Consider the following 72,089-nt stretch of genomic DNA (forward strand, 5'->3'; position numbering starts at 1 on the left):
CTGCAATATGTCAGTCTCTAACAGTGCAGTGAAAACGCCAACCCTATTCCTACGGAGTTTACACTAATGAGAAACATTTTAACGCGTTCTACCGTCCAAAAACGATAATCTCGCCACGTAATCTGAATTTGTAAAATCGGCACGCGCCACTTGAGACCAGCTCTTAGTCAAACCTCGCCCCTGGCAGGGAAACGACAAACGCAAAGGCGGCGCCCAGCGTCGCTCCCAGCGGCGCGCGGCGGTGACGCGAGGCCCCGCCCCCTGCTCCCTTCATGGCGCCCCCGCCTCCGGGAGCTAAGTGCGCAGGCTCTTCGGCCGGGCTCGGGTTCTTCACCGGACGCAGCCGAGCCCGCGACTTCGCCTCCCCGAGAGCTTCGGAGGGCGTCGCGGGCCTGGTCCTTCCGCGGTGGCCGCGCCGGGAGCAGGGCGCTGCAGCCGCAGTCCCAGCTTTGGTGTTCGGTACACAGCAGCCCCAGCGTGCCCGGAGCGTGCAACCCCTCGCCCGGCGCGGCGAGCCCCGGGCGGTAACCGAGCTGACGGAGGATGGCAGCCTCCGGGGTGGAGAAGAGCAGCAAGAAGAAGACGGAGAAGAAACTTGCTGCTCGAGAAGAAGCTAAATTGTTGGCAGGCTTCATGGGCGTCATGAATAACATGCGGAAACAGGTACCGCCTCTGTGGGAGTGGCGGACGGCAGGGGGGAGGTGGTCCGGGACTCGGGCCACTTGCGCCCTGGACCGAACCCCGCGCTCTGTGGGTCCCGATCCTCTTCTTCCTCTATCCTCACCCTTCCTTCTATTTGCGCACTGCTGTTAGTGAGGGTCGCAGTTTTAGAGCAAAAGTGCCTCCCCGTCTGCCGATGCTGCGGCTCCCAAATCAGACTCCTGGGTGACTCCTCGAGCTGGCGTTCGGCGCCGGGTATTGGTTGTGTAACAGCTCTGCCCTAGTTATCTCTTTGTGAGGCGAGGATCCCTCCATTGGCCAGCAATTTTAAGGTGTCGTGAGATCTTGTGCGAAGAAGCCCATTGGCACAGCCCAACCTGAAGCCCCCAAAGAAGGGAAAAGCGTTGCTGGCCTGAAATCAGCTCCTCTTCGGTCTTAGCCGGGTGGAGCTAGTTGAAGACAAATCCTCCTGTACTGTTAATTTAGAGCAGAAACAGTCATCGATAAATACCGTGCCGTGTTTTAGGCGCACTGTGCGCCCCTGTTAGAGGAGCTCTTTGTTCTGTCTTTGATGTGTGGCACGTTAATGAAAGTCTTCAGCACGTCGGCGAAAGGTGGGTTATGAAAAGAACGGGTTTTAACGCCGGAGAATGTAGACTAGAGAGGTTTTGTTTATTTTTTTAATTCCATAACGTCTTATACTACGAATAAGCATTGAAAAGTCACTTGGTTACTTTTTGATTCTGTAAGCTATATTTATAGAAAATACGCATCTAAGAAGATTTGTGGGAGTGTTTCCGTTTTGTGGCTGGGGTCCTGTTTTTCAGGACAAAAGGAGAATCTGAGCATGAGTAACTGCAAAGCCTAGTTCACTTATCTAATGGTTCTGGTGGGAATATGGGCAATAATAGAGGAATTTAAGATTTTTGTGACGATATTAACTTCTGGTTTCTTAAAGCAAAGCTCTGCTGAGATCTTTTCTTTGTTTATCAGCTCCTGGCCTGGTGCAGGAATGCAGTAAATATTTGTGGGAATGCTTTTAAATCTTTCCTGGCCTTTGTGCTGAAGTAGCTGGGAATGTCTGAATTCAATATTTTATGTAACTTACTTTCATGTATACACTAACATTGTGTTCCTTTCACATAAACCTTTTTACATTTACAGCACTACTGACTTCAAATTACTGGTGCATTTAACTAGTGTCTGCCTGTAAACAGTAGTTGAACACAGTTTACCAGTGCTCAAATTTGTTTCCAACAACCCTCCCACTCCCCCAAATATGTGTTTTCATCCTTGGCGTATAGCGTTGTAAAGCATTGCCTCATTCCTTAACATAGATAGAGTGCAGCTGGACTGCAGCATCAGCTGTTTACTTGAGGAGGAGGGGATTGTCTGAGACTGCATGTTTAGCTCTTTGGGTGTAAAAATGGATTCAAATCCATTCTTAGACTTAGCTTTAGACTATATTAACATCTATTTGTTTACTGTTAAAATAGAAATATAGTTATCAAAGAATCAGGATTCTGTTACTGAGTAGGAAGGAGAAAATGGATGCTTGGTGAGCAACCAGGGATCTCTTCCACAATGGTTAACTGACCTTAATCTCCTGGATTCTCCTTTTGTTGATAGCTTTGCATGTTATTCAAACAGTTCTCCAATAGCACTTTTTCCTACTTCCTGGAATCCTTTTGCAAGACGTGCAGTTTGTTTTACATTATATTTGTATTCTGTTTAACATCATAACACAGGAGAGACTCACTGAGAATGACTGACAAGGGCAGTTGATGGTAATTGGCAGAAATAGAAGCTGGTCTGACTCAGAGGAGGAATGAGGACCAATTTTATAAGTGTTCTTGTTCTTTACTGAATATGTTGGTATTATGACTATTTTTGCTTTACCTTATAATTTCATTACTTTGGGGATCAGGATAATGAGTGGTGGATGACAAGGACCCCTCTATAGACACCCAGAAACATTCCTACAAGAATTTGAGAACACTGTGAAATTAGAATACTTGAATTCCAAACCCTGCTCTACCATTAATTAGTTTTGTGATGTTAGATAATCTGATTTAGGTCATTTCATCTCAGCGTAGCAGCCAATCCTATACACAGTGACGAAAGTGGGTTCTGCAGAGCCAGCAGCTTCAGCTTCTTAGGGAGCCTTTTCCTCCAGCATCCTTCTAGTCATTTCTAGCCTCTTATTTTTTATTTTTGTTTTTTGGTGAGGAAGATTAGCCCTGAGCTAACATCTGTCACCAGTCCTCCTCTTTTTGCTGAGGAAGACTGGCCCTGGGCTAACATCCGTGCCCATCTTCCTCCACTTTATCTGGGACACCACCACAGCATGGCTTGACAAGTGGTGCATCAGTGCGTGCCCGGGATCCGAACCCTGGGCCACCGCAGCAGAGCGTGCCCACTTAAGCGCTATGCCACCGGGTCGGCCCCTCTAGCCTCTTATTTTTAAGTAAACTTTCTAATAAAATACAGGATTCATGTAAAAGGGCACAAATCATTAACATGTAGCTCAATGAGTTATTACAAAGTGGACATACCAACAGCAAGAAATAGAACATGACTAGTACATGAGAGGGCCCTCCTTATGCCTGTCTTCAGTCACTATCCCCTCAAAGGTAACCACTCTTAGAACTTCTATCACCACGGATTTGTTTTTCCTGTTTTTGAACTTATATAAGTGGAATCATACAGTATATACTCTTGCATCTTGGTTTCTTAAAGCCAACATTGTTTATGAGATTCATCTATGTTGTTGTGTTTAGTACTAGTTCATCTTCATTGTATATAGTATTCCATTGTATGAATGCACCACAATTTATCCATTCTATCATTGTGGACATTTGAGTTATTTCCAGTTTGGGACTATTAAGAATAGTACTACTTTGAACAGTTTAGTACATTTTGTACATGTCTTTTGATGTGTACATATATGCATTGCTGTTGGGAAATACCTAAGGGAGTTATTGAGTCAGACGTTATGGTACATTCAGCTTGAATAGATACTGTCATACAGTTTTCCAAAGTTGTGCCTATTTACACTTGTGTCAGCAGTGTATGAGAGAGGCTTTTGCTCTACATCCTTGTCAACACTTGGTATTGTCAGTCTTTATAACTTGAGCCATTCTAGTGGGTGTAGCATCTTGTTTAATTAGGTTGAGCACCTTTTCATTTTTCCCTAACTTTTTGTTTAGATTAATTTTATTATCTGACACACTAGAGAGAGGTCTACAAAACAGGGCTGGGTCATAGTCACTACTGGGCATATCCAGTTGCTGTTGCTGTTGTGTTAATGAAGTCCAGGAGACCCTTAACATTTGAGGGATATGTTTTGAGACCTTCCTGAGTACCACTATAATTTACAGTTTCCTCACGTTAAATGAATTAAAGCATAATTGGAACTTAAAAGCTTATGTTATAGCCCTTATTGAGAGTTATGTGAGAGAACCACAAAGCTGATTTGAGGATTGGATGCTGGGCAGTCAGCTGAGCTCACTTAATAGCTAAAATGACTCAGCTTCTGTATACTCACCAATCCAAGACTGTAAATTACTGCATGTCATTTATATTTAGGGTCTCTTGTGAATAGTAATCTAAAACTTCTGTGTTACATCCTCAATATTAGAAACACTTCTTGAGCACTTATTCTCTACCAGCTCTTCTGCAAAATGTTTTACATGCTTTGTCTCATTTAATTCTTATAACAACTCCGATCATCCATACTTTTCTATTCTTAACTCTTTCTCTCTTCTCTTTTTGTCTGTCCAGCTTAGGAGATATCATCTCTCTCTTCACTCTCTTTCCAATGCCCCAAGCTTTCTTGACCTTCTGTTCTTTTTTCACATCTATCTGGCAAAAAGCGTTGATGACTGTTTACCTTCTGTGTGCAAGGCTTCCAGGCACAGCTGGAGCCCATTATTGGGCAATCTTCTGCCAGGTAAGTAACTTCAGCTGGACTGTCAGTACTGGTGAGCAGTCCTACTTTCCATTCATTTTACTGTTTTCCTCTAACCTGAGTCCACATTCTATATCCTCACTTTCAGCAATCATCCCTCTTTTGACATCACAAATAAATAGAAGTCATTAGTCTGGAACTGTCTAACTTTTAACTTTTCACCACCAAATCTATAAACCTGTTTTGACACTTTCCGTTTTCTCTTTTCACCCTGCTCCAGTGGAGAAGCTGCCTCTTTTTCTATCTAAGGCCAGTACTTTCACCTGTGCTTTGACTCCCTCAGTACTAGCCTTGTCTGAAAAGTGATACTATTGGTTATTCCATCTCTGTTGAGCATCTTTAACTTCTCATCCTCTGCTGGATTCTTGCCATCAGCATTTAGGCATGTTTTAACCTCTCCAACTTTTATAGCAACCAACAAACCCATCCAATCACTCTTAGTCTCATCATTCCCCTGTAAATAATACCTCTCTCCGCCTTGTTAAAACCAAAGAGTGAGTAGATTCACCGCCTTGTTTGGCTCACTGTTTATTTATTCTCCTATCTCAGTTTGGCTTTCTAACTTATCCACTCAGATGAATGCTTATTGAGAACCCACTGTGTGCTGGGCATTTTGCTAGATTCTGGGGTTACAATGGTGAACAAAACCTGACAGTCCCTGTTGTTATACAGTTGATAGATTAGTAGGAGAGTGAGACATTAGCCAAGAAATCACACCACAAAATGTAAAATTGCAGCAGTGATAGGTATTAAGAAGAAGGACTTCATACAATGAGGGCATATAGATGGATGATTTGGCCATCAGGAAGGTTTGCCTAAGGAAGTGATAATTGAACTGAGAGCTGAAGTATAAGGAAGTGATAATTGAACTGAGAGCTGAAGTAAGAGTATGTGCTAACTAGGCACCTTAAGGAAGAACCTCTTAGATAGAGGGAACAACATATGCAGAGGCCCTGAGTGAGACCTGCTTACAAAGAATGGCGAGTACAAGAGACTGATTGAAGGCCAGTGTGAGTGGAGCACAGAAGGTGAGGAGGAGGATGGTGCAAGATGGAGAAGTAGCTGGGGACCTGTCCATACGTAGCCTTATAAGTCAGGTTAAGAGGTTTTGCCTTTATTCTAAAACCCTTTTAAACGTGTGTGTGTGAGGAAGGATGAGTGGGTATTATCTGTTTTTCTTTTGAAAAAGATGACTGACTTCTCTGTGGTGAAATGAATGAGAAAGCTCTCAGACTGGTTGCTGGCCAACTAGACAGGAAGTTGTTGCAGTAGCCCGGTGAGATACTCCCTTGGACTAAGGTGGTAGCAGCAGCAGCAATATCAATGAAGAAAAGATGATATATTCAAGAGATTTAGGAGATAAAATCAACAGGACCTGGTGACGATAACTACCATATGTGGTTGTGATGACTAAATTAGATAACCAAATTAAGATAACTTAAAACATGTCCTGATGATGAGTAAGTTCTCAATAACTGTTGACTATTTTTGTTGCTGTTGTGATGGTGGTGGCTGATTGGATGCTGAGGGATTCAACATAAGGTATCACTTATGACCTCTAGGGTTCTAGAATGCATAACTTGCTGAATTATGACGCTATTCACTGAGAGAGGAGACACTGGAAAAGGATCAAGGCTTTGAGGAAAGGATTATAATTGGTGTTTTAGATATATTTAGTTCATGATGCCCATAAGACATTAAGGTTTATGATGAATTGACAGGTCTGGAGAGTTGTAGATTACAAGTGTAAATTTGTGAATTATCTACATATATAAGATAACTTCTTCGTTGAAGCTATGGAGAGTCAGAAGTCTCCATAAAGGCTAGGGAATGAGCCTATAAAGGAGGCAAAAAAGAAATGACCAGAAGAGTAGGAGGAAAATGAGAGTTTTGAGAATCAGAGAAGAAATTGTTTCAGAAGGAGGATGGCCAACTTTGAAACTCATGAAAAGTCAGAGTAGGATTAGAACTAACAATGCTTATAGGATCTAGCAACACAGGGGGGTTTGTTGACTGAAGTTAGAGTTGTTTTGATGGGAAGACAGAGATGGAAGTGAGATTAGTGTGAGTTGAAGTGAGTAGAAGTGAGTAAGATATGAGAAAATTGAGACAAGTTTTTTTTTGAGAAATTTGGACCTGAAGGGAGTGGGGGAATCAAATGAAGGTTGTTTGGTTTTATTTGTTTAAATGGGAGAGATATAAGTTTGTTTAGAAATTAGTGGGGAGAATTTACTTGAGATGTAAAGGTTGAATGTGTTTGAGACAGAATGATAGATGATCCAAAGATGAAATCCAAAAAAAGGGTGCTTAATCTCATATGGGAGGGGAGAGTTCTTCTTCCATAAGAGGGGGAAGGAGGAGAGGGTAGGTAGGTAGATAGGTAGGTGGGTTTGGAATCAAGAGATTGAAGGAGTTTCAATCTGGAGACTTTTGTTTTTTCTGAAAAGTAGGAGACAAGATCATCTGCTAACATGGAGGCAGAAGATGAAGCTGGAGGTTGAGAAAATAATCTTTGTGAATAGTAGAAATGGTGTGAGGCTGGCAGTGTTTTTGAAGGTTTTTTGAGGTTAATTATCATGAATTTATAATGAATATTTATCCTTAACCTGGCTTTCAAAGCCCTGTCTGATATGATCCCAACCTACTTCTCCAGTCAGATCTCATACCACTTTTTTCTTAACCATTTCACTCCAGGCATCTGTGTTCCTTTCAGAGCCTAAAATGTTGTACCAGTGCCTGTTAACTCTTCCCTTCCTACTCATGCTTCAGTTCTTACCTTAAATGCCACTTCCTCTCTGAATGCCCTAGATTATGTCAAGGCCTTCTGTTGTATATACTCTTACAGCACTCCATTCCTTTCCTTGATGCATTTATCATCTCTCTAAAGGCAATAATCACTCTTTAGTTTAATATATGTCTTTGCTACTAGGCTCTAAGGTCCACAAGGGCAGGGACTCTGTCTTATTCAGTGTTATATTGCCAACATCTACCACATAGGTGCTCAAATATTTGTTAAGTAAATAATTGATGTCATAAGTATGGTTGATAACACCTAGAGGATGAGGGCAGAGTAAGAAGAAAAGCAGACAGAGGATGAAACTGGGGAGCATCGACATTTTAAAGGATAACAAGAAAAATTCATTGGAGATTAAGGAGTGGAAGGACGAGAGACAGCAGGCGGTAGTGTCATTGAAACCAAGGTATATTACAAAGAAGAGACAGTCAGGAGTATCAAATGTTATAGGGAGGCCAAAAAAGATAAAGTGTCCACTGGATTTGAAAATCGGTGGTTTTAGCAAGTAAAGTTTTAATGGAATGGTGGGGGAAAAAAGCAGATTTTAGAGGACAAAGGAGGGACAGAGTGGTGAGTACGTGGAGAAGGACCTGCCTCCTGTGCAACCCAGGCTTTCCAAGATGCAATTAGTGTTCTTCCTCTGAATTCCAGGGGTATCTAGTGCCTACTGCCATCGTGACACTTGTCATATGTGTGTTGAATGAGCGAGTACAAAAGCACATGTTGAGGGAGACACGATTGTATTAAGAATCCTCTTCTGAGAAGAAAGACAATCAAGACTTGGGAGGTGCAAGAACCAGGGCAGTCCCAAAGGCCTCTCTTGCCTTTCTCTAGGACACTGCCCTCATGCCACCTCAGCTCGGACTACTCCCAGTCTGTTCCTCTTTCAGGTTTTCAAATCCTGAAGAGAAGGGATCTGATAGACTTAGTTTTGGTTGAATGGCAATCCTTTGAATCAATTACGCTAAGGAGAACAGGGCCATGTAGCACAAACATGATCTTGAAAGGCCCATTTTATGTATTGAGGCCATTTCCTGAGAAATTTAGGTCATTTACATTGAATTGTAAGTCAGGTAGCTACTCCAGTTGGCACCTACTACAAAGATTCATATCAGTGAAACACCTGGGTATATTATATATTTTAGTATATAATAATACAGCATATAATTTAGTTACATTCTGTTGAGCTGTCAAAAATGTAGTTGATATAATTAATATTTAAGGGAGATACTCTTTAAGAATATGCCATCTATGCTAAATATCATAAATTCTTTACTTAGGATTAAATGAGTTCTTTCTTAGACCTTCTTTTCGTTTTTTTTTTTTTTTCTTTTCTTGGCTGAGGAAGATTCGCCCTGAGCTAATGTCTGTAGCCAGTCTTCCTCTATTTTGTATGTGGGTCGCTGCCACAGTGTGGCCACTGACAAGTGGTGTAGGTCCACGCCTGGAAACTGAACCCAGGCTGCCGAAGCCGAGCGCACCAAACTTAACCACTAGGCCACAGGGCCAGCCCCTAGACCTTCTTTTTGAATTACAGTTAAATTGAATCACAATCTAATATTATACTGTAAGCTTTTATTGTGAGAAATTATTTAAAAAATGGTTTTGTGTCTTCTATAAAACTTTTTAATAACGTCTTTAGTCACTCATTACTTTGGGAAACAGTATGCTGTAGTGGAAATAACGTGGACTTTGGAATAACAGATCTGCTCGTTCTTACTAATTGTGTGACAATGGGCAGGTAACAACCTCTTCAGCCTTTTATGTTTTTATCTGCACAACGATTGTAATATCGTACTAGCCTACCTTACTGATGTTGAGAATAGTGAGAGAAAGAATGTGAAAACTCTTAAGTTATTCAGCGTTGTACAGGTATTATTATCTCGCTGACTCTGCTGCGATTCTTGGTTCCCAGCAACAGAAACCTACTCTGACTTAAGTAAAAATAATTTTTTGCAAGGATATCAGGAGCTTACAGCATTGACCACAGGCCGGAAGATGAGCAGGTGTGGCAAACAAGCAGAAACCAGGGGTTCTCTGGTAGCTAGGCTGCAGAAACCCTGGAGTCAGGGTTACAATACAGAAACAGTCTTGACCACTTGCTGCTAATGCCGTAAAGACGATTTTCCCTCCATTTTTCTATCATTCACTCAATATTCAAAATCCTGGAAGTGGTGTCTAATTGGCTGGCCTCAGATCATTTGCCAGATTTTGGCCCTGCTAAGGAGTGAATAGAAGAAATATTTGACTTTTGGCTTCCATTAGGCTCTGAGAATTGCCCTCTCACCAAGATAGTGCATAATGAGGAATTTTTCCAGAAATGGAAGCTTGGAGTTCTAATAGACAGGGGAAATTGGATGCTAGATTGCCAGAATCCACAAATATCTACTATGATCTATACCCTAGGCTGTCCAATACAAACATGCATGCTCTTATTCTCATTCCTATAATTTAAAGAAAATGTCACCAGTCAAGTTTTTTCACTTAGCATGTCTAACTCCATGTTCGAGATTACTTGGTGATATCCGTTTCTTCTGTAGTCATTTCAGGATCCTGAGGGCTAAGTAATAATAGATTTTTTTATATGATTGTGAAGGGGAAAGGAAAAGAAGAAAGGAAACTAGTTAAAACTTATGTAAATATGAGAGCAAAGATGAAAATAGAAGTAGAAGCTACATTCATTATTATTTATTTATTAATATTTTCATTATTCATTCATTGTTGTGTTTATGACTTCTTCCTTTACTGCCTATTCCTCTTCTTTGTCTTTAGCCAACTCTTCAAGGTTTTTTCATCTGATAGGGTGACCTAATCCTTTGTTCCTAAGTATCTTGGATCTTTGGTCTTGCCTGTATAGGGTTACTTTAGTCTCTGTTTAACATTTACCACTAGACTTGGCAGTACCAGTGTTGTGTCTGGGATTTCATTTTATGATACTTAAAAGTTGATTAGTTAACCTGTTCCTGATGCTGCCAGAAGACATGAGACTCCTAGGTCAGAGACAACAGACTTGATTACTCACAGCGTAGCATCATGAGCTATGTATGCGTCAGTTCTGCTTGCCTGCAAGTGCTATGAGGACAACATGGTGGGACCCAGATGGATGTTATACACAAAGTGGGTTTGTGTCGCAGCTAAGGAATGAACACTGAGCTTAAGAAATCTGCCGTTTTTATAGCAAGCAATAAGTAAGGCTACTCTTGATCTTAGAGGGAAACATTTGTCTCCTTAAGATCGCTCACTGCCAACACAACCCTGGGAAGTGATGGCCTGGCTAAAAAGTGGCAGGGCCTTGCATTCTTGGTATGTCCAGGAAGATATGTAGGAACTCAGGAGACCTATAGAGGACTGAGTCTCCCAACGACAAAAAGGTATTCAAGGGGATCTCCTGAGTTCCAGCCGTCTTCTGCCCCATGGAGAAGAGCAACAGTTTTTCTCCTGATGGCCAGGGTCAGTAACTTACCCAAATGTAATAGCTTTTGTTCTTTTTACCCAGTGGCATGAGGAGGCCAGAAAGGGCAGGACACGGTCTTAACTTCCAATTCTGTGGAAACATCATTATATCGCTTGATTGAATCATTCTTCTTTTGGGTCCCCAAATCAGAAACAAAATTTTTGTAAGTGAATTATTAAGCATACTGGTGAGGGACCCTCTTCCATCTCTTGGTTGCCAGGCTAATTCTGGCTATGGAGAAACCATTCTGTCCATATAAATTATATGACATCAGATTATTTGAAAATGGATTCTGCTGCTTAAAGAAAAAGTTCGAAAACCATTGATATAATGTTTTTCCCTGAAAGGAGAATATACTCGGTGTATGTGTGTATTTGTCTGTGTGTGGTGTCGGGAACAGAGGGCAAAGGGGCTGAGAGAATTGGAAGGGGTGAACATTTCTGACCTTCTCCTCACCCAAAGGAAAGGACATGAGTTATCTTGAGCTCATATCTATCTCTCCTCCTAGTTTTGCCCAGTGGGAGAGGAGTTGCTAATCTAATTAAGTTAGAACTTGAGACATTGCTGTTTTATTAGTGGTGAGGTTACTCTGTTGAGACTCACATAATTCTACCTAAGGTCTCCATCTGCTAAGCAGGACAGGTAAGGAGTGTCTTATGGTGGACTCCATATGTTGGGTTTGTGCCCAGCCATCTATTTTTTTTTTCCCTTGAAAGATGTATGAATACGTAGATTGTAAGATTTAGATTACTGTGGTATGCACGGGTGAGCAGAAAGGCCTACAGGGGCTTCTCAAGCAAAGCCTCATCTTCCAACGTTGTTGTACTAGAGAAGCACTGCATATGGGGGATTACCAAGTACTGCCCATCTGCCATCTGTGTATTTTATGATGTCTCATTTGGCTATTGATCCTTATATAAATTCCTGAGTTGAGCATCTCAGAGGACTGAATGGTGGAATTCAGGCATCAGAGCCCCAGCCTAACTCCCAACAGAAGTTTGCTGGACCAAGTAGCTGTAACTTATTTCCAAGCTTGCTTTGTCTTTTAGGTGTTCTGTTTTCTTACTGCACAGGGAGCGCTTGGTTCTATCTTAAATGCTGATGAGGCATCCTCTATCAATAACTGTTCTTTTGTGTATCCTCTGAAAACCAGCTTAGGATGTTATTTAAATTTTTACTCCAGAAAGCTTTGAAATGGGTGGATATCCATTAAGTTAACTTCAGACTAGAAGTCACTTTCATTTCCTGTCTCAAATTTTTCTCAGCCAAAATGTCATTCGTAGCTCTCCAGATTGTCTGCTGTGAACCAAATGACAACTTCAGGCACTCCATCTAATTCCATACTAGCAACATAAAATCCCCCAAATTTGACTGTTATGAACCCACTCATTATTAAATTCCCACATCTGTCATTTCCCTGTGAATTAAAGTAATTGAATTCCAAATATCTGCTCTCCCTGGTTTCTTACACTGCTCAGTCTCAGCCGGAAGGCATTCACTTAAGTGTTTGGTTAGAGTCAGGGTAGCTTCTTGAGCAGCTGTGGCGTGGGCTGTTCTTCCATTGGAGCAGATTAAGCTAGTTTAGCACCTCCAAAGCTGCATTTCTCCAGTTTTGTGGTAGTTGGTGCCACGTGTTTTCAGTATCCCAAAAGGTCCCTAGGACTCTTAAGATTAGCACATCATCATCCCCACCCCCACAAACCTGAAAAGATAAAAGCAAATCTCCCATCTCTACAATAAACAATGCAGATGTTGACACATTATTATACAGTCCTAACCCACATTATTGTTCCCAGACAAAAACAAAACAGAAACTTTGGTTTCTGGGGGAACAGAGGGTTTTCAAAGAGAACATAAGAAGAAAAGATTTTGGCTTTTGGTTTTGACAGGTTGCCAGTCTGCGTTGGCTATCTAATTTATAGAGTCTAAGACTAAACTCAGCTGGGAGGAATCGCTTATTCAATAGGGACACTATGTTTACTGTATGTGGAAGGAATTTCATCCATGCATAATAATGCTTCTCTGGCATTGGACACATTCTTTATCTTAGGCAAAATGTTAGAAATTTGCCAGAGTGACATACTCAGCTGCCGGGTCTCCTGCAGTTTCCTTTTTTTCCTATTGTCCATCCTGCACATTAAAGCTTGATTTTTTTCCTTTCTTTTTTTGAACCTTGTGTTCTTGGCTACCCAGTGCTGAAATGATTGAGTTCTGTCTGGTGACAAAGTCTTCCATCCATTTTTTTTTTTTTTTTTGTGAGGAAGATCAGCCCTGAGCTAACATCCATGCTAATCCTCCTCTTTTTGCTGAGGAAGACCAGCTCTGAGCTAACATCTATTACCAATCCTCCCTTTTTTTTCCCCAAAGCCCGGGTAGATAGTTGGACGTCATAGTTGCACATCCTTCTAGTTGCTGTATGTGGGACGTGGCCTCAGCATGGCTGGAGAAGCGGTGCATCCGTGCGTGCCCAGAACCCGAACTCGGGCCACCAGTAGTGGAGCGTGCGCACTCAACCGCTAAGCCACGGGGCCGGCCCTTCCCTCCTCTTTGAGAGAAGAGTGATCCACATTTGTAGCAGGCAGTTGTACAGAGCACAGTTTGTGGCCTTGCATTCTCTACATTTCTGATCCTCCTGGTTGTTCTGCACCTCTGTGGCCCCATTATGATCCTATCCTGCTGTGAAATTCCTTACATCTCTCTCTCTAAGGGAGAATGACCTTTAATAGATCCATTTAAGGCCTGGGGTCCCCATGGGGACCAGTATGGCCGTTACAGTATGCTTCTCAAAACCTTGCCTTTCCTCAGTATTTGAGTTTTCCAGGCCTTGGAAACTCAGTGGCAGCAGGCACGTTCCTTTCTGTTACCTATTTGTGTCGAAGTGGGCTATGTCTCTAGGGCCCCATTTTCCTCTGTTGTCTTTCTGTTCCTTTCAGGCAGCCCCAGCTGAGTTGTTAACCTGTTTAAGCTGAATCGTTTCCTTTCTATATCGTGTAGAGCTAACATTGTTAGATCAGAATGCCTTCCTTCCTTTCCCTTTCCTTTTGATTTTGGGCCCAGATGTTTGTTTTGCTAACATACTTCTTTCTCTAGTGCCTTTCTTATAGACTCTGCCATAGTGGAAAATAAAGTCTGTGTGTTCAGGATTGATTCAGCTACTGCCAGCCCTCACCACCCTCAGTAAGGTAATTCCAATTATGGGCAAGTCCAGCATCTAACTTAGGCCTAGGCTATGGCTGGGTTATTTGACTTTCCTTTAACATGACCTAGTACTTTCCCTTACAGTCTTATTTCCACAAACTTCCCAGATATGTTCTACTAAAACATGTACCGTTCCTGTCTTTCCACTTGTGTCACCTTGTGAATTGCTTAATAATGCATGAAGTATTCTGTTGCTGATCTTCTTCCTTTTTCCTTTTCAAATCTATCTTAACTACTATAATTAGGTATTATAACTATCCCAGTCTTTAAGGGCAATCCTCTAATTATGTTTTTGATTTCTTACCTTTAGCTTTAAGAGGAATCTTGCAAAACCTGCCTAGATCCAGGCTCTTTCTGAGGGAACCATTTTGGTCTACTCTTGAATTCTTTCTTCTCTTCCTCCATTATATCCCTTTGGCCCATATCACCTTCCTTGAATAAATAATAAAAAACCTCTTTTTATTCCTAGTCCCACCATTTAAAGAAGAATTATACCAAAGTATATCTGCTGTCCTTTTCAAAGCTATTTGGCTTAACTTGTCATATTTTTCCCTTCAGGAAGGAAATCCTCTTTTTTCCTCTATTAATCTAGATGTCTTCTTTTGTTTTTCTTTCACTTTCCCACCTGCTTTATTTTGATTATATGTGTGTTTAAGTCCAATGCTCTTTTTCTTAATTTTATGAACAAACATGATTCCTAGAGAGGTCTTCTTGATTTTTGGCTTAGCTTTTGAGTTTGTTATTATTGCTTTGTTGAGGCTTTTCTAGTATCTCAATCCAAGAAGATGATTTACCTCCATATAATCAGGATTCTACTTCTCTTTATCTTTTCAGTGATTTAAATCCACACCCAATTAAAGTCGAATGGGCAGTCTGCTCAGGGATATATACCCAGGGCCAACTTGAAATCACTGTGAGAGGGACTGATTGATTGCAGAACCTAGTTGACAAGCTACATAAATCCAAAGTTTAGTCATTCCTCAGTTGTCTCCTTGGGATACAATGAAGAATAAAATTTGGGACAGCTGATTGTATGGCTCCTACTAATGCCGGTATATATTGTTAAAAGCTAGAACCTCAAAAAACAATACTGTGGAGCTTACATGGAACCTAGCTGCCTTTTGCAGTCCTGCCTAGCAAGCACATTATTCCATCAGCAGATGCCTAAATTGCTTGCCTGTTTTGAGGTGAGTCTTTCCTAACCAAAGGAATCTTCCAGCAAAAGCCTGTAAAACTTGCAAACACTAACATAGCACCAAAGTTTCTGTCTCTGTGGTGCTTTGAGTGTCTATGCATATGGATTTAAGGGCCCCTCCTCCATTGCTGCTTCTGAACAGTTGAAAAGTAGACACAGGAGACAAATTAATGGAGATGACAGACTGGAGAACATGGCTTTGACCTGAGCATAAAATTGGCTTTCTCTTCTTTCTCCACCAAACTAAAATTTCCCACCCAGTCTGAGGCAGAGCAGCTGATGAGTGAGAACAGTCCTCTCCTGCCACAAGGGCAAGCCTGCCCCGATGAGCTGTGTTCCACTTTGGGGACAGACTTACAGAGGAAGAATGAGGCAGGAGCCAGCTCCATGTGGTCAGTGACCTCTGCCTTCTCTTGCCCATCCTGTAGTTCCTCTTCACAAGATTGCTGAGTGGACATTCCATTCATCCACTCTGTGTATTTTGAGTTGTTCTGTTTCAAGTTAGATCTATGAAGGCTGCTTTCTTGGGAAATGCAGTATGTACTCTGGATTTTATCAAGGATAGATAAATGAAAAAAAACAGATTGCTATGTTTGAAAAACCATCAAGGACATTGCCATTATATTGTTTAATGTCACCATAAAATCTCACCATTAGAAATATCTTAGAATTTGTGTCAGGAAAAAAAAAATTGGCTTCCCTAAAGAATTAGTAGACTATTTCTTTTCTGATTTAAGAATCTCTTCTTTTTTTTTCCTGACTGTTGGGAAACTCGGTGCCAAACTTTGATACAGCAGACTCATGACAGCAACTCTATATGTCCTTCCTAAATAGATCATATATTATATATTCTGTGCTGGAAAAAAAACTAGATTTAAATAGAAAATAGAGATAAAGCATTTGGCAGGCACCTGTTTTATATGTTTGCTAAGCTAGGCCCAGTGAGCCCCTTTTAATTTTATTTATTTCTCTCTTGATTAGAAAACATTGTGTGATGTGATCCTTATGGTCCAAGAAAGAAAGATACCTGCTCATCGAGTTGTCCTTGCTGCAGCCAGTCATTTTTTTAACTTAATGTTCACAAGTAAGTATCTTAAAGTAAAACATATCATTTTTTCTTTGAGAATGATGTGGTGTCTAAATGAAAATATGCCATTCTTCCTAGTTTTTAAAGCACTTAAGAACTTAAGGCCATAGAACAGTGAAGAGATTGAAAAGTGGTCATGGTGATGATGGATCAGAGGACAAATGTCCTTTCATTAGCCCTAAAGGCCCAATGTCTTTATTGATAGAGATACAGCTTGTCCTGGAATGCCCCGGGGTTTTTTCTTAACCTCAGGTGGAAAGGCAAAGGAGCAGATCAATCTTAAGACATTTTATCTAGGAAGTTAATCGAAGTAAAAATGAAATATGGCATACCATACTAGAAAGAACCCTCGACTGGGAGTTGGGAACTGGGTCCAAGTCCTGGTTCCTTTACTTAGTTCTGTTTTATGACCTTGATCAGGTTATATAATGTATCTGGCTCAAGTTTTCTGTTTGGTGCTCTGGCTACCTACCAGGGGTTTTAGGAAGAGTGAGAGCTTTGCAAGCTATAGCTGACTATATATATAATTGTCATCGTAGTTTTGTTCCGGCTACATCAGAGGTATTTTACTCATAGCAGTTTAAAAGAGCACTACTAAATTATTTTAGGACTTGGGGAAATACTAAATCTAGTTTTATGTCTCTCTGTTCACTTAGGCTCTTTTTTAAGAAGTATACTAATTCACTAATTTCTTAGATTACTTTGACACATCTCATATGTGAAGAATTAATTTGCATTTATTCTAGGAATGTTGGGCTTTCTAAGGTATTTTCTTCCAGAGAGAACTGTCCTATTATTCTTCTCCATATTTAACATCCCTAGAATGTTCTAGTTCCTCTGTTAGACTCATAGTATACTCATGGCATTTATGTTTCTTCTCTTCATTTTAGCTAACATGCTTGAATCAAAGTCCTTTGAAGTAGAGCTCAAAGATGCTGAACCTGACATTATTGAACAACTTGTGGAATTTGCTTATACTGCTAGGTAAGTTAAGAAGAATCATTTCTGTTGTAGAGGAGTAGGGTTGGGATCTACCATGCAAAGCACTGTTGTGACAAATCGATGTGCTCCAAATTTTTCAGCCTGAAAAACTATAAGGACACGGGAGTTTGAGGATCCTGTGCCATAATAATTCAGGAACTGAAAAGTTTAATTTTTTGTTTAATTTCAGGGACTACTACGATACATTCTACCGTAGCATTATTTAAATAATAAAAAATTATAGGAAGTTAATATTCACTTTAAATTATTTGCAGAATTTCTGTGAATAGCAACAACGTTCAGTCTTTGTTAGATGCAGCAAACCAGTACCAGATTGAACCTGTGAAGAAAATGTGTGTTGATTTTTTGAAAGAGCAAGTTGATGCTTCAAATTGTCTTGGTAAGAAATCAGATTCCTATTTTTTTTTTTTAAAGTCTTTATATTTTAATAAAGGAGAAAAGCAATTATAAGTATCCACATTTAGTTTTAAAGACATTGTCCACTAGAAAATTTTCTAGGAATACATTTTAAGAGGAGCTTAGGGAAATGCATATTAACCTGGGCAGCAACAAGCCCATTAAATACTGTATCAATATTTTCCAAAATATAAAATAGCTTTAATAATGAGATTTTGTGTATCTAAGATAAGGATTGCATCTGGTGGTGGTATGATATATGATAACATAAGCATGAATGTTTACCTTTGTTGAAGCACTTATAATTACTGTAGTCTGTTGCAGATGAGGAAACGGAGGTTGTATAACTTACCTGAGGTCACATAGCCAGTATGTGGAGGAGCCGGCGTTAGAATTCAAGGACTCTTATTCTTAATTGCTACACCGTGCTATCTCCCCACATTGTCAAATATGCTAACTATTTTATACTAGAAAACTTGAAAGTCCTAGACTGTAAATTAAGATACTAATTAAGGGATTGCTGTAGCACTCCATTTTAAAGCTATTAATAAAGTAAGTATTTTGTATTTGATGTCAGGAGAAGCAGAAAAAGTTGATCAGAGTTTTCCGGAGTGTGGTATGCTTTCCGCTGTGAGGTCATCCTTAGTGGCACATGAATGAACATCCAGATCTTTGTAATTGCATTTTCCTACCCTTGCTGTGATTCAGAGGGGAAGAGGATCAGGGTAGGAGTGCTAGGAAAGCAGGGAGGAAAGGAAAGCAGAATCAAAAAGAGTAGAAAGAGAGGCCTTGGAATCCAGCCAGTGCTCAAATTTTTGACCCACAGGAGAAGATGAGGGCTGCTGATGACAAGAAGCCGAAGGCTGGGGCAGAGGGCTTGTGGAGACGCACGTGAAGTGTTAAAAGCCTCCTCTGTGCCCCCTTTTTCTAGGTTCCCCTCCTACTAGACAGTTCATTACTCCATCTGGCACCCCACCCCACCCCTCACTGAGGGTACAGAGAAAAAGATCTTAGAAGGCAGGTAGAAAGGAAGCAGAATAAATTTTAGGGAGGGATAAAAGCTAGGCAAAGGGGATGGGAATGAGATTGTTTCTGGTATCCAGAGAAGGAATTGGACTAGATGGAGCAGGAGGGAAACAGCTATGCAGGTGAATATACTGATGGAATTTTTTTGAAAGGTAGCCATGGATCTACATAGTGAAAAGATTCCTATGTTAAGAAATAAAAGACCGGCCTTTAATCCCACCTGTACAACAGAGATGCTCTGGGATGAGTCCCTCCATCTTTCTGGGCCATAGTTTGGGGATTTAAGTTTAAATCCTGAGATTTAAGTTTAGTTTCTCTTATATAAATAAATATCTTCACAAAATTTATTATAAAAAGGGAATTTAAAGAAGTTTTTAGAAGATGATGGCTTAAGTATGTTTCCCTGACTCCCTAGCATTCTAAATTTCCTACTGGGGTGATTCAACTAGAAAGAAAACCAGCAAAAGTAGAGAGTGGTTGTGGCAATACAAAGCATAGTGTGAGACCGGGAGCAAGTTTGTGCTAACCACATCTTAGACTTTGGGCTTCTGAGGAGACCATTTAGGAATGTTACCTCTGGAGGCCTTCTGTCACCACTGTTTACAAAGCTGGGAGGAAGGACAGCCTAGAAGGGAGCCTGATTCTCTGGCTAAGCCTGAGGCAGACAGTGGCCCAGCCAGTTGGACCATGTGCAGTCACTCAATACCCAGGGAAACTGCTCCATCCAGCTTTCTGCTTAGTCCTGAGCATGACTCTCCCTGTGAGCTGATTGAAGAACTCTTGTTTTAGTTTTCACCACTTGTCAGTTCTCTGCTGCCCAGAAAATCCCAACAGTCTGACATCCACAAGCACTCAAAAGAGCCCACGGCAGCTGATGGAATTGGGCAAAGATCATACCAAGTTAAAGGAAAGCCTGTAGTTTGAGGGACAGAAAATCAAGCTAAACAGCCAAAATGACTGGCTCCTATAAGGAAATTTAATGTAAGAAATGGAAGAGAACTTAAAATAGGAAGGATGCATTTGAAGGGGGAAAAAACCATAATTTTCCATGAAATTCAGTTGAATTGAAAAGTAGAATGGATATACCTAAAAATCAAACTAAAGATCAGACAGAGGAAACTGCCTCATGATACAAAACAAAAATCAGAGAAATGGAAACCATTACTGAAAAGATGCAAGACATGGAAGGAAGATCTAGGGACAGTAATGTGCAGTAGTAATTCCAGAAGGAACAGCTGGAAGAAAAGCAATAATCAAAGAAGTAATAGAAAAAAACTTATTTGAGCTTAAAGAAACTTTAACTTTCAGACTAAGTTATACTAAGTACCAGACCTGATCAGTGAACTATGCTATATCCTGGATATATTCTGGCGATATTTTTCACTTCCAAAGATCAAGAAAGAACTTATATTTGGGGTGATAAAAATGTTCTGGAACTGGATAGTGGTGGTGGTGGCACAACATTGTGAATGTACTAAATGTCGTTGATGGTAAATTTTATGTTATGTGCATTTTACCATAATTTTAAAAAATCAATATAGAGAAAGAATTTGTAAGAGTTTAGAGAGAGGAGGTATGGTAAATTACCAAAAATTAGCCATGAATTCTTTCCATTCCTATATGTATCCCTTTTCAATGTGACTTTGTAACTCCTCCCATCAAGAGATGGAGTCTGTTTTCCTCCCTTGTAATTTGAGGTTGGCCATGTGCCTTGCATTAGCCCATGGGACATTAGCAAATGTGATATGAGCAGAGGCTTAAAAAATACTTGTGTGTTGGGGCTTGCTTTCCTTTGCTGCTGGGAATGCTTCTGCCATTATGAAAAGAAGACTACAGACCATTTGGTGCAGAGATAAGCTATCCCAGCTGAGGTCCCCGACACCAACCACCCTGCCTGTTACCAGATATGTAACTGAGGCCAACGTAGACCATCCAGTCCCCAGCTGAGCAGCCAGCTGACTGCAGAGATTAGCTAAGCCAGCCCAGACCAGAAGAATCACGCACTTGACCCATACAATTTGAAGAAATAATACGTTTTTGTTATTTTGAGCCACTGAGTTTTGGAGTTGTTTGTCCTGTAGCAATAGATAACTGATGTAACAGGTTACTTAGAAAAGAAAGAGAATCAGAATGACACTTATTTTTTATCTGCAACACAAAGTTAGAAGATAGTAGCACAAGATATGCAAATGAAAGAGGGAGAAAAAAATAATTATATTCCAAGACATCATTCATTTGGGATATTGCAAAGACACAGTGTGTAATCACCTATATCCCTTCTGAGAAAAGTATTAGGGGAAGTACCACCGCCTAGTGAGAGGTAAAGATCTCAAGATAGGGATGTACTGGTCAGCTGTCTTAGTTGCAAGCAAAATAAACTGACTTTTGCTGGTTTAAACAGAAAAGAAATTTACTGAAAGGTTTTTGAGTAATCTCAAAAATCTAGAAATCTCAAAAATCAAGCTTAGAAAAAGTGTAAGGATTTGAATAACACAAACTTATTTAGGTAGATGTCACAGAATATTTTACCCAGTAACTAGAGAACACAAATAGTTTTCAGATACCTTGGAGTGTTTACAAATACTGATCACCAGCCACAGAAAATCTGGAGATCTAAAAGAGAAGAGACACAGGCTCTTCAATCAATATCCATTGATTACAGTGCAGTGAAACTGGAAATTAACCTCAAAGGAGAGCTATTTCCTCCCACCCCATTCTGAACACTTAGAAATTTAACTGAAGAATTATTTAGAAAAATACTTTTAAAGGGGTATTAAAAATGAATTTACAGCCTACACATAAACATTTGACAATAAGCACAGAATAAATCAAAATCTTTGGAATGTTATCAAAGTATTTCTTAGAAGAAAATTTGTAGTCTTAAAATGTTTTCCAAATAAATGCATTTTTTTTTCCTTTTAATTTATTTGTGTGTGTGTGTGTGTATGAGAGGAAGATCAGCCCTAAGCTAACATCCATGCCAATCCTCCTCTTTTTGCTGAGGAAGACTGGCCCTGAGCTAACATCCGTGCCCATCTTCCTCCATTTTATATGGGACACCACCACAGCGTGGTCTGACAAGCGGTGTGTCAGTGCACGCCCAGGATCTGAACCCAGGCCGCCGGCAGCGGAGTGCAAGCACTGAGCCACTACGCCACGGGGCTGGCCCCTAAATGCATTTATTTTTATTTTTTCTTCATTTAACTATTTCACTCAAACAGATAGGAAAAAAAATTTTTTAAACACCTAATGAAAGTAGAAAATATTCTTTAAAGCATAAATTCGTAGAAAAAGAATACTAATAGACTGTAGACTTGGCTAGAAAAACAAAAGCTAATTATTTCAAAGAACGTTATAAAACAGTCACAGACTTAACAAGTCTATTCAGCAAGGAAAGATCAAAGAACAAACAACATCAAGAATTAGAAAAGATCGAAGAAGAAACAACATCAAAATATGAAAGACGACCGAAATTGTCTTTAAAGGTTGAAAACCTAAAACCAATAACCTCAGAAACATTGGAAAGGTAAAGATCTGTTCCAAATGAATGCTTCAGGCTTGATAGTTTTATGTGTTAATTCTACCAAGCTTTCAAGGAAAGATTAATGCCATGTTATATAAATTGTTCTACATCAATAGACAAGGATAGAAAACTTCCCAGCTCATTCTACAAAGGTAGAGTTATCATGATGCCAACATTGGATGAAGAACATATGTGTGCACGTGTGCAAACACACATAAAATTTTAGTTTCACTTAGAAACAGTGATGTTTTGTAAATTCTAAAAATTTTTGGAATTAAAAAAAAAATCAAGGCCAGCCCCAGTGGCCTAGTGGTTAAGTTCTGCGCACTTCACTTTGGCGGCCTGAATTCAGTTCCCAGGTGCGGACCTACACCACTCACCTGTCAGTGGCCATGCTATGGCAGCGGCTCACATACAAAAAGAAGACTGGCAACAGATGTTAACAGATTCAGAGGTGAATCTTCTTCAGCCAAAAAAAAAAAAAAAAAATCGAATCCATCAATGAATGTATTTAAAAAAATACTCTATCACTCTAGTGTGGGATATTGATAGTAGGGGAGGTTGTTCATGTGTGGGTACAGTGGTATATGGAAACTCTGTACTTTCTAACTCAATTTTGTTGTGAACTTAAAACTAATCAAAAAGATTAAGTTTATTAATTAAAATAATAATGATAATACTTTGTGACCAAGTAGGATTTACTTCAAAAATGCCAGAATGATTCAGCATTAAAAAAATCTAATATAATTTATTATACTAACAAGCTATAGGAAAAACATAAATACTTACAATCGTAGCAACAAATGCTGAAGGCACCTTTGTGTTTTCAGTACCCATTCCTGATGTTTGAAAAAAAACACTCTTAAACTAGAAATAGTATACCTAATTAACCTCTAAGTGTCTGAAACCTATAGCAAATATTCTTTACAGGGAAACATGCTGCTATTCAACTTTGTGCTGGAGATTTCCATCAATGCAATGTCAAAAAATAAATAAGGTAATAGTAGAAGCTTTCTTATCAGGCATAATCAGAGGAGTAGTTGATTGGCCATTTTAAAATGTCATTAAGGCAGTGAGGGGTTAAACAAGATAGTATCCGCTGTAAAGGTGTTACTTTAATGTAATACATAAGTATACCAATCTTCCCATCTGTAACTGTAAGACCAAGCCTGTTATTTGAATATTGATCCATTGTCTGTCTTACATAAATCATACCAATAATATATCATTTATGATTTTTTATTTTTAGTTTCCTTAAAATGAATTGAGAACTTAGTGAGAGAGTCTGATTACAGAATCCCTCTAGAATTTTGCAGTGTTTGCTTGGATCTTATGAGTTATCTTGGTCATTCCTAATTTGAGTTTTTCCAAGTCTGTCTTAAACCTTAAATCAGTTTTCATAGAAACAACTACTTTCTTTTCACTTCCATATTTTATTGATCTGCCTGACATTTAATTGGATTGCATAATTAAAACAAATTCAACTGCCGAAAATTAGTTAAGAAACAATTACTAGTTCTTGGTGAAAATATCATCTCCCTGATGGGAGCATAAGTGTATGGATGTAGCAGGCTGCTCGCCATGAGCATCCAGCATGCCATGGCATTGGTCAGTGTATTTAGAAAATGACAGCTAGTCTGATAAATTCATTAGCAGGCATCAGTTATGAGAACCTTTATGGTATAAATATGAAAGCATCAAAACTTACTATCTGAAGGCAACATGAAGTTGAAACATAGAATATCAAAGATAATGAACTGAAAAAAATTCAGCTTATGACTTTGAAAGGAGGCCTGCCACAAAGATCACATACAATAGTCAGTGGTTTTGTTTAGGAGAGGGGTTGGCAAACCTTTTCTGTAAAGGGCCAGACAGTAAATATTTTAGGCTTTGTGGGCCAGAGACATATGGTCCTTGTCTCCCCTCCTCTTCCTTCTCCTCCTCCCCCTCTCTCCCCTTTCTTTCCCATCCCTCACCCTTCCCTCTCCTTTTTTTTTTCTTTATGACCCTTTAAAAATATGAAAAAAGTTCTTAGCTGCAGACCCTATAGCTGAATGTGGGCTGGATTTGGCCCATGGACAGTACTTTGCAGACCCCTGATATAACACATTAATAACCAATTTAGGGGGGAATCTTTCCTCCCAAAGAAAAGATAAAATAGCTAGGAAAAGGCTGAATGGGCAATGTATAGGATGTCTATGAAGAAAATTGTGTAATTACATTGAAGATCATAAAAAATCTGAATAAATGGAGATACATGTCATGTTCGTAGGTGGAGGTTCCCCATATTGCAGAACAGTCAGCTGTCCCCAAAGTAATCTAAAAGTTCAGTGCAATCCTAATTAAAGTCATATCAGGATTTTTTTGAGTAGAATATGATAAGCTTATTTTAAAATTTATTTGCAAGGGAAAATGTTTAACAGTAGCCAAGAAAAGTTTGAAAAAACATTGAAGGAGGCTTGTCCTATGAAATATCAAAATCAGTCATACATAAGACAGTATAGTGTTGGCATAAGAATAGACAAATCAATGGAACAGAAAAGCCTCCAGATTTATGAAATTCATTCAGTCTTGCTTTCCTGGAGTCATAGTTTATCTTCATTGTGTGTCTGATTTTTTAAAAAGTGATTTTCTATTCATAATTTTCTGTTGTATTTAGGTATAAGTGTGCTAGCAGAGTGTCTGGACTGTCCTGAGTTGAAAGCAACCGCAGATGACTTTATTCATCAGCATTTTACTGAAGTTTACAAAACTGATGAGTTTCTACAACTTGATGTCAAGCGAGTTACACATCTCCTCAACCAGGACACTCTGACTGTGAGAGCAGAGGATCAGGTGATGACAGTGCCCTCTCACATTTTTCTTAGAAATGTCCTTATTGATTTCTTATGCCTCATGTTTGGATACATGACAAGGAAAGAGTTATATTAGGAGAGAATGTGTTCTTTACGTTAAACAGAGTATTCCAAAGTCTGTTTCATAGGAAAAGTGAGTCTCAGGTGTTTGTAAGAGCCGGCTATTTGAGAGGCCACTTGGTAGAGATAAAGCTATTGGGTACCAGGGTAGGCAAAACAGTGCCTCCCCCAAAGATGTCCACATCCTAATCCCCAGAACCTGTGAATATGTTATCTTACATGGCAAATGGGACTTTGTAGATGTGGTTAAGTTAAGGATCTTGAGATGAGGAGATTATCCAGGTGTGCCCAAAGTAATCATAAGGGTCCTGAAATGTGGAAGAGACAGGCAGAAGAGTCAGTGTCAAGAAAGGCTTGACTGGCCCTTGCTGACTGGAGGAAGGGGCCACGAGCCAAGGAATGCAGGCAGCTGCTAGATGCTGGAAAAGGCAAGGCAATGGTTTCTTCGCTAGAGCCTTCAAGCAGCCCTGCTGACACCTTGACTTTAGCCCGGTGTGACCTATTTTGGACTCTGACCTCCAGAACTGTCAGATAAAGTGTCAGAGGTGCAAGCTGGACACAGGCATTGGGGTGGGGTAACACTTTAATATGCAGACATTCGCTGAATCCCTGTTCTCAGTCCCACGTCCTTCTCTGTATTTTAAGCTACTGAGTTTGTAATAATTTTTTACAGCAGCAATAGGAAACTAGTAGAGGTACCGTAAGATCATATGCTTTGAGTTACTTTTATTCTAAAGATAAAAGGTTTGCACTGAGCCAGGTTCTTTTGTCCAGTCGTCTTCATGGCCCAGAGTATCAGTTTCCAAGTTGACAGGTTGGATCTGAAAGATCTAACTACGCGAAAAGAAAAAACTGAGTTCTATGATCAAAATTAACTGACTTATATGCAGTATGGAAAGGGAAGAAAAAATAACTTTAGACTGAAGAAACCTGGCAAACACTACCTACAGGTTAACATCGTCAGTGATAAGTCATGTTGATAGCATGCACCCTTGATGTAATGTAATGAGAAGGCATGTCACCTCTGTGGTCTTCCTCGAAAAAAACTGTAGCCCAAGTCTAGTCATGAGAAAAACATCAGACAAACCCAAATTGAGGGACATTCTACAAAATACCGGACCAGAACTCAAACTCTCAAAGTCATCAGCAACAAGGAAAATCTGAGAAACTGTCACAGTCTAGAAGAGCCTAAGGTGACATAATGACCAAATGTAATGTGGTATCCTTTATGGGATTGCAGGACAGAAAAAGAACATTAGATAAAAACTAATTTTTTTTTTTAAAGTATGGGCGTTGATAATAATGTGTCGATATTGGTTCATTAATTGTGACAAGAGTATCATACTAACATAACATTTTAACAACTGGGTGCAGGGTATATGGGAACTCTGCACTATCTTGACAACTTTTCTGTAAATCTGAAGCTATTCTAAAATAAAAAGTTTATTTAAAAAAATAGATCAATTCCCATAAAAAATTAAATAACTCATAGGGAGATCAGAACTTAGGCCTTATTAACACCACACCAAAATTAACTAATTTAACTAGCTCGAACGTGTGTGGTGTGTGTGTGTGTATGTGAAATAATAGATTTGTTTTCAGTTTGTTTAAACTAATGATTTGTAAGTCAGTTATGTTAATGAACTTGGCCTTGTTCAGTGCAGTTAAATGAATGCTCCGGTATTATTTTGGAAAACCATTGTTATATAAATATCCTGTAATTTATTTTTTAAATATAGAATTTTTATATCTTAAAGTTTCTGGAAAGCAGATATGTCTATCAATTCACAATTCAGGAATATTAAAGATTGAAATAAAAGTGTGGGTGACCTTCGTATCTCCTGGGATGGAAGGCCTCAGGAAATTAACCTGTTTTCCTGGTACCAAATGAGTACATATTCAAACTATCATTGACCAGTAGATTTTTTTTCAGTACAAATGTACATCATATCTACTTCTGAAAAGGAAGCTGTATTTTGTTTTGAAAAATGTTTTTAAAAAGTCAACATCTTCCTTGTCATTACATTATTGTGGCAGTAATTAGTTCTAAAAAACATGTTGCCTACGAGAATCACTGGAGCAGTGTGTGAACTGTTCTGAAGTACAGGCAGGTGTTTGGGGATGAAAACAAATATCTGAATAAAATATTGGAAATAAGTGGTTGTGTCCGTGAGGTTCTCCTCCTTCAATGTGAGAGTCAACATACGTAATTGGAAATGTTGCTGCCATCTAAGAACTTTACTATGCTGTTTTTCCCCCTTAGGTTTATGATGCTGCTGTCAGGTGGTTGAAATACGACGAACCTAATCGCCAGCCATTTATGGTTGATATCCTTGCTAAAGTCAGGTTTCCTCTTATATCAAAGAATTTCTTAAGTAAAACCGTACAAGCTGAACCACTTATTCAAGACAATCCTGAATGCCTTAAGATGGTGATAAGTAAGTTGCCTTAATATCCGTTTATAACCTGATCATGTAGCCAGTTAGAATGGATCAGACTCAGTAGCCAGAGAGAAACATTCAAGACTTTGCTCTTCCAGATAATTAATCTCTTGGGGTTCTCAGCTGTCTACCTGGAGGGGACTTAGCCCCAGCCTTTAATTTATAGGGATGTTGTGTGATAGAAGGTAAAAATTGCATGTGCTTTTTCTCTTTTTGTATACAATAGCTTCTGTGCACTTTGTTTCTGGTGTTTGCTTTTTTATTTTACTTAAGCCAAATAGTGTACTGTGATCACATGTTCTTTCTTAAACAGCCGTGGGTTTTTTTGGCCTGGAGTTAATAATTGCCGTATTTTTTCATTTTCTTGGTTTTTCTTGACTTGCAGGCCAAGTCTCAACCCCTCAACACCTCTGTAAAATGCCACTTAATAAAATTGTCTGTACAATTAAATAGTCTGTTGCTTCTATTTTATTTCTTGGAAACGTCCCTTGTAGAGTCTTCCTTCTGCCTATTCCAGTATGGACTGTTTGCTCTCTAGGCCTAAGGCACAGTTCTCGCCCTGGGCCTCCCTTCTCTGCTATCCTGGGATGTCCCTTTGTATATTATACAAAGAAAGGTGCATAGATAATATAAATATGTGAAGAATAATAGTAAAACAAATACCCATATTCTCACCACAAAGCTTCAGAAATAGAACATTGTAATTCCTCTGTGTATCTCAACCCTCTGACATTCCCGTGCTTTCATTAGAGATTTCCATATGCATATGTACATATTTATAAACAATACTTTGGCTTTTCCTCTTTTGGCTCTTTATATAAGTAGAATCACTTGGTGATTATCCTTTGGTGATGTAATTTTTATTTTGTGTTCAGCATTGGTTTCTGAGATTCATCCATATTGATGTATGTTGTTGATTTATTTTTACTATTTGGTAGTCCATACTTTAAATATACCAGAATCTGTCCAATCTGTTGTTCAAGGATATTTGAGTATTTCTAGCTCTTTGCTTTGGAAATGGTTTACATGTATCTGCTCTATGCCTTGGGTAAGAATTAATGAAACACAGGGTATATGCTTGTCCACCTGTGCTGTGTAATGACAAGCTGTTGATCTTCCCTTGAACAGGGAATGACAGTTCTTGTTATTCCACATCTGAGCCAACCTGTTTACTCCCATTCTTAAGTGTTTGCCCGACTGTGAGGTGTAAAATGGTGTTTCATTGTGATTTTAATTTGCATTTATCACAAATGGGATTGCACATCAATATTTCATCTTCGATGAAATGCCTGTTTGTCTTTTTGCCATCCTCTATTTTTTTTTTTAAGTTTTTATTTAATTTATTTAAACTAAAAACAAAAAACAGTTTATTATCATTTCTCTCTCCCCCTGCTGGCTGCCTCTGGGAGCTGCTAATCCGTTCTCTGAATCTATGAGGTTGGGTTTTTTTGGTTGGTTGGTTAGATAAGAGTATAAGAGAGGCTTACTCCTCCACGTATAAGAAATCCTCCACGTATAAGAAAGGTCATAACAGTGCTTGTCTTTCTCTGTCTGGTTTATTTTAGTTTGCATAATGCCCTCAGGGTCCCCATGTTGTCACAGATGGCAAGATTTCATATCTTTATTTTACCATAAAATATTGAAGGATAGTTAAACTGAGTATAGAATTATCATGCAAGTCATTTTCAGGTAGAATTTTGAAGGCACTGCTCCATTATTTACTGGCTTCCGGTGTTACTTTTGAGAAATCTGATGCTGATTTGATCCTTTTATGTATTTGTCCTATTCTTCTTTGTAAGCATTTAAGGTCTTTTTGTTGTTGTTGTTACCCTGATGTTTTGAGAGTTCATGATAATGTACCTTGATGTGCATCTTTTTTTTTTTTTTCCTTGAGTTATCATATTCGGCATTCTCTATCTTTTCAGCCACAGATTTCTCAGTTCTCTATTATTGGTACTGTGATTCTTCTGTAATTGATTATCCTCTTTGTTCTCTCTCCTGGGAGATAGCCTCAATTTTTCATTAAACAATTTTATTTCAGCTATCTTTTAAATTTCTCTGACCTTTTACTTGTTCTCTAATTTCTTATTTCACAGCTGTAATATCATTCTAAAGTAGCATTATAGTGCCTTTGAAGTTTTCTTACCTTGTCTGCATTTTCTGAATGATCTTTGAATTTTTTTTTCTTTTTTTTCTGTTTTTGTTGTTGTTGGAAGCTTTTCTTAAATGTTTGGTTTCATCTGTGAATCATTTATAAGAGTGGGTTTTTATGAAACTCTTAAATAAGGCTGTATGTGTGAATGTGCTTCTCAGTTCTTGGGCTGAACTGTAGGATAATCAGAATAGCCAGACCATTTGTTAAATGAGGATCTCCAAACGTCAGTGTCTGTAGATATTTTCTCGTGTAGCTGGGTACATGTTTGGGTGCCGGGTGGGGGAAGATTTTGGTCTACACACTTTAACTTAATTCCTGTCTTCAGTCTCACGCCCTTCTCTGTGTGGTTCCCTGAGTCTGGAACATCTCTGGTTCAGTATCTCCAAAGACCAATCCTCCTGTCTCCTACAGTGGGGAAGGCATGGCAGGTACCTGACTGTGCAGTAGGGGAAGGAGACCTGGCAGTTCAGTTGTTTATTCAGAAGTTTAGAGTTCTCTTGTTTTTAGCCCTACTCCACCTTCTGGGACACTTGGTATCTCCAGTTATGAGCCTTTCCAGGGTTCTGCAGGGTAATTTGGCTTCTCATTGGTATCTCCTTCCACAACCGTTTAGGTTTAACATTCTGTCTATCTGCTAGCTGTTGTTTTTTTTTTTTTTTTGAGGTAACATTGGTTTATAACATTATATAAATTTCAGGTGTACATCATTATATTTCTATTTCTGTGTAGACTGTATCACGTTCAACACCCAAAGTCTAATTACCATCCATCACCGTACACATGTGCCCATGTACTCCTTTGCCCTCCCCTCTGTACCCTTCCCCTCTGGTAACCACCAATCCATTCTCTATATCTGTGTGTGTGTTTGTTGTTGTTGTTATCTCCCACATATGAGTGAAATTATACGATATTTGGTATTTGGCTTTCTCTCCGTGTGTGGTTTTTTTTTTTTTTCATCTTTCCCATATGAGTAAAATCATATTGTATTTGTCTTTCTCCATCTGACTTATTTTGCTTAGCATAATGCCCTCAAGGTCCATCCATGTTGTCACAAATGGCAAGATTTCATCTTTTTTATGGCTGAGTAGTATTCCTTTGTGTATATATACCACATCTTCTTTACTCATTCATCCACTGATGGGCCCTTAGGTTGTTTCCAAGTCTTGACTATTGTAAATAATGCTGCAAAGAACTTAGGGATGCAAATATCTTTTCTGGATAACTACCCAGAAGTGGAATGGCTAGGTCATATGGTAGTTCTATTCTTAATTTTTTGAGGAATCTCCATACTGTTTCCCATAGTGGCTGCACCAGTTTATATTCCCACCAGCGGTGTGTGAGGGTTCTCTTTTCTCCACATCCTCTCCAATGCTTGTTATTTCTTGTTTTTTTAATTATAGCCATTCTAATGGGCATGAAGTGATATCTCATTGTAGTTTTGATTTGCATTTGCCTAGTAATTAGTGACGTTGAACATCTTGCGTGTGCCTGTTGGCCATCTGTATATCTTCTTTGGAAAAATGTTTGTTCAGATCCCTTGCCCATTTATTTTTTTTATTTTTTATTTTTTTATTTTTTATGAGGAAGATCAGCCCTGAGCTAACATCCATGCTAATCCTCCTCTTTTTGCTGAGGAAGATGTTAGGCCCTGGGCTAACATCTGTGCCCATCTTCCTCCACTTTATATGGGACGCCGCCACAGCATGGCCTGACAAGCGGTGTGTCAGTGCGCGCCCGGGATCCGAACCCGGACTACCAGCAGCGGAGCGCATGCAGTTAACCGCTGCGCCACAGACCTTGCCCATTTTTTAATTGGGTTGTTTGTTTTTTTGTTGTTGAGATGTATAAGTTCTTTATATATATCTGGTTATTGTTTGCCTGGTTTGTCTTTATCCATCATTTCTTTTTAGACATTTTGCCTCCTTATATTTTAGGTTGATCTCTTAAAAATAGCATATTGCTTCATTTTCATTTTTTAATCCATTTTGACTATCTTTTATCTGGTGAGTTGTAGACCATTTAAATTTATTGTAATTACTATCATATTTGTAATTATTTCTAACATCTTATTTTGTGCTTTGTTTCAATTTTTTCTGCTTCTCTTACCTCTTGTCTTCTTTTGGATGGAGGTTTTTTCCTTCATTTTTTTCCCTCTACTGTTTGAGAATTTTTACACTCTGTATCAGTCCTTTTAATGGTTATGCTTTGTATTTTAACATGTGTACCTTAGACATTAATATTTCTACTCTTCTCCTGAAGAAAACAAGAATCTTCCAACACTTTAATTCATATTACCTCTTTCTTACGTGTTTCTGTTGTCCTGTATTTTAGTTCTCTTTTTTTAACCTTCCAAATGGGACGTTAAAAAATTTATTTTTAAATATAGTGAGTGAGTGTTTAGATTTATCCATGTTTGGCAGTTTCTTTGCCCACCATTTCTTCTTGTATCTTAGACTTTTCTTCTGAGAGTATTTTTCATATTCCTGAAGAACATCCTTTACAAAGCTCATACGTTTACGGTCTATTGATTGTAAACTATTCTGAAAATGTTATCTGAAAATGTCTTTTTATTCACCCTGTTCTTAAATGAAAAGTTAACTTGGCATAAATTCTAGGTTGAACATACTTGTTCTCAACATTTTGAAGATATTATTTCACCATGCCCTTATCATCACTGTGGGTGTTTACTTGTCCTTCTTTGCAGATAATCTGAATTTTTTCTATGGCTTTTAAAAAAAGATTTTCTTAGCTTTGGTGTTTAGCACCAAATATGTCTGGGCATCCATTTTTGTGTGTTTATCTTGCTTGGTATTTGCTTTGTTTCCTGAGTCTGGGGGTCTGTGTTTTTCATCAAGTTTAGAAGATGCTCAGCCATGATCTCTTCTAATAGTGCCACTCCTTCACGCATTTTAATTAGAAACGTTATCAAATCTTCCCTCCATGATTTTTAAACTTTTCATTCATCTTTGTCTCTTTCTGTTGCATTTGGGGTGATTCCTTCAAATTTGTATTCCAGTTCACTAGTTATTCTTTCATCTATTTCTATTCTAGTCCATTGTTCAACTCCTCCTTTCAGTTTTGATTATTAATTAAATATTTCATTTTTTCAAGATCAGGTTGGTCATTTTTGATGGTCTTTTTTCCTTGCTCATGTTTTCACTTCTTTCATTTCTTTAAGCATTTTAAATACAGTTATTTATGTTTTGTGTTTGATAATACCAATATCTGAAGTCTTTGAAGACTGGATGCTGCTATTTGTTGGTTCTGTTGACTTATTCTTGGTGGCTTAATTCTTAATGTGTTTTGTTATTTTGGATTATGAGTTTATATTTGATTGATCTTAATCTCAAGGAATATTGGGAGGCCTGGATTGTATTCCTGGGGATCGTCCCTGTTTTCCTCAAGAGGGGAAGAGTGTTTGCTTTTGCCAAGTGCCCTGGGACACAACAATCCAAGATTACTTTGAATTTTTCTTGGCTTGTGGTTTCCTAGAGTTGCAGGTAGGGTAGATTCAAACCTCCAACTTGCATGAGGGCAGGATTGTCATTATAAATTCTCAAAGGAGGGAGACTTTACCTCAGGCAGATTTTTTTTCTTGGCTTATCTTTTCACTAAATGCATATGCAATCCAAGTGGTCAGCTTTAGGCAGAGATCTCAGTTCTAGCACCTTATCTTGTAGAAGTCCAAGACTGTCTTCTTTCCCTCATACAGCCAGTAGAATTGATTTCTAGGTTTCCAGTATTATCCAAAGCCCTCAGAGTAGCTCCAGGGTCTCTTAATACTTACCTTTCTGATGTTTAGTTCATTCTTCATTTTTGTTCCTCTAATCTTTTGCATGGGATCTTAGCTATGCATTTAAAAGAATGTTTGTTTTATTCTTTCCAGCATTATAGTTATTTTGTAGCAGGGTGGTATTTTTGAAAGTCAAATCTTTCATACTACTGTAAGTAGAAGTTTAGATTGTCTTTTAAACAGGCATGAAATATGTAATGACTATGATTTGCTTAGTGAAATATACTCCTGCTAACTCTCCTGGGCTCTTCTTGAATTCATCTTAAACCAAAAACCACATGGACGGTATCCATAAAAGGGGCAGCAGTACAGATTTTAATTTATATGTGATGAATAAGAAAGCCTACCCCAGAAGGGAGTTTGAACCTACTTTGAACCCTTAAGTTGTTTTTGGTGCCTCATCTGGACATTTCATTTAGGGTGTAGTTGGTTTCAGGCACAAAGTTAAGGAAGAAAATAAAAGAGAAATGAACGCTTTCACTCCTGCCTAAGATATCGTTCTCAAGAGTGGTAATAGGTTTGAGTGTCCTAATTATTAAATAGTGTCTCTTGCTCCTTGATTTGGAAGTTAAGTAAAATTTCCATTAGACTTATCACATAGCTACTACTTAATAATGTTGTGGTTTTAGGTAAATTGACCCAATATTGTCCCCTAGTTTGGAAAAATATTGTGATATATCCATACAATAGAATGCTCTATAGTTACTAAAAATATTTTGGTTGAAAGTCTAGTAATATGGAAAATTTTCATAAGCAGCAAAAGCATAAAACAGTGTATGGTATAATACCTTTTCATTAAATAAAAATGAAATTTAAAAAATACCAGACTAGGGGCCAGCCCAGTGGCATAGTGGTTAAGTTTGCGTGCTCCGCTTCAGCAGCCCGGGGTTCACAAGTTTGAATCCCAGGTATGGACTGACACACCACTCGTTAAGCTGTGCTGTGCCGGCATCCCACATACAAAAAAGAGGAAGTTGGGCACAGATGTTAGCTGAGAGCCAATATTCCTTAGCAAAATGTGGAGGATTGGCAACAGATGTTAGCTCAGGGCCAATCTTCCTCACACACACACAAAAAAAAAGACTAGATGTATTTGAACATAGTTAAGGTTGTCTAGGGAAAAAGAGAAGAGGGTATGAGTCAAGGACATATCCTTATGAATATCTACATTTAAGGGATGGAAGGAGGAAAAGAACCAGGAAAGGAGAATTCACAGAGCTACTCAAACGAAGCTGGTGTCTTGAAAACCAAGGAGTAGAGAGAGTTTTAAGAAGTTTAGCCACTGGTAGCCACTAGCCTCTTAAGTGCAGAGAGATGAAAAAGAATCGGGACCAAGAATTTGCCATTAGATAAAGGGTTTCATCTTTTGGATTTCACACATGCTAGTGTCAGGGTTTTTTTTTATTATGTCTCCATTCCCAAACTATGTATTATTTTTCTGGCCTTCGAGTTTCATTGGGTAGAGAGCTGCACCTCTTTCTTCATACATGCTTCATACATACAGAGCTGTTGAAGACAACTACCCAGTCTCAGAGTGTTTAGTTATGTGGATTCTGAATTGATTTAGAAACAGGATAACAGGATTATTGCAGAAATTCAACCAAGTGTGGGGATTAGGCTCTTGAGGAGGAAGTTTTGTTTAGTTTTTGATTTACCAGGCTTATTACCTTTTTTCTTTTCCTTTTTCTAAAAAATAAAGAACAGTCAGTTCTCTAACTCCTTGACTAAATGCAAGCAGCTGAGACTCTTCCAGGCTCTTGGACCTGGGCAGAGCTAAAAAGGGGAAAGAAGGCCTCCAGCCTCCCTCCTTCAGATCATCAGTTACCTTCCTACCATCTGACTTAGTGCTGCCTTTTGAAAGTAGAAGAAAAACAGAAAAGATTTTGAAAGTAGAAGAAAAACAGAAAAGATGATAGAAAAATAGAATAAAAGTAAAATAAAGAATTTACAACTAAAAGGAAATGAGTTGTAAAATAAAAATGAAGAACAGAGTCAAAGTCACTACAAGGGCAAGTTCTTATGCAAAATTTGCAAATGAGAATACCTTACTCTCAAAAGAATAACTCCCAAAGGAATAAGCATAAGGAGCAAGGAGCTCCACAGGGAAAGGTGCTAGAGTGTTTGTCCCCAGACCTGTCCTTAGAGAGGAAAAAACCCCTCAGTGAAGGAGCCCCAGCTCAGCACAGTTGGCTGTAGTCAGCCACTTTTACCCAGTGGCTCGTTGCCTGGAAGCAGTTCCCTCCTGTCTCCTTCTGTGCCACCTGTCTTCACTTTCTGGGGCTATTGTGTTCATAGATTTCACAGTACACCTGTCGCCTGTGTGGAACCTTCTAGAACAGTGACGCTCAAACCCCAGAGTTTCTAATCAGAAAGTCTGGGGTAGTGTCCAGTAATATGGATTTCTAACAAGTCTCCAGGTGATGCTGCTGCTGCTGATCAGGGAACCACACTTTGAGAACCACTGTCTTAGACCTAGAGTAGGAGGAGTGGGGTGAGGTCAGCAAACTGCACCCCACCAGCTAAAGCCAGCCTTGAGCTGTGGTGTTTACACTTGTGAAGGATTGTAAAAAACAGACGAATGAAGAATATGTGACAGAAGCCATATGTGACCTGCAGAGCCTAAAGTATTTACTGTCTGGCCCTTTACAGAAAAAGTTGCTGACCTCTGACCTAGAACATGTGCTGGAGCCTTGACCACTGAGGCTTCTAGCTGTTCTAATGCCAGTGCTTCTACTCAAACTCTGAAATGGAAGGAAATGCTAAATACTGATATTCATTCACTCACAGACTGTTCTCCAAACCTGTCTTCTCTCTCTATTCCTCTTATAAAGGCCCCACACAGCCTTGTGTACAGAAGTGTTTTTGCATGTGTTTAGAATCGTTTGTTTTATTTTGGGGCCAATAATATGTACTGCACACCATGTATAATTCAAAAAGGTATATAAGGCTCTATAGTGAAAAGTAGGTCTCTCTCATACCCCTGTTCGCTATCCCCTCATCCCCTTGTGCTGGAGGTTGCCATTATTGTATGTTCTTCCAGAGGTAATCATGAGTGTGTGCATACGCAGTCATTTACTTGCATGTCTATATATAACTTACTATATATGAAATATGTATAGGTATGCATAAAAATAAATTCTTAAAATAGAAATGATATCACACTCTGTATACTGTTCTACAACTTGCTTTTTTTCATTCCACATTATTTCTTGGAGATCGTTCCAGTGTTTGTATTATCCTTCCTCATTCTTTTTTTTTTTTTTTTTGCTGAGGTAACATCTGTGCCAGTGTTCCTCTGTTTTGGATGTGGGTCACTGCCACGGCATGGCCGCGGCATGTGGTATAATTCCATGCCCAGGAACGAAAGTGGGGTGCTCCAAACTTAACCACTAGGCCACAGAGCTGTCCCCCTCATTCTTCTTAATGGCCATGTTTTTTAGCCACTTCCCTGACAGTAGACTTTAGGTTGATCAACTCCTAGAAGGGGCATCACTGCGCTCAAGGGCATTTGTCATTTTCGTGGATCACGCTGCATTGCCCTCCAGATAGTTCGTACCTGTCCACATCCCCACCAGCAATGTAGGAGGGTGCTGCTTACCCACACTTTATCATACACTGTGTTCCAGACAGTTTGAGCTTGGCCAATCTGATAAGTGAAAAAGTATGGTTTTAATTTGTGTTTCTTTAACTTGGGCACTTGAGCAACTTTTTGTATGTTTAGGAGTTGTTGAGGTTCTTTTTCTGTGAACTGTGTTCAGATACTTCATCTAATTTTCTGTTAGATTGCTGGTCTTAATGTTATTATTAAGCAATAGGGCATCTTTTTATATGTGTCTTTTTTTTTTTTTTTTTGGTGAGGAAGATCAGCCCTGAGCTAACATCTGCCAATCCTCCTCTTTTTTTTGCTGAGGAAGACTGGCCCTGGGCTAACATCCATGCCCATCTTCCTCTTCTTTATATGGGACGCCACCACAGCATGGCTTGACAAGCGGTGCGTTGGTGCACAGCCCAGGATCCGAACCGGCAAAGCCCGGGCCGCCGCAGTGGAGTGTGCGTACTTAACTGCTTGCGCCACCGGGCCCTCCCCTGTATTTGTCTTTTATATGATTAATACATATTTTCCTTTTTTGTCATTGTCTTTTGATTTTGTTTTTTCTTTTTGCCATGTGGTAATTTAACTTAAAATTTTATGCACTTAAGTCTAAATACCTTTTTCACAGCTTCTGTGTGTTGTGTCTTTTCTTAGGCTTCCCCATTCTGGGCCTATTTTTAAAAAAAAGAAACTACCATATTTTTCTTTTAGTACATTTTTGAGATTTTTTGCATATTCAAATATTCTATTGATTTGGAATTTAGAGTAAAATATGAAGTAGGGGTACAAATTTTTTCTCTATACCATTGTCTAACATCATTTATTGAAAAAATCCACCTTTCCCACACTGATTGGAGATGATACCTTAAAACAGTGTTTGTTAAGTGGCCCTTGACAAAATTAAGGAATTGCTGAGGGAAAAGGGTCCCATTAGATCACAATAGTTCTGAATCTTCATTGCATTTTAGAATCGTCTAAGACAGTACTTCTCAAAGTTTTATGAGCATCTAAATTATCTTGGGATCTTGTTAAATATGCAGATTCTGATTCAGTATGTCTAGGGTAGGTTCTAGGATTCAATATTTCTAAGAAACTCTCCGATGCTGAAGATGCTGGTCTTTGAACCACATTTTAAGTGGCAATACTAGAGTCTGGGCCCAACCACCAGAGATTTTGATTTAATTGGACTGTGGTAGGGCCCGGGTATAGATAGTTGCAGAGATTTCCTAGGTGATTCTAATGTACAGTTAAGGTTGAGAACCACTAGATTAGGAGATCTGGATTTCAATAATTATGATTTTGGCAGCTATTGCTTGAAGAGCAGGATAATTCACTGGTGTATACTAAGTGGATGGGGCAACCTTAGAATAGTGGTGATTGCTGAGAATAATAAATTGGATAAGACTTAGGTCCTTATGTTTGTCCTGCCTCTTTCCCTTCCCTCTTTCCTTGAATGCTATAGGGAGATGACAGAAATAAAAGCATGGTTATATCTGAGTATTTCCCTTGCAAAACGTTGAAGTGCCTGAAGTTCTTGACGAGTTACGTGAAGAGTTACCATGTATTTTTCTACAGGTGGAATGAGGTATCATCTACTGTCTCCAGAAGATCGAGAAGAACTGGTGGAAGGCACAAGGCCCAGAAGAAAGAAACATGACTACCGCATAGCCCTATTTGGGGGCTCCCAGCCACAGTCTTGTAGATATTTTAATCCAAAGGTAACTAATTTTTATTCTTGTCCTGGTTTTGAAAGCACTGAGCACACAGACACTCACCTACCACCAGTAGTAATAACTCATGCCTTTAGAGATGTTACAGTTTATGGTGTTCTTTCACATACCTTATGAGATATATAGTATCATCTTCATTTTGCAGATAAGGAAATTGAGACTTAGTTTCAAATGTTTCCGTAATTGCTGAGGAGCACTGTATAGTAACCACTCCCAAAGAAAATGGAAAGCTAGTGCTCCTGTCTTACCTTGTTTTGTTAGCAACTCTTTGCTTTTCTTATGTGCCATTTTCAATGAAAATCTGCTTCCAGAGCTAGATGTGTTTTCTTTCTTGAGTAATTATGTTTTAATATAAAGTAACACAAAGGCATTCTAGAAAATTTGGAAAATGTAGAAAATGACAAAAAAAGATAAAATTACCTTTAATCCAACCATCTCGAAATGATCACCAATTTGAATGTGTCTTCTATTGCATGTTATGCAAGTAGAGCCTGAGTCATAGGTCCAGAAACACAATTTTTTAATAGATTATTAGTTATAATCTTGAGAGAATCCACTCGTATTTCTACCCCTTGTTTCTTAGACCTGTGTTTTTGGCTGTGGGAGAGCTAATACCATATTTTGCTGATACTGTGTATATTGCTGGGGCAGAGCAAATACCACAATCCTGAAAGATAGCACCCCAACCTTATAAGGTGGTATCCATAACTGGTGTTGAATCTAAGCACATAATGGTCTCTTTCATCATTTTGTAGTCCCATTATTGGTTGATGATAGATACCTGATGAGTCCAGAGCATGTGTTGACATCAGGATACTTGTCTGATACTTCTTTCTCTGTGAAGTAGGTCCTTGGAGGCATTCTATGTAATACTGTGGTGATGATATACAAGGCATTTATAAAAACACATATGGTGATGTTGTCAAAAGTGCAAAAGACAGCACAGGCCAATCCAAATCTAGAATAAGTATCAATTCCGGTGAGAGCAGAGCATTGTCCCTTCAACAGTAGAAAGGTCCCAGTAGTTAGCCTGGTGTTAGGTAACTAACTGGTTCCCTCAAAGTATGGTAACAAATCAAGGGCTTAGGATTGGTCCATATTGCTGACAAAGTGGGCACTGGCCAGTAGCGGATAGCCACGTTCACCTTAGGGAAGGAAAGTCCATTAGCTTCTTATAGCAGCTGGCTTATGCAGCCTCTATCACTGCCACTGTGGTCCCTCATAAACCCATTAAGCAAGCACCAAACTGGGATGGAAAGACATAGATGCAATCCTGTCCACATGATTATTAAGAGACTTCTGCAGTTGTGGGCTCTCTGGTAAGAATTCACATGGGACACAAATGTATGTCCTTTCTGGAGGTCCATCTACATTATCCTTCTGCAAATCTCCTTGTTAGCAATCTTCCATTCTTGCTTATTTCAAATCTACATCCATCTGGGTAAACCATTAGCCACTGTCCGAGAATTGATAAAAACTGACCTCAGGCTTTCCCTCCTGAAAGGTGTAATGGACAATAAAAGCAACTGCTTGAAATTCTGCCAAATCAGAATATGTTTCTTCTGTACTGTATCGTCCTTCAGTTCCATTCTTGAAGGGGCTATAATGCTTTAGCAGTCTACTTTTGTCTAGTACTATTACAAATGAACCAAGCTCATGCCTCTCAGATTTATGAGCTGAATTATAGGGAATACCTCCATGAAAACATAACTGTGGTTGAGGGATAAGGCAGTGAATCAGGTGAAGGCCTACTGGGTAGGGGTTGTGATTAGCTTTTTCAGGTATTCTGTGCCCTTGGGACTTCCGTAAGACCAGTCTTGTGTTGACATACCACATTATTGGTGGAAGGCATGCTATGTCTGTGATTATGTAGATTAGATAAAACTGGTCCAAATGGGTTAATGATATGGTCACATGGTTTCCCTTGGTGTCAGACATTTGCTGTCTGTCAGAACCTAGTGGCCAACCAGGAGCTGTTTTCTGAAAAAATAGTACCTTCTTAAAGTAAGTTGGCCTACTCCTGCAGCTTAGATTGTGGCATACAGCTAGAGAGTCAAGAGATCTTTGAGGTCAGACAATAAAATTATTTTATTTTCCCTGCCACCTGAAAAGAAATTCCATCTACTACTCTGGGCAGACAGGAACAGAAATACGCATTAGCTAAACTGTTGGCTATGTGCCAAGTGTCAGTGGTGCTTTTAATTGGGTCTAGTAAGCAGACCACCTCTGGCTGTGCTGCAACAACTACAGTCACCAGTCTCAGCAGTTCCTCCAAGGCAGCAGTTCCTCCTCTAATTTGGTAGAGAAGGAGATCTGCAACAGCTTCTCTTTCTTGCCATAATTCTTAGCATCGTAACTCGTAGAGTAAGTATGCTGCCAAATGTCAAAAATACCTCCTCGAGGAGGGAGGATTGGGTTAGATCAATTACTCACTCATAATTGGACTGTTCTTATTGGGCTGCTCTCAGCTCGTACATCTATCTCTGATTCATTCCTGCATCTCCAGAATGTAGGCTGACTTTTTATTTACTAAAGACATCTGGCTTCCTTTCTCAGTGGAAGACTGGGTGACTGGCAGGTACCGTCAGGCTTCATGGCCTGTGCAATACAATCAGTAAGCACAATGTTAGTGTGCTTAAGAGGTTGATACACCTGCACATCTATTTTACACCAGGTAAGGTTAAGACTATTGAAATTTCAGTGGTTATTCAATTTGTGTTTTTTAATTTTTCAGGATCCTTTTGAGCCAAGAGCAGGAAAATGATAAATATACTTTTTTTTCCCCAAGCAAAAATTGAAATCATAGCAGTTTAAATTATAATTCTACAAACCATAAGCTTTCAGGTGTTGCTAGTAGTTACACCCTTCTTGTTTCCCAAAGCCTAACTATGGTGTTGATTTTGGTGGTGAAAAAGCAATTAAACCAAGTTTTGGTAGGAAATAGTTTACCTTAAAATAAAGTAGATGACTATTTTGATGTACAGAGGGACAAGAAGAACCCTGATTTCATTTAGAAGGCAGAGAGCATTGTTTCTAGAATAAGGCAAATATGGAATGACTCTTAGCACTTGTTTGTTTGTTTTTGGTCTGTAGTTCTAACACTTTCCTTGATTTTTTTTTTTTTATTGGACAGTTGAAAAGAGATGCATATCCTACACGAGCCTGGAAGTGAGACTGTAACTTCAGAATTCTCATTTGATGTCTTACTTTGCTCTTATAAGTGGTCCATAAGTAATTAATCTTTTGTGTATTCAACCACAAATTTTTAGACTTCTGGTGGAAAAATTCAAATAATTGAAGCAATAATTACCAATAAAAACATCCTCATTTCATCAGTTATCCCTTATTTCCTGAAGCTAACACTATTAACAATCCCATTTATTTACTGTTTCTATTAGAAGTACCAATCCCTCCCTTCTTTTTGCTAAAACTTCATCTTGAAAAACTTTCACCATTTACTATTATTTGTATATAATATTTTAATATAAGTAGATTAGTCTTTATTATTTCTAATATTAAAATAATTGGAGGGGGGCTGATTTCATTATAAGTTGTTATTAACCTTGAATCTCCCAAAATGAACATTATTTCATTATTCAATTCCAGTAGACTGCTTAATAAGAAGTACTGTATAGAAATTGTTTTATTTTGAAATTCTTGAACTTAATATTTTCAGAAATGTTAAAATGATTTTAACTGTTATTAAATGGGACCCATTTGTGTGTGTCTTATACCAGCCAAGAACGTTCATTTTCATTGAATTGATCTCCTTCAAAGGAGACAATTTAAGCAGTACTGCTTAATTGAATTATCCAGAATTAAGCCGATATTGCTATAAAGTATTATCATTAGATATTCCTTGGATAGCTGATGAGAGGAGACAAATATTTGTATTAATTGCTGACTGAAAAATAATAAGAAAGAAAAATTTTTTTCTGAGTATTGACAGAAAAAGAAGTCTTTGGTTGCTATGCTGAATTGAAATGATATTGTTCTTGTTATGGTCCTTTTATAAAACCTGCTGGGCCTCCCCTTCCCCTCCTATGCCTGTTTTTAAAGTCTTCAAGTGCTTGGTGATTACTAAAAGAGTTATTTATCTGTATCCAGTGCTCTATTTCTCTTAGTATTGGTGTTCTCAAATTGTAGGATGGGAATGTCTTATGATATTGATGCCTAAATAAAAGTTGACTTAATTGACCAGTTTTTATTTGGACTCTTCTTCTCAGTATAATGATGAGCTCTGAGGGTTTAGAACTTTGTAAGCTCTACCACTTTGGAGCTTTAGAAGGCTCACCAGTTTACGTGATGGAGAAATAAGAGACTATGCCCTAGAGAAAAAGGAATTTGGAATGTTCCTTGCCAAAAACAAACAAGGTGTGAGGGCCAGAGCCTGTAAATTACAAAGGTAGGAAACGATATGGTGCCATGTTAACATGGAACCATCAGGTTCAGAAAATGTACCCTGAGTACATTTTCTTCCTCAGAGATCAGAAGTGACTTGTCACTGAGCTTAGTGTCTGGCCCAGTGTGGGTCCTCAAGTTTGTGAGGATGAATGAACCAGTATAACTTTATATAGTATTTCACAGAGAATTTTATTAGTTAGTTTTATAAGACTGGATGGGCCCTAAATCAAAAGAAATGAAATTCAACTCAGGACACATTTTCCTGTCGGAAATATTGTTTATTAAAGGTATAATGATGCCTTTTCTCCCAGTATCATAGCCACCTTCCGTCTTAAACAAGCCCTCACTGAGGAGACAGGGGTGAACAGGGTGGAAATTGGCAGTTAGACATTACATATTGATTTTAAAAGATCACGTGCATAAAAGTAGTGCAAAGCTTAAGGAAAATGATGTTACATTAAAAAATTAACGAGGCTTTTATAAGAGTGTATCAGTAGTGTTTGCCACCAGCAAAAGAGTGTTGTAGAAGCAGTGCACTGAGGTGAAAGAGCGAACACTGTTAAAATGATCCGGAACACTTACAGGAACAAAGTATCCCAATGGGCAGCAGTCATCCCAGGGGCGTTAGACCTATAGCTGTGTGCCCCGGGGACTGACACTGCTGGAATGCAGCCATGTGTTGTCATGAGTATCCCTTAAGCTTCCTTAATTGTCAGTATACTAGTCACCCAGGGTAAAAATCAGTGTTCAAAGCAGCTTGTGCAAAGTAAGTATTCCTCATGCTTGATTTTTGCAAGCAGTTTGGTTATTCAGGTGGTCCTCACATTCATGTAGAAGAAGAGATTGGAACACATTCAGAGGTGAACTCGCAGTCCAGTGCTCTGCCGTCCTAGAATATCTTCCAAAATAGGAATATTGAGAGTCTCAGTCTTTTTCTTTTCAAGCATCTCCATAATATACTGTTTTATAGTTTTGCTCTAAAATCAGCCTCATGGCCCCTTCCACCCCACATAGGTGCAGTGCCTGAAGTTCCCACCTTCAGGGATCTGTTTGCTTTTGTGTTAAGTCACTGCAGCTGCAAGAAACCCCAGTGAAAATATGACTAACCAAGGGGGGAATGACATCAAGCTCATTCTCCATAAGCCACAGCCAGCCATAATTATCATAAATTGACAGATCAGCCCTCAAAAGGTTCCGAGAGAGTGGAAACAGAACTAGAGCTATTTGATTGAGGGCTGTAAGTGGGAAGGGATGAAGAAAGCAGGAATGGTGTCTCTGTGGGGTGGTGTTTTAAGGGACTCTAGCCATCTTGGAAGTAGCTAGAGGATAGTGGGCACATGAACACAGGGCTAGAGGGATAACCAACAGAGAAGGAGATAAATTATCACTATTTACTGGACCATGTCACCTGAAAATTACTGTCAGCTACCTCTGGTAATTGTGCATTTGATGACCCAGAGGCACAGTAACTAGAAGTATTAAATCACGTCCAGATAGGTTTGATATGGATTATTTCCCTTGAAAATTAGTAATCAGGTATAATGGATAATTATCCTCAGCTGTGATGAACGACAGAGCATATTATATAACAGCATATTGAACAGTTAACTGGTTGTAAAAATATAGTTTAAACAAATATTATTTTAGCCTGTATTACCAGTGTCACAGTTCGTCTAGAATTTGAAATTTGTGGATTAGGTAGCAGCTGGGAATATGAAAAACATGTATCTCGGTCCTGTGCTCAAACTCACAGTGCATGAGATGTAACAGAAGCCTGAAGCAGTGAGAGAGCACAGAGGCTGAGGGTGGTGAGGTGGCCACTGAACATAGCGAGTTAAATGTCCAATATGGGAGAGGCAGGGCCTTGGTGGTATGAAAGGAAGAGATCCCCCTGGGTTGGATTTGTCCATGGAAGTTTCATAGAAGTTTTCTTGAGGGAAACTTACTGGTGGAGTTTGGATAGGAAGAAAGAGAAAAGACAAAAATATATTGAATCCTAAGCATGACTGCATTTTTTTAGCCTGATAAGTATGATGATTATTAAAATTTTTCATAAAAGCTTCCAAGAGTATTATTTAACTGAATGGAATCTAGCTTAACTTGGTGCTTTAAAAAAAGACATTAGATGGGGGCCGGCCTCATGGCGTAGTGGTTAAGGTTGCGTGCTCTGCTTCAGCAGCCCAGGTTCACACATTCAGATCCCGGGCACGGACCTATACCACTGGTCAGCCATGCTGTGGCGGCGACCCACATACAAAGTAGAGGAAGATTGGCACAGATGTTAGCTCAGGGCGAAACTTTCTCAGCAAAAGAAACATAAAGAAATTAGACATAGGTGGAAGAACTGAAAGACTAGGTCATTGTTCTTTTTTCTTTTGTGAGGCTTTTTTTTTTGTCTTTTTTCTTCTTTTTTTTTTAAAAGGAAAATGGCCATTTTGTAGAAAGAACATCTCAGGTGGAGGTATATGACCTAAGACAAGTCTGTTAGACTTGCTAAACTTGAGTTTTCTGGTGTAAAAACACGCAGTTTAAATCTCAGGATTTATGTGAGTATCAGTTGTGTTCATCTGACTCCCTCTTTTTCTTTTCTTTGATCTTCCTTCACTGAGTCATTTTCTCCCTACCATCCATAGGTTTTCTAATTTTCCCGTATTTAAATATAAAAAGGCTTACCATCTTTTCCGTTTTGTTTTTCCCTTCACCTTCCCTACCTCTTCCAAACCTCTTGGCCCTCTGTGTTGCCTCCTGTACTCTGCACATGTGAGCACAAAATGGCTGTTTGTCCCATTGGTGAGAACATTTTATTAAATGAGTGTGTTATTGCATTTTGGGATTTGAGATAATCATTAAAGTGTAATATACTTTTCTATGCCAAGATTAAAATTACATGTCAAGTTTATTTAAAGGCAACTCCTGTGTTGAGATAACTGGCGGGTGGCTCGCACAGGGATGGTTTCCTACTATTTCATTTATTTTCTACTCAAAGGACAAGGGCTTTTATTGAGTATAATATCTGTGTCAGGTTTCACTTTTGGACTGAGTTTCATTCCATACTTAAACATTTCTGAGTAGTTTAGGTTTGAGTTCTGGTCTTTGGTGGTATGGTTTTAGTTTGAGAGTGGAGGGGAAGAACATTTTGTGACTTTATAAAGCAGCAGTGAATCTTAATTAGTAATTCCCTTTGAGCTGGTGTCTGGACTCACTTCAGACTCCTTGCTAATTTTAACTAATCATTAACAGCTGAGAAATGCCCATTTCTATGTTCCTAATTTTATCTAACTGCTTACAACAGTACATTCATTCCCCCCACCCCACCCCAACTGTGGAAGCCCTTTTTTCTAGCTACAATGTTATATTTGTCAAAGAACTCAAATTACAGGAGTATTTTCTCCTAGTGACTGATTATTAAATCCCTTTCTGGACTTGGGAGGTTAATATGTTTCCAGCAGTATTTGTGTGACCCTGTTGAAAATGACTGCATTTCAAAATGGGGGCAGTCTGTGAAATTGCTTGGCACAATCAAGTGTTTACTTCTGCAAAACTGAGAGTGCCCTAATGAACATGCTATTTGGAAGGAAGGCAAAGACTCTTTCTGATCCATCCTGTAGTTGAAATTCAGCCTCATAGTATAATAACTATTTTGGGGTTTTAGTTCCTAAACCCTTTAACTTAAATTCATTTTAATTTCACATTTCTGTTAAAACACTTATCATTATTATAGGCATCTGCTGTGAGAAGCAGTTGTTTTCCTTGTACCATACTTTTGGTACCATTTGCCTGGTTCTTGTATTTTTCTGTTTAAAAAAAATAATACCTGCTCATTGTAGAAAATTCAAATATAGCAAGATATAAAAGAGGAAGCCAAAGTGCTCCCAACATCAAAAGACAGTCATCAATAGTTAATGAACATCATTCTAGTCCTCTCATTTTAAATATATGAGATCATGCCATACATGCTATTTTGCAAAAGTTTTTCTACTCTCCTAGTATTATATTATGGAGATATTTTCATGTCAGTGAAAATACCATCCTTTTGAAGGCTGCAGAGTGTTCCATCATAAAGATATACCACAATTTATTTAATGCCTGTTGTCTTTGTGCACGTTTGGCCGATTGCCAGTTTTTCCCTGTTAAAATACTCCTGCACTGAAGCTCCCTTGTATATGCCAACTTTGTACTCAGTGCAGTTTTTTCTTTAGGGTAAATTCCTATGAGAACAATTATTCTAGTAAAGGATAAAAATGGAAGCTATTTAGATTTCCCAAAAAGGGAGATGAAAGCCTGGTCCCTAACCCCAGGTACTGTGTGTTGGTTGGTCACAAGTCTCGCTGTTCCTCAGTGTTGCAGCCACTGCAGGACCAGGAGCCATAGTGATGAGATGCACACAGGAGTCAGTGTAATTTAAAGACAGCGCTGCAGTGAGGAACTAGTCCAAACCAGGAGCCCCTGCAGCATCTACAGTCTCTGACCTTTGGAAGGTTAAAAATGAGGGTGGCTCAGCTGGATGATACTTTTCTACAAATGTGACCTATCACCCAATAAAAACATTCCCTTCAATATGCTAAAGCCTGGGCCAAATACCATACAAAGACATGGGGAAAATCCCTATTTTCACAGAAGCTATGGTTTCAGCAGTTGAGCATTGTGTTTATAAGTGGTAAGATGTGGAGGCTGTGCAGGACCTCAGCGGCCATCCTGCCAGCCTCCTCATTTTACAGATGAGGCTGTTGAGATTGTTCAAGGTCAAGTCAAGTGCCCAGAGTCACTTAGCTAGAAACACAACAGGAACAAGAAGAACCCAGATTGCTCCTCCCAATCCAGTGCTGTGTAAGATTTTTAGAGAAGCAGGGCAGTGCGGGGGTTAAGAGCACAGCTTTAGAGTCTGGTAGATGTAGACTTCAGTCTTGGATTCACCACTTTCTTACTCTGCGACCTTTAACAAGGAGCTTAACATCTCTACGATTTAGTTTTCTTATCTAAAATAGGGATATTTCCTCATAGAGTTATTGAGGAAATTAAATAAGAAAATGTTTTAAGATATTTCAGCATAGTTCCTGGAAAGGGAAGTGCTCAGTAACGAATCAATTAATAGTAGGGGCTGGCCCGCTGGCATAGCGGTTAAGTTCAGGCATTCCGCTTCCACAGCCTGGGGTTCGCTGGTTCAGATCCTGGGCACGGACCAAGGCACCGCTCATCAAGCCATGCTGAGGCGGCATCCCACACAGAAGAGCTACAACTGTACAACTATGATATACAACTATGTACTGGAGGGTTTGGGGAGAAAAAAGAAAAAGAGGAAGATTAGCAACAGATGTTAGCGCAGGTCAGTCTTCCTCAAAAAAAAAAAGGAATGACGATATGTAAAAAATAAAAATTAATAGTAGCTCTTTGTTTAGTGATACCTTCTAAATCATTTGGACCCTAAGATCATTGGATTTTAGGGCTGAAAGGGGAGGGCCTTAGATCATCTAATTTACTCGTTTTGTTTTACAAATAAGGACACTAACATCCCTGAGAGGTCAAGTGACTTAATTGAGACCCACAGCTCCTCCACACAGAGCCCAGCTTGGTGCCCAAGATTCCCAGCTCCTTGGGGCTGTATTCTTTGTGACCTTATGAAGTGAATGAAGCCAAAAATATTGTTATGTAATTTTCATGACGTTACTTCTAGGGATATTCTGCATCTGGCATAACCCTGCTTTCTATATAGATTGTTGCCGTGGTTCTGTGATTTTTTTTTTTCTTTAACAGCCCTTAGAAACTAAGTCAGATAATGGCTTAAGAGAAAGTGCTTATAATTTGGTCATCTTAAACTCAGATTAAGTCCTTGAGGTTTTTGTGAGAAATCTTAAGGTTTTATCATTTTGTTAATTTTGCTTTCTTTTTTTTCTAAGACCGTCTTCCCTAATTTGGCTTGGTTTCCTCTCAAAATAATCCAAAATAAAGTTCTCCAGTCTTACAGATAAAAAGTATTTCTTTTATTTTGGACTTTGGTCATCTTGATTATTAAAATCTACATCTGTAACGTTTCTATCATTTGAGGATTCATGTGCTTTCAGACTACAGATTATATAAAATCAATCCTTACTCTCAAGGAAAAGAGCAGGCTGATGTTTTTGCCTGGAGGCATTTAGAGAAAGTATTACAGCCCCTCACCTCAAGAAGCATTTCACTGTCCTGTAGCATTGTACTTCAGCTGGAAAATCACACAGGGTAAGATGTGACCGAGCGCTCAGTCATCAAGTCCACTTCAGTGCAGTGGGCATTCAGGAAAAGGAAATGAGGGAAGCCTACAAGAAGGAAAGGAATCTTGAGCTGGAAAAAAGTCTAGAACGTGGTATATCACAGCAGAGACAAGAAAGGCTGACTAGGACCAAGGAGGACAGGACTTTATACCTGAGTGTGTCTGCATGTATATGTGTGTGGAGACATATTAGGTGATATGTCAAAACTTAAGAAATCCTTCTACCTGTGTCTTTTCCAGGCTTTCCAGTTTTCTCATTTTCATATCTTCCCAGCAGCTAAGCACAGACCCTTGTGTGGAATAAATACTCAATAAAACTTACCTAAGGGCCAGCCCCGTGGCTTAGCGGTTAAGTGCGCACGCTCCACTACTGGCAGTCTGGGTTCGGATCCCGGGCGCGCACCAATGCACCACTTCGGCCATGCTGAGGCCACGTTGCACACACAGCAACTAGAAGGATGTGCAACTATGACATACAACTATCTACTGGGAATTTGGGGGGAAAAAAAGGGAGGAGGATTGGCAATAGATGTTAGCTCAGAGCCAGTCTTCCTCAGCAAAAAGAGGAGGATTAGCATGGGTGTTAGCTCAGGGCTGATCTTCCTCACACACACAAAAAAAACTTACCTGAGTTGATTTTTAGGGTAATGATTTTCTGCCCAAACACATACTCCCCCCAATCTGTGACTTGTGCTATTTATCTATCTTGTTGCTGACAGGAAAGCTACATGTCCCTCTAGCTTCCTCTGTAGCCTAGGACTGCAGGGAGCCATAAGTGGCCCTCCCTCCACCTGCAGGTCCCAGGCTGAGAGTGGCCCCACCACTAGGGTGAGGCCTGGTGCTCATACCCACTGAGCTGACAAGCCTGACTTCCTGTCTGTTTTTTTCCTCTCGCTCCTTGCTTCCTCAACTACACACATTATCTCCTAGGCAGTTTAACAGGTTATTAAAGGGCAAACATGAAATCCCCTTCTGAGTACTCTATTTTGGATGAGGGGTAGATTGGGGGAATTAGGTAGACTTCCCAGGGAGGTCTACCCATATACATATATGGAAAAAAAGATCATTAGCTCCCCTCCCCCCATACACACACAACCAAAGCCAGAGATGTTCAAACACAGGTGTATTTAACACCTGACAGGTGTATTTAATGAGCCCAAATGTGAAACTTTAAATTTTAGCTGAAATAAAGTCTATTTTGCACTCTAGGTAAAAATTTTTGCAAAGATCATTTTACTTATCTGCCTAGAAAATGAACTATTAGGCAGAATATTATATATAGTTAGTGTTTATCAACCTTAGTGTCTAACATGCACAATGACTGTTGACAGTATTTGGAGAGTTGGAAAATATTTAAAAACTTGAGGATTTCTGGAGAAATTGGAGCCTAGATTACAAGTAGATAGAAGCATGTCCGTATTCCTGTGTCTCTCTCACACACACAGGTTATTCATTTTTTCCCTTACGCTTATAGTTCAGAGAGAGCAGTTTATTTTAGTTCTTATATCTGAAGCATACCAAGCCCTATATGAGAGGTACATATGAGCATCCATTTATTCCCTACTCAAATCCCTGAGTAGCATTAGAAAGTTATAACTATTCTGTTATGAAACTCGTCAGAATTATTTCATTCTTTGGAACCTCATATCCTACTGTCCAAATATTTAAGCTCATCTGGCTAAAAGAAAAAGTATTTTGTTTGTTTAATCCCAGCTCCTACATGGGCAGTTATTTTTTCGTTTGAAGAGTAGCAGATCTTGGAGATCATTTAAAAGACTATGTGACCAACTTTCTCATCCTGAAATTAATTAAGGAAGATCGTGGAAAGAATGTTCTTGAGGATGTCTTTAGAAATATGGAATAGTTTCCATATTGCTTTCTAATAACAAATATCAGATAAATTGGGTGTAAGAGTGACAAGACTTGAGATTCCCTGAGTTAACAATGTATCTTATTAATGAAGTTGTATTACTCCGCTAATGAATGTTGTCAGGTAGGAATTATGAGTAGATTTGCAGAATATGTAAGAGAATCATTTAGTTTACCTTTGAGGAATCGCTTTCCGTAGAATATGGTCGTTATTTTATCTCTTTCTTTCATTTTGTGGTATGCAGTTTCTCTAAGAAAACAAGTAGAAATATTTTTCCCCAGTTTTTCAGTGTCCATTGAGTAAAACAGAAGCTTCAGGAAGCTGTTATGTTTACCGTATAGTTTTATGTGCCTACCAGTAGGTAAACCACTGAGTAATCCAGGAAGACACATAGATCCTAATTTGAGAACAAAGTCCTAAGGGGTTAAGGCTCGCTTGTTCTGGTCACCTGAAAAGCAAAATGTTCCTCATCACTGGGAGTCAAGTAGTCTACATCAGGGGCTCTTCTTTTTCCTGAGAGACCATTCCCTATGTTCTCTGAGACTTTGATCTACTCCGATGAGTGCCTGAAACACTGGACACACGGGCATGATAGATAACAGTTGGATTTTCCCAAAGGGAGCTCAACGTTAATAATCACACACACTGCTTTGCTCAGTGAGATTGGGAATTGTTTGGATTTCTGTCTGACCCTAATTATTTTCAGAAAGCAGCAGGAAGACGGTAGCTTCTTTGCTCTGTAAAAGGGAGGATCCAAGATGCTTTAGCTTTGGGAGTACATAGAAGGGCACAGGCGTGCTCGGCTGTCATCACACAGAGTGAAGAAACAGTGGTGCTGTGAACAGCGCCTGCTGTGAGGTACTGATAGGGGCTCATTTCTAATCAATGGGAAGAAAAAAGAGAGTTTCCAGACTACTCAGAACAGATTACTCAAGTATTTCATAATAAATATCACAGTTTTAAGAGTCCAGCTGACTACACTGGCTCAACTGAATGTTTACAGAAAAATTAATATCTCACAGAAGGCCACGTAATACCTTCTGGCTGTAGACATCAGTAGGATAATGGCAGCTTAAGCTTCATATTATCCATTGATTCTTTATATCACTCTATACATCTGGCAGGGAAGGGGTGAGGTATTTACATCTGAAAAAACGCTTTTTTTAAGTAACAATACTACTTATTTTAGAATTTTCTTGCATTTTTATCCTCAATAACAGAAGGAATAGAAGACTGTGGTGGTGGTGAAATATCCAAATGTATTAAAGCTGATTTTAGATCCAGAAAAGAACCAAAGCAGTCACTGCCTTCCTTTGCCCTCTGCTCCAACCAACATTCTGAAGAAATCACACAAGATTAAATTGGATAATAATCTCAAGCCAAACTTTATTTTTTTTTTTTTGCTTGAGGAAGATTCACCCTGAGCTAACATCTGTGCCAATCTTCCTCTATTTTGTATGTGGGTCGCTGCCACAGCGTGGCTGATGAGTAGCGTAGGTCCGTGCGTGGGATCTGAACCCACGAACCCCAGGCCGCTGAAGCGGAGCACGCTGAACTTAACCACTATGCCACAGGGCCGGCCCCAAGCCAAACATTTTTCGTATGTACTCTAGTAAATTAACACATTCTTACATTTTGTATTTTCTCAACTATATCTTTGTTTCATTCTTTCCACTTATATTTTTCCCTTACTGAAAGCTTCCTGTCCTTTGTGGTTACAGGATTATAGCTGGACAGACATCCGCTGCCCCTTTGAAAAACGAAGAGATGCGGCATGTGTGTTTTGGGACAACGTAGTATACATTTTGGGTGGTTCTCAGCTTTTCCCCATAAAACGAATGGACTGCTATAACGTCGTGAAAGATAGCTGGTATTCCAAACTGGGCCCCCCCACACCTCGAGACAGCCTTGCTGCCTGTGCTGCAGAGGGCAAAATTTATACATCAGGAGGTTCCGAAGTCGGTAAGGACTTATTCAGTATTTCTATTTGGGGAAAGTGCTTTAAAGCGGAGTATCTTCGCTTTCATCTTTAAATAAACAATTGGTGTTACTCGTCCAGATACTTTTTGACGTAATTCAGATACACATCTGTCACATTTTAGAGCCCATTTTCCTGAAGGTTTACCTTAACTCCTTTATAAATCAGTAATTTACAAGAACTTCAAATTCCTGGATTATGTTAATTGTCCATTTTTTGTCATGATGAAACTTTCTTTGACACCATCTGGATTTTGGTTCTAGATTAGTTCTTTTGGATATGTAATGTTACTTGCTTTAAAGATTTCAGAGTCCGGCTTACTCATAGCTTCTTTAAGACCTCTTTACTACATTCAAGCTTTTAAAATCTGTATTATCTTTGCTTTCTTGAAAAAAGTATGAATGATCTTTTTCATTTACTTCATTCTTTAACTTTTTTATCTAATGACTAGTAGTGGTGTTTTATGCTTATTGATCAGAACGAGGTGTGGATGTAAAAACCTTTCTCGTTGATAAATAATTTGTTAGTGTCCAGTAGTGCTCTTTTCCTAAATGAATAATTTTTCTAAATGAATGTTCTAGGTGCAAGCTAGACACATAATAGCTTTTACATGCTTTCATCTTTTTAAGTAATTTCCTGAGCTAAATAATGGGCTTATAAAGAAAACTATAGGAAGACCAGGTAAACCTAAAGTATGGAATTTAAATGTTAATTAAGTCTTTTTATTTTCTTTGAAGATTTTGATATTAGCTCGAAGAATGTTTTGCTTTTGGGCAGCATATTTATCTGTTTTACGTTTTTACCCACCCCCCCATGCCAAATGAATACAAGAAAAATTAAGATTTCCTAAAGGTGAGTTGAGGTAACCATTTCCCCTCTTTAAAAGCATTCTTCACAGAATGTCATACATAATACAGCATATTTCAAATCTAGTAAATCCTAAAGATAATAGAAAGTAACTGTTCTGTGGTATTACTATATATATAGTATAAAGCTATATATGTGTAAAAAACTATGTGTGTAAAACTTCATTTATATGAACTTCATTTCTTCAGCATTTACTGTCAGTTTTCTACTTAAATGTCTTATATCTGCTATATAGTGTATATTTCCCCCTAGTGTCAACCAACTGAATCCACCAAATTGGAAATGTTTAAAAAGTTAAAAAGAAGTTATTATTAGTCATGACCATTGCTTCTTGCATTTGTTACTCTCTTATCTTTGCTTTTATAGACCTTGGTTGCAATTAAGAATTATAAGGATTTTGTTATTGTTATTGTTGTTTTTAAGCATTAGCAAAGTCCAGAAGAATGGGAAATTAGAAATAGTTTGGTAAAGTTCTAATTTCTTTTTTCTTGGGCAGGAAAAAAAGCACTTGATCTTAATAGTATCATTTTTAAAACTCTTTATTGAGCTCCTATAATGTGCAGAAGTTGCAAAACAGGATGAATGTATGTTTTGCCATTAAAGTGTATATAGTCAAAGTACATCAGAAACATATAATGATGTCTTGAGAATATACTCAAGAATGGACCAGCATGATTTCAGGGTTTACCCACACAACCACTGAGAGTAGTCAGGAAGAATAGTTTTGTTATGGTTCAGTGGCAGTTATAGAATATTAAATGATAAGCCTTAGAGTATTAGCAGACAGTAGTTTTTGTATTTTTAAGGTGTGAATTTACCATCTGTAAATAGCTATGCTTCTCCTCTCTATATAAACATTTGAAGTTTGGATAATTCTCATCATGTACAACTGGGCTTGAAGACATACGTAATGTTTCTTATTTAATTTTTTTTTTGGAGATCAAACTAATTTTTTTTTTGAAGTTTAGTTCCCAATAAGTAAGTCTCTCCAACAGATCTTTTTTGAATATTTTCCAAAGTCTATTCAAATAGGGTTAGCTTTTTCTTAAACTGTTCCTACCTTTTGCTGTTATTGTTGATTGAAGATAGAAATGACTCTGCAAACCCTAAATTCTTCCCTCCAGTAAGTATCTCATGGCTCAGCTCTCTGTCAGCTTGCTGTAAGCGCCCCCACCCCCTCCCCACTAAGTTAAGCATGATGGGGCCTTTTTCTTTTACAGGAAACTCAGCTCTGTATTTGTTTGAGTGCTATGATACAAGAACTGAAAGCTGGCACACAAAGCCCAGCATGCTGACTCAGCGCTGCAGCCATGGCATGGTGGAAGCCAATGGCCTGATCTATGTCTGTGGTGGAAGTTTAGGGAACAATGTTTCTGGGCGAGTGCTGAACTCCTGTGAAGTTTATGATCCTGCCACAGAAACGTATGTATCAGTTTGAAACTCTTATTTCCACAGTTCATTGTATCAAGATGTCAAAAGGCAGAAGGAACCCAACAAGAGAATTTAATTTAGTTCTTATATTAAGAATGTACATACACATTTGAATGAGCTGGGGTCAGAATTTTAAGAAAGGCCTCTGAACACTAAATTTCAAGTTGGAGAGAGCAAGGACCTAGTATATTCTGCATGTGAATTATAGGAGGAAGGAAGTGTGTTTTGCAAAACTTCCTTTATTCCAAACCTTCAGGAGACTTAGATATACATAAAAACATGCTCTTACTTTATGTCAAGGACATATTTGGAGAAGAAAGAGATACGTATATTGAATTTTTCCAAGTCAAATACTGTGTTTAATACACTTTGACAGCTCACGCTGTAAAGCTCACTGCGTGGAGAGGCAGTGGAGGCCTAGGACTGGCTCTCCCACTTCCGAGCTGTATGCTGGTCTTTTCACCTGGACAAGCATGTGTGTTTATCCTGAAAAACAGGAGCAGTGTTGCCCGCGTTACCTTACAGAGTGCTCTGAAAATGAGAGTGGTGACTGTCAAACCATTTTTAAAAACAAAAAAAATACATAAATATAAGGCAACAAAAGAGTTGTCAATATTTCAGTTAATCATTATGCCCTATGTTTTGAAAAATTAAAATTATTAAATTGTTTAAAAGAAAAGCTATAAATAACCATATTAGAGAATTACAGTTATGCCAGATTTCCCTTTTGTTGTTGTTTGGAGTCTTTTGGTTTATATTATATTAAGAGCACAGGCCCGTGTCCCAGTACCACCTTCGCAATCACAGATGTCGGTTGTGTGCATCAGAGTGTATGCAAAAGAAGGCATTGAATCTCATAGAAAAAAATAGCTAAACACAGTTGTCTGTGTATATGATGCTGCTACCTGTGAATTAGTATCCTTCAACACTTGTGTCCACGTGTTCTTCTCAATCTTATTATTTATAGTAGTGGCTGTGAGCACAGCAACATGCTAACAAGTTATTAAACTTGTCAGAATGATAGAACTTTTGTTACTAGAGCTGCCTAAAGTTCTAAGTGTAGATTTGAAGATGGACATGTGAATAGTAACAGATATTACTAATTTGCTAATTGCTAGAGTCCCCTGATGAATTCGTGTTTTACTTACTCATATGTAAATATTAATTAAAACCAGTTGTAACAGTATTAATGCTTTATATTCTCTTAAGTATCTTCCCCTTTTTTGTTATTATTTTACAAGTTATTGTGAACTACAGGAAATGGATTTCTTCTGAAGATGTTCTTCAGATATACTCTATTTCTCATATCCTGTCGGAATTGAAAGGAATGAAATCCCTATTTAACCCACCTATAAATAAATTCCTCAACACCATTAAATTTTTGTTTTCCAGCCTTCCAGGTGTGTGTGTGTGTGTGTGTGTGTGTGTGTGTGTGTGTGTACACACATGTGAGTGGCAAATGAGCACATAATTGGGATAACAGACCTTTCTTATAAATTAGTAGGAGTCCTTTTACTTCCCATGAACAACTACACTAAAAACTTTCTTTTATTTTTTCAGGTGGACTGAGCTGTGTCCAATGATTGAGGCCAGGAAGAATCATGGACTGGTATTTGTAAAAGACAAGATATTTGCTGTGGGTGGTCAGAATGGCTTAGGTACATGATGTTAATTCACTGTTCAACTTGCCTAATGAGTTTGCTGATGTTTCCCTATCTTACATTATTGAAACATTCTTAAAATCTAGATACAAGCGTTTATCACATACATCATTGGACTTATTTTTATAGTTTCTGGGAACTAACATATTTTATGAAACATTGCAGTTCATTTAACATCCCTGTCCATGAAATGTGGATAATGGCCACCAGTCATTGTGATAGTCTCAGACGGCTTCCACACATTTCCAAATACACTCTATGGAATGGTGTCACACCAGCTTAAGAACTGTTGAGTGACAAACATTTAAACTTTAAAAAAGCTTTTAAGGGGCCGGACCTGTGGCCTAGTGATTAAGTTCAGCACACTCTGCTTCAGCAGCCCCGGTTCATGCGTTTGGATCCCAGGCGTGGATCTACACCACCCGTCAGCCGTGCTGTAGCAGCGACCCACATACAAAATAGAGGAAGATTGGCACAGATGTTAGCTCAGGGCGAGTCTTCTTCAAGCAAAAAAAAAGAAGAAGATTGGCAGCAGATGTTTGCCCAGGCAAATCTTCCTCACCAAAAAAAAAAAACTTTTTAAATACAAGTTTTAGGACTTGTATCCAGGCTCTGAATGGCAAAATGTCCTAAATATTTTTAAATATTGCATGAAAATATCAATATTACTATTTTTTTAAATGAGTGAATTTGACTTTTTTATTTTCTTAAATAAGGTTGTACATACTAAAGAATCTTTAAATGGAGAATCTGGACTGAATCTATAGATAGTCCACAGATCTTTAGTTAGTACCTTTACGTATAACAAAGAAATAACTTCTTTCCCTTCTCCTGTCTCTCTCCATTGCTATTTTCCATGAACTGCTGAAAGATAAATGGCAGAAGGAAAAAGAAGGATATTTGAATAATTATAATCAAAGTTAATCAGAAGGAAAATCCACTGATTGGTTTACATTTTTATTTTTCCAGAACAGATAAAACATTTGTAATTTTGTAGAATAAATATAAATATTGATGATTCTAAAATGACAAAAATTAAGTTAAATTCCTATTATGTTAAAGTAAGAATAAGAATTTAGGTGCTAGATATGTGGGCATTCATTGTAAAATCTTACAACTTTTCTGCATGTTTGAAAATTTTCATAATAAAATGTTGGAAAAATGCAAAGAATTATTTAAGAGATCTTAGAATTGTTCATACAAGTTGTTCATGTTGTTTTATTCTTTTGAAGGTGGTCTGGACAATGTGGAATATTATGATATTAAATTAAACGAATGGAAGATGGTCTCACCAATGCCATGGAAGGGTGTAACAGTGAAGTGTGCAGCAGTTGGCTCTATAGTTTATGTTTTGGCTGGTTTTCAAGGTGTGGGTCGATTAGGACACATCCTTGAATATAATACCGAAACAGACAAATGGGTCGCCAACTCCAAAGTCCGAGCTTTTCCAGTAACAAGTTGTTTAATTTGTGTTGTTGATACTTGTGGAGCGAATGAAGAAACCCTTGAAACATGAAAAGGGAGTGGACTTCAAGACTCATCGGAGACTCAAAAATATGGCCACTAGTGCTTTGTTCCAAGGGTTTGGTTACAAAGTTTTACTTGGGTGTTTTGTTTTCTTGAAGGAAGTTTCAAGTAAAGTAAGACCCGTATAAAATAGATGTTTCTTTTATATGGATTTCCTTACTTAATTCAAAGACCATATTTTAGCTGGCCACATAGCCAAGAACATATCTAGCAAGAAAATTTGAAAAATGATAAGCATTTGGTGAAAATATGAATTCTTAAATGAATTTCACGTTTGTACCTATGATTAGGACAGAGTGGGTGATTGGCTCATCAGTGAAGCAGTCTCATCTGAGCTCTAGATTCTATTTTCATACATCATAGAAATGCTATGTAAGTTAGATCTGTTTGTTTCTGTTCAGCCAAGAACTAAGAAATCATATGAATTATAAGTCAAGACAGGTAACTGACAGAGCAGCTTCGTCTCACATAGTTTTGCTTGTCTTCATTTGTTCCATTTAGTGCCAAATGTATTCCATTTTAAAAGCAAGCCAGAGTGAGTCAAGGCATATACACATGTTCTCTCACAAAACTTCATCAACACATTTTAGCATTTACAAATGTACCCAACTCCTCATGAAATATATTCAATCCTATTAAATGTAGTCTATCTTTTTGACACAAAATGTCAAGCTTAGCACCCATCATTAATTTGTATCACTGTTTTACACAGTGGTTAAAAAATTATTATGCCTCTTCAGTCCTCACTGTGAAGTCAAATCAAATCATAATAAGAATGATTATCTAGCAAAAGATAAAGGTATTTATAGCAAATTTCTAGGTCACTAGAATAGCACTGATAGTTATACAATATCATTGTTGACTTTGAGCTTCTTATGGATTAAAAAGGTACATGATTGCGTTTCCTTAGCAGGACACATCAGAGATATTTGACCCAGTTATCTCTAAAAGTTTTGTAATAATTTGAGTTGACTGTTTGTCATCTTGTATTAATTGCTTCTATGTGGTCAATAAATCCTTTACAAACCCAACTACTCACTTCTTTCCTAGTAATATTTTTCCCTTTTACATTATGGAATGTATGGAATGAGCCATGTAAAGCTGTCACCATCAATGTTTTTATCTGACGATATTAAATATTTTTAACTTAAAATAGACTGCTAAGTTTTATTCATTCTTCATTTTAAATGTGTTCAGTAATGGTTGTTTTTAAATTGTGAAGCAATGTTTCTATTTTAATTTTCATTGTTTTCTTTATATGGGGGTTATAATCTTAAACTCTAAAAATGTTTAAATGAAAAAGGAATTATAGAAGCATAATGATAGATATATTTCTGCTTATGTAGGGTATTTTATGTACATAACAGCTTTATTGAGATATAATTCACATATCATACAATCCACCCATTTAAAGTGTATCCTTCAATGGTCTTTAATATATTCACAGAGTTGTGCTACCATCACCACACTTTAGGAACATATTCATCACCACAAAAAGAAACCCCATACTCATTAGCAGTCACTCTCTATTTCCCCCCTGTGTTAGTTTCCTATGCCTCCTGTAACTAATTACCACAAAATTCGTGACTTAAAACAACAGAAATGTATTCTTTCACAGTTCAGGAGGCCAGAAGTCCTAAATCAAGGTGTTGGCAGAGTTGCTTCCTTCTGGACGCTCTGAGGTGGAAACTGCCCTTGCCTCTCCCCTACCTTCTTCTGGAGGTTGCTGGCAATCCTTGGCATTCCTTGGCTTATCACTGCATCACTTCCATCACTGCCTCTGTCTTCACATGGCCCTCTTACTTGTGTGTCTCTCTGTGTCTTCATATCATGTTACAATGACAACAGTCATTGGGCTTAGCCCACTCTCCCCCCAATCCGGTATGATCTCATCTGAACTAATGACATGCACAACGACCCTATTTCCAAATAAGGTTACATTCTGAAGTTCTGGGTGGACTGAATCTTGGGGGGATATTATTCAACCCAGTAACATCCCCCAAACACCACAGCCCTAGGCAACCATTAATCTTTCTGTCTCCAGTTTGCTTATTCTGAACATTTTTATGTTGAGTTTCGAATTTTGCACTCCATTGAAAAAAATGTACAGTCTAATTTTTTGAGGGCAAAATATCCACTTATATTACAATTTGGTTATATTAATTTAATATCATAATCTCCCATATGGAATATGCAGCACTGTTTAGGATATTTTAAATAGACTAGCCTTTTCTTTAGGCTGTATCAACTGACCAGAACACAGTATAATAAGTACGTGGACAGGTTTGATGTAGGTTATAATGAAGTGGGGGTTTTTTCTTAGTAATCTTAGTAATTCCTAATTAGTGTCAGTTTTCTGCCTTCAAAATATTCTAAAAAATTATCAATGCCAGGATAATGAATGAGTAAAACTACAGTATATTGGCAAGTACATTTTCTATTACTCCCCCCTCCCCGCCAAATTTCTATCCTGTAAAGTGCTCTATTTTCTTTTTAGTAGACATGTGATATGTTAATGTTATATCCTTTCCATGAAAACAGTGACACTGTTTTGACGATACAGCCATTTAGTTTATACTTTTGAAAGTCACAACTTTAACATGAAAGTTTAATGTCTTGAAAAAAATTGTAATAAAAAACAGCAATTGTGACCTAACTTTCAAAAACCTGGTATAATAGAAAATTTTGAATCATGAAAATGAGCCATATAATGAACAATTATTCAACCAAGCAGTCTATATTCCTTTTGCCTTATATACTGTTAACAGCAAAAAAAAAAAAAAAAAATTGGATTTTCTACATAGGCCAGGCTACATTTGAAATAAATTTTGTTTTTTAAGGGTGGCACTATTAACATATACCAACGACTTCAGAAAATTCAATCCACTCCAACACGGCACCAAACCAGCTCTCACGAAGTCCCAATAACTTGGTAATCTGAAAGGCCATTTTACAGGTATCATTCAACACTTGATAAATCTTTAAATATCCCCCTTTCTCTTTCCAATTGCCTTAAAAAAACTTTTAAAAGCTTGAATCTACTTTTATCTTCTTAACTTTCCTTCTTTCCAAGGTGATTCAAACTACTTTGGGAGAAATAAAAATAAAAAATCTGTGCTGGAAAATTGAAGTGTTATCCTTACTAACTAGAAAACTTTTTACTTTACAGAGGTTAAGTGTGCCCTAATAACAAAGCTGTAAAATGAGGTTCAAAATGTGGTTTATTCAATTTTTGTAGGGAATTTCCCTGACTTTTATCTGCCAACCCTCTTTGAATTTGTTTCCACTATCCATGTGTAATTTCCAAGAGCACTTTCTTTTTATGATTGTTCTTTTATATAGCATGCTGTTCTTGTTTCATGTTAGCCTCTCTGAGGATAGTTTAGTTTCTTTAACATTTTTTATACTCTTGCTGTATTTGCTTCCTCTGACTTCTTTTTGCATTTTCCTGTTGGAATCTTTCCTCAAATATCTGGCCCCAGCTGTGTATTTATATTTAAAATGAGACATTTAAAAGTTGATAATTTTTGTGTACACAGGTGAGCTTAATTATCATTGAACTTCATCATATGAGGGAATGGCCACCTACTTTGGGGGAGGATCCATGAGAGATCCACAGATATTTTTCTGGGATCTTTAATTCTCTGGAAAATAACCTTCCAAACTTCTGTCCCTTGGGTGGGGGAGGGCAAGTTGGGAAGGGGGGTACTCTAAACCTGGCTGCAGGATTTCTAGAGCTCAGACAAGAGCTCTAACTCACCATTCAATAACCATAGCTTAGTCCCCCTTTTGTCAGTACCATCACTTGCCCCTCTTTACTTAATGTCCTGGACTCTGAAACCTCTCTTCCCTTTTTTCAAGAAAAAACCTATCTCCCATCAGGGAGGAATAGTCACCTCACTGGATGGATTTATGGAGCTAGGTTCCAACTGCACTTCATACAGATTTTCAAACAATCCCCCATTCTGTGGTACCTGGTGGCTCTTAATTCCTGAGGCTTTTCAGCCTTCTCTGGGGACATCAGTGTCCACCTTACAAGAATCTGACCTCCTTCCTCTCTTCTAGGTAATATACTATTTACTCTTCTTCTATGTGCATTCAGTCTTCATAAATTGTGGTTTAAGATTATGGTTATCTCCTAGTATAATCAAAGATGATGTTTTTGCTTGTTTTCCCTCTTATTTTGAGATGATTTTCAAGACGAAAGGAAGGCAGAAGTATTTTTACTCTGCCATCTTAAAACGAGAAGTTTTCTTCCTGTGACCCCACTCTCCTGGTTTCCACCTACCTCTCCCCTAACTGATCACTACCGAGTTTTGCATGCCTCCGACCTAGGTTCTCATCGTCTCACACAGCACTCCACCTGAATGATCTCAGTCGAGATTCTGGCCTTGCCCACCTCTTCACTTTCGCCGAGCACCATGCTCACTCTCATTTAAGCATCAGCCACCACTGATATTATTTTAGGTCTTTGATCCCAGCAGAGTCCTTACACATGCTACCATGGATGAGAAGTCAGTGGCCACAATGAGAGATTTGTTAATAGAAGGGGAATGCTCAAAATAAATACGTTAAGAATAATGGGAGGCAAGTTTGTGTCAAAGAAGGAAGTTAGAAATATTGGAGAAAAATTAAATGAATCCTGTTATCTTGGGCTGGAATTGGGGGTTATCAGTGGAAACTCACAGTTTTTAATATATATATAGATACAGAAATATGTATTGATGTAAATGTATGTCTGTCTGTAGTATGTATTCCTTAACAATGCCCATGAAAGGGCTTGGGAGTGATGGGGTTCAGGGCAGGCTTCCCCAAGTTGTGCCACTTTGGTATGCAGATTATTTTGAGCTGAAGACAATCAAGGCTCAGAAGACTCAGGTAGAACATTTGACCTTACTCCAAATTGCCTAAAAGAATTTAAGGTAGAAGGGCCTGTCCCAGGAAGGAGCTATCACCATAGATAATTCTAGGTGTAGTAGGCAGGAAGGCATCTAACAAGGGCCATTTTATCAAAAGATCTCTCTCAGATCCCATTGTCTATAGATGGCTCAGCAAACATTTGTTTACCAAATATTAACTCTTTTCCTCTTCCTGTAAATTGCCTTCTCCCCCTTTGAAGTTTCAGACCTCTGTCTCCCTCTCCTTAGTCCAGAAAGACATATAAAAAGTCATTTTGCCTGACTCTCTTTGGAATTCTTCATACTTATGTGAATGCCCCCTGTACATGTATTAAACTTAGTTTGATTTTCTCCTGCTAACCTGCCTCATGTCATTTTAATTATTTGGCCAGAAGAACCAAAAGGGGAAAGGGGGAGGGAGGGAATTCTCCCTCTTTCCCCACAGAAGCAAGGACATCACAATAGCAATGAGCAAACTTAGAGCTCAGATCTTGGCTTCCAAGTACCATCAAAAAGAGCCAGGGCTCCCTGGAGAAATGGCTGATCCAGGACTGGAGTAGGGAAAGCGTAAGATGAGCCTGGAGCATCTTCTGGTCCAAGGAGTGAAGAAGTGCCTGAAGAATCATGGGATATGTAAAAAGGACAATAGAGCTTAAACGGGCTCCCACTGGCCAAACTGGGGCTGATTTTAGCATCAAAATAAATGATAGTAACAGATTATATCCCACTGAATAAAATTGGAAACCATAAGTCCATACTGATACCAATAAGTGAGATTTTTTATATACTTCAGAGTATCTCCCCAGAAAATCTTTATTATAACAAAGAGGAAAAGAGTAATTTTACAGTGGAGCAGCTTGGCAGACACCACCTTGTAATCAAGTGATCAAAGTGAACATCACAGGTAATAGGACAAATTGAAATTGTGCACAACCTGATAGGTGCAATGTGAAGACCATGGCATCATTTCTGTGATACTCCTACCAAAGATGCCTAATCTGAATCTAATCGTGAGAAAACATTAGGTAAATCTGCATTAAGGAACTTCCACAAAATAACTAGCTGTAATCTTTAATAGTGTCAAGGTCATGAAAGTCAAGGAAAGACTGAGGAAATGTCCCAGAATGAAGGAGACTAAAAAAAATGTGAGTGAAGCAACAATAATTCTCAACTAGATCTTCTTCCTTTAAAGGACGTTATTAGGACATTTGCCAAAGATGAATGAAATCTAAGGATTAGATAGAATGCATTGATACTAACGTCCTGATTTTGGTGATTGTATTGTGGTTACGTAGGAGAACTCCTTGTTTGTAGCAAACAGTAAGTATCTGGCTGATGGGACATCAGGTCTGCAATATAGTCTCAAATGGTTCAGGAAAAAAAGTTCTTTGTACTATATTTGTAACTTGCCCATAAGTTTTGTTTCAAAATAAGTGAAACTGATTTTTAAAAAATAAACTAGGTTGCACCAGTTATTCCCAGTGCTCCTATAGATTCAGCTGTCTTCAAAATCCAAAGTATGTGAGCAAGAACAATGGCCAATCATCCTAAACCACCAGGCACAAACCTGTAATCCAACAAAGTCTCCTTTATTGACTGGTTGCAACCAAGGAGACTGCACACCACGGGAACTATAGGGTGTCTCACCATACAAAAGACAAGATAGTTGCAGGATTTGTGGGGAAGGGGGAGTTTATGTGAAATTTGAATAAAACAGTTTTCATAGGATCAAAGCAAAGCAGAGCTATGTGTAAAGGCCTCAACATTAGATCTGGACTGAGAAGTGGATGTAGGGTCATGTTTCCGTGGAAACTACAAAGTTAAGAAAACATGGAATGTTCTTTTCAGGAACCCCTTATCTAAAGCTCTGCACCTGGGAAGAAATCGAGGCTGCTTCTCTATGTCAGTGTCTTAGATCCTCCCGGCAGGAGTGAGATGTTTCATTCTTACTAATATAATCTCAAACAGCAACGTTTACGTGGACCTTAAAGAACAAGGTTTCTCAGTGTGTAAGAATGTAGTACTCATCCAAAGATGAGAGTTGTCAGGATACTTTTCAGTTGCAGTCTGTCCTTAAAAGAAACAGTTTCCCGTTAATGTTACAAATGGCTTTATCTGACTGTTAAGCATCCTGATGAAGGGCTGGGCAGATTTTTACTTTCTCAGCAGTTACAAATGAAAAGTATGACTCGGTTTCTCAAACCACAGTTAATCCTCCTCGCAGGGAGGAGGAGGTTTGCTTGCTGAAGTTCTGGGTTTGCCTGAACCGCTTTCCTCTCATTTCGGACCTCAAGCCTCCCTGGAAGTCCGGGGGCCGGGACGAGTCAAACGCGCCTCCTCCCGCAAGTAACCTTTCAAGGATTCCGCCTCCCCAGGCCACACTCACCGCGTGGGGGCGGTCCAGTTGTTCTTAAATCCTGTTAGGTAAAGTCCCCGCCTCTCATCGCACTGGGCGGGACAGGAGAGAAAGGGCTTTTCCCGGACGCGAGAAGATGACGTCACAGTAGCGGGCCGGGACCTTCGGTTGCTTTGGGCTCTGCGCTCGCCCAGGGTGCCGACTGAAGACCGCTCCTCGGCGACGCCGTCGCCATGACCATTTGTCAGTTCTTCCTTCAAGGCCGGTGTCGCTTTGGAGACCGCTGCTGGAACGAACATCCCCGCTCCGGGGGTGCGGGCGGGGGACGGCAGCAGCAGCCTTCAGGTGACGTTCCCCTCTATCCTCCGCCGCCAGCCGAGCCGGGGAAGACCTGGCGTGGGGGCCCTACTGGGGGGGAACGGGCGTCCCGCGTGGCGCCCGCCGCTCGGCGCAGCGGTCAGGTGCCGCGGACGTGCCCGCGTCGTACCCCTCGCCGGCCCCGCCTACCGGGCCGGGCACTGTCTCTCCAAAGTGTTTATCCGCATATTAGGCACTGGGTCGGATTTTGTTGAGCAGATGAATATAAGGGCTTGGCATTGGGTACTAAAGCCGAATAATGAGTTTTTAAGTCGGAAGTAAGTGTCAAAATCACCTTGTCCGTGGGTGACAGTGGTTCGCAGAATTGGCTTAGGTCGACCCAGACGCCTCCTCGCTTTACTACCTTTCTAGGTACTTGTTTTTTTCTCTTGACACCTTGAATAAAATTTTTAACGAATTTTTTTCTAGGGAGAAGCTAGCAATTGGGGTCAGAGTCAGGACTCTTAACTTTGGGGAAGTCGCGAACTCCTTTGAAAATCTAATAAGAGCCACAGGGCCATACCTGAGACAAATGCACGTGCTCATAAAATTTGGGGTGGAAGTGGGAGAGTGGGACACTCAGTGAAGAACTCTGGGCTATGAGAGAAGGGAGTGTGGGGACCACGTTGACGTGCTCCCTGGGCCTAAGTCATTGTCGAAGCTTTTGGAATATCTCACTACACCAATTGTGGATGATGCAAAAGGACTATCTTCAAGGAGAGGAGGGCTCAGACACGAAACCATAGTACAACATCAAGTTTTAAACGTCAGATGAATAGTTAGGTTTATCTTTGTTAGGATTGGAACTTAGTAGTTAAAGGTATCACAAGATGCTGACCCTCTTCCTTGTCTCTCCTCCCTTCCCTCCTTTAGGGCCATTTCTCTGACCTTCAAACCTTGTGTTGCATTGTGGATTCACGTCTGATCCCTCTTCTTGAAGATAGTCTTTTTGCATCACCCATGATTGGTCTGGTGAAATATTCCAAACCAAAAATTAGGACTCGGATCTCATAAATGTTGAGTGTATTTCCAGGAACAACAGAACATAATATCTGACGTTCTGTGGAGACTCACTCTAAATGTAGTAATTAGAATATAAATGTTGAATGGATGGATTGAAAGATGAAAAAAGTGTAAATAAAATTTAAGTAAACAGTGTATTTAGCTCCCAGAAACAGATGAATGCTTCTGGAATTAATACATATGAAGGCCAAAAGCTATGTACAAAAGATGGAATGAATTGTTTCAGTTGTGTCATCCTTCAAAGGATTTGGAACTTTAGGAAAATAAAATACCATTAACCTCTGCTTGAGGAATCTGGTCCAGCAATTTGCTCCCTTTTCTCTTTGGTTTTATTAAGTAATTTTAGAGTTGGGAGATGAATTTTCATAAAGGAGTATATCTCCCATCACTACAGTTTTTAATATATTTAATGGCACATCTCCTAATTCAGACAGAAACAAGGTGATTATCTTGGCCCCAACTAGGAAGTGGTGAATAAATGAGATAGTTGAAGTGTTAAGATTTTTTTTAAATATAGAGATAGAGAGGAGAGAGTTCTGTTGGCTCATTTTGATAGTTATAAAATATTAGAAATCTGCTCATACTAGAGGAACTCAGTGCACTTTATTCACACATAAGTTACCTCTATAATCTCCCTATGAAAGATAGGTGGGTAGGTGGTATTTTGCCGGAGGGAAGACTGAGTCAAATAGATTTAAGCATCTAATCAAGGACAGAGGGTAGAATCAATCTTTTATATTCAATAAACTCTTTAATACATTGTCCGTTTTTCAGACTTAACTACTATATAGGGCCCAGTGGGGGAGCAAAGAATGATAAAGACACAGCTTTTTATCCTGAAGGAGCTTATGATTTAGGTTACATGCCATCTATCCAAAATTTATTCAAAAATTCATTTATCCAAAAATTATTGTTTATTTCAGGTAGTAACAGACGTGGATGGAATACCACTAGCCAGAGATATTCCAGTGTTATCCAGCCATCCAGTTTCTCCAAATCTACACCATGGGGGGGCAGCAGAGATCAAGAAAAGCCGTCTTTTGGTTCTTTTGATTCTGGAGCTTCAGCTAGCAGGAACAGGGGGTTTGGATTGTCTCAGAACCCATTTGCTTCACCTAGCTCTGATGAGGATAAAGATGAAAAGAAACTTCTGTAAGTGAAAGCGTTCAGAAAAATTGCTACACATTTGCTTATTTTTTCAAAGGTACCTACAATATTTTCTTTAAAAAAAGAAGTAATACATTATTAAAAAATCAGAATAAGAAAAAAGAAGAAAATGCATCAATGATCCTATTAGTCAGGGATAACCACTATTTTGCATGTATTGTACTAGACTTTATTTCACTTAAAAGTATGTCATCTTTCCATAGCAGTACAATGCCTTCTTAGGGCTAATTATGCTTTTTCCACTTTTCTTTTGATAACACTGTATTGTGAATATCTTTCTAAGGTAGTCCTGCTGAAGTTTGTTGTAAGTTATGAGTTCTTCACAAGGTATGAGGTAGTTTAAAGCAACTTGTGATTTTGGAGTTCACTTATAGCATCTGGTATTTTTCTTTCTAAAACTGTTACTTCAGTTACCCCATTCAAACTGAGTTCACTTGATTTCCTTCATTATTGTGGAGTAGATTGCCGAGGTAGAATTTATGACTGGTGCCAAAACAGTGCCTGGCTGTGTGTAACTATTCCCTCAGCTCCCAGCTCCTAGGACAGAATTTAAATGTACTCGTTAGTCTTGACTTCCCATAACAAAATTAGAACCAGTGGTAAACATTTTGAGCCATACATCATATACAATTGATTTGAAAAAAAAGTAAAAGAACAAATGAAACTCTCCTTCTTATATTTGATGTTGTAAAAATCCTAAATTTGATACAGTATTCTCTGTGGTATCTGTCATTTTATTAATTGTAGCATTGGCAGTGGAGGGAACGTTTAATTTAGAGCTGAATCTATCCACAGCTTTGCTGACAAGTTAACTGTGTGGACATGGGTCCATTTCCCCTTTTGCAAAATGTGAGAATTAGAAAAAAGGATCTTTAAAGTCCTACCCACTTTAAAAATTTTATGGTTCTATATTATGTGGTACTTTTTATCTTTCCCAGTTAAATGATCATTGATGTTTTGATAATGAGCAAAGAAAGATTAAAGTTAGTATTGTGTATTTTACTGTATTTTAGCTCTATAAAATATATATGGTATGATAGTTCTCACTTAATAAATGTATTGGTTAATGGTTCATTGTACTGGGAAACCAAAATTATGAACTTCTTTGATATTATAATAATATTTATAATTATGAAATGTAGTTCATATTTCTATAAGCTTCTGCTTTAAAGAACACTCCAGAAAATATAATAGAAAAATCTAAAATTATATATTTACTACAATTTAAAATTTGTCATTGAAAATTATAAGTGATAAATTTTAACAAGCAGATGAAAAAGATCTTTTGCTCTTTCTTTTTCAGGGAAGGAATTGTAAAAGATATGGAGGTTTGGGAATCATCAGGGCAATGGATGTTTTCTGTTTATTCACCAGTGAAAAAGACACCTAATATTTCAGGTAACTGAGAAATTGTGTGCTTTTAAAATATGTTTTACAACTATTATTTTCTAAAGCCAAAACCACACCCAAATAAAGAAATTAACCACAAATGTATCTACAGTTGGGCGAGTTTGGACATTGTTTAGAGTATCCGAGTATTCTAGCAGAACTTCGTAATTCAGCGGTTGAGGGTGGAAGATATAGTTCTTTTAAAATATGTAGTTCTCATGAGAAAATAGTAAAATCAGGACCCACCACAATTTTAATTCTGTAAGCTCAGGAAGAGGCTCTGCTGTCTTGGTTCCCTGTAGGTACAGCCTTAGAACCTCTTAGCTGCCTACAGTGAATAGAAGAGTTACATCCTGCCTGCTATTAATTGACTACCGGATTCTGGCTGCCTGATTCTGTTCTCACTTTCTTCCCTATCTTTCCTTCTAAAGACAGTTATTTTTCATAAGGCATGTTGAAACCTATCCTGGAGATAAGGTTTGAAAGTAAGGAGCCTTAGCTGGGCTACAGGGATAGCATTTCTTTAGAATACCCCTTTCCTTCCCATTTTCTTTTGTCCGTAGTCCCTAAGCCCTTTCTGGGCTGAAATCTGGACCACTACGCTTTTCTAAACCCATCCTGGGTGGTCCTGGGCCTCTGCCCTGTTGAGAAAACAGCAGGTACCTAACAGATGAGAGCTCTTGCAATCCCTCAGAACTCTGGGATCTCTTCTCTGTCTCAGCTCTACCTGCTCATTCTCCTCACACTGCTCCTTAGTTATTCATTCATTCAGTCATTCAACAAATACTGAATTTCTTTTGTGGCAGGCTGTATTCTAAGTGCTAGGGGTATATTGATGAGCAAGATAGACAAGATCCCTTCCTTATGAAGCTTATGTTCTTGAGGGAGAGAGACAATAAGTAATACAAATAAGATAATTTCAGATAGTGATTTTTCTATAAAGAAAATAAAGAAGTATTAAGCCTTTTTTAATCAGTTCAGAATTGAACCTAATGCCTAATGCCCTAACGCAGTGGTTCTCAAAATGTGAAGTGTAGATCCCTAAGTAGGGTTGTCAGATAAAATATGGGACACCCAGTTAAATTAAATTTCAGATAAACAAAGAATAATATTGTTAGTATATGAGTATCCCATGTAATATTTGGGACATAACTTATGCTAAAAAAGTATTTGTTGTATGTCTGAAATTCAAATTTAACTGGACATTCTGTATTATTATTTGCTAAATCTGGCAGCCCTATTCCTGAGACACTTTTAGGGGCTATACAAGTTCAAAAATATTTTCATAATAATACTAAGACATTAATTGCCGTTTTCACTGTGTTGATATTTGCACTGTTGGTGCAAAAGCATTGATCAGTAAAACTCTTTCTATCTTAGCATGAATTAAGGTAGAGGCAACAAACTGTACTAGCAGACTAGTAGTCAATTAAAAAAAGTTTTTATTGCCATTTTCACTTAAGAATGTCCTTGATGAAGAGGTAAAAATTATTAATTTTATTAAATCTCGACCCTTGAGTGCACACTTTTTTAATATTCTGCGTGACAAAATGGGAAGCACACATAAAGTGCTTCTGCCACATACTCGAATATGATGGTTATCTTGAGGGAAAGCACTGGTGGGATCGTTTGAGTTGTGAGCTGACCTGGTCACTTTTTTCGCAGACAATTTTTATTTGAAAGAATGACTGACAGCTATGGTTATTTAGACTCAGGTATTTGGTGACATTTTCTAAAAAAATAAATGAAGTGAGCCTGTCACTTCAAAGAAAACAACTGACAGTGTTTATTGCCAATGAAAAAATTCAAGCTTTCAAGTGAAAATTAGAATTATGCAAAACTGTTTTCTGCCACTGTGAGCATGACAATGTTTTAATACTTCAAGTCTCCTCTGATGAGATGAATAGTGACGTTAATAAATATGAGTTTTTTGATATTGTAAAATCACATGTGCCAGCATTTGGAAGTTCTGGGTAGCTCAGTGAA

The 72,089-nt window shown here is 38.6% G+C and overlaps 2 protein-coding genes across 3 annotated transcripts in view; both read left to right on the forward strand.

The window, feature by feature from the left end:
• Positions 1-316: 316 nt before the first annotated feature.
• Positions 317-60,070, forward strand: KLHL7 (kelch like family member 7). 2 transcript variants are annotated; one of them, XM_058527150.1, is made up of 11 exons: positions 317-663; positions 16,253-16,355; positions 17,249-17,342; positions 17,615-17,739; positions 24,965-25,140; positions 27,484-27,658; positions 38,777-38,919; positions 53,171-53,411; positions 55,515-55,716; positions 57,286-57,383; positions 58,619-60,070. In XM_058527150.1, exons 1-11 carry the CDS (start codon positions 544-546, stop codon positions 58,900-58,902), a joined length of 1,761 nt encoding a protein of 586 aa, XP_058383133.1. In that variant the 5' UTR covers positions 317-543; the 3' UTR covers positions 58,903-60,070. The 2 variants fall into 2 exon arrangements, with proteins under 2 accessions (XP_058383133.1, XP_058383141.1); XM_058527158.1 differs by lacking the exon at positions 317-663 and adding an exon at positions 744-1,274.
• Positions 60,071-66,309: 6,239 nt separating this feature from the next.
• The window catches only part of NUP42 (nucleoporin 42), a 13,689-nt gene continuing 7,909 nt past the window's right edge, over positions 66,310-72,089 (forward strand). Inside the window, exons 1-3 of the mRNA XM_058527171.1 lie at positions 66,310-66,512; positions 68,471-68,699; positions 70,018-70,112. Coding sequence (XP_058383154.1) covers positions 66,401-66,512; positions 68,471-68,699; positions 70,018-70,112 — 436 coding nt within the window. The 5' untranslated portion in view covers positions 66,310-66,400. The remainder of the gene's footprint in view (positions 66,513-68,470; positions 68,700-70,017; positions 70,113-72,089) is intronic.

Source organism: Diceros bicornis, chromosome 3 (assembly GCF_020826845.1).
Source record: "Diceros bicornis minor isolate mBicDic1 chromosome 3, mDicBic1.mat.cur, whole genome shotgun sequence".
Classification (NCBI taxonomy): domain Eukaryota; kingdom Metazoa; phylum Chordata; class Mammalia; order Perissodactyla; family Rhinocerotidae; genus Diceros; species Diceros bicornis.

Bases quoted from the DNA above. Each gene is read 5' to 3' on its own strand.
- KLHL7 (XM_058527150.1), top strand. From the start codon at position 544: ATGGCAGCCTCCGGGGTGGAGAAGAGCAGCAAGAAGAAGACGGAGAAG. The intron at 17,740-24,964 runs GTAAGAAATCAG...TGTTGTATTTAG, and splicing joins TGATGCTTCAAATTGTCTTG to GTATAAGTGTGCTAGCAGAG. The intron at 55,717-57,285 runs GTATGTATCAGT...TTATTTTTTCAG, and splicing joins TATGATCCTGCCACAGAAAC to GTGGACTGAGCTGTGTCCAA.